The 71,592-nt window shown below is 38.5% G+C and overlaps 5 protein-coding genes across 7 annotated transcripts; 2 read left to right on the plus strand and 3 right to left on the minus strand.

Annotated features, from left to right (window-relative positions):
- Positions 1-5,556: 5,556 nt before the first annotated feature.
- On the plus strand, positions 5,557-8,553 carry LOC147567264 (Pentatricopeptide repeat (PPR-like) superfamily protein). Its single transcript, XM_086653893.1, has 3 exons — positions 5,557-7,979; positions 8,080-8,339; positions 8,386-8,553. The coding sequence occupies exon 1, from the start codon at positions 5,743-5,745 to the stop codon at positions 7,816-7,818; it is 2,076 nt and encodes a 691-aa protein (XP_086510019.1). The 5' UTR covers positions 5,557-5,742; the 3' UTR covers positions 7,819-7,979; positions 8,080-8,339; positions 8,386-8,553.
- A 1,775-nt stretch (positions 8,554-10,328) lies between these two features.
- LOC147567265 (chromosome-partitioning protein, putative (DUF639)) lies at positions 10,329-30,883 on the minus strand. 3 transcript variants are annotated; one of them, XM_086653894.1, is made up of 12 exons: positions 30,814-30,883; positions 30,375-30,763; positions 29,956-30,187; positions 29,257-29,404; positions 22,316-22,411; positions 21,764-21,921; positions 20,633-20,798; positions 16,219-16,355; positions 14,198-14,879; positions 13,276-13,388; positions 12,126-12,381; positions 10,329-10,907 (listed from the first exon to the last, which is right to left on the minus strand). In XM_086653894.1, exons 2-12 carry the CDS (start codon positions 30,550-30,552, stop codon positions 10,632-10,634), a joined length of 2,442 nt encoding a protein of 813 aa, XP_086510020.1. In that variant the 5' UTR covers positions 30,553-30,763; positions 30,814-30,883; the 3' UTR covers positions 10,329-10,631. The 3 variants fall into 3 exon arrangements, 1 of the variants encoding a protein (XP_086510020.1); XR_015230728.1 differs by lacking the exon at positions 30,814-30,883 and having other exon boundaries at positions 11,981-12,381; positions 30,375-30,741; XR_015230729.1 differs by lacking the exon at positions 30,814-30,883 and having other exon boundaries at positions 12,126-12,546; positions 30,375-30,741.
- LOC147567266 (uncharacterized) lies at positions 23,583-27,606 on the minus strand. Its single transcript, XM_086653895.1, has one exon. The coding sequence runs from the start codon at positions 26,262-26,264 to the stop codon at positions 24,132-24,134; it is 2,133 nt and encodes a 710-aa protein (XP_086510021.1). The 5' UTR covers positions 26,265-27,606; the 3' UTR covers positions 23,583-24,131.
- Positions 30,884-53,006: 22,123 nt separating the features above from the next.
- LOC147567267 (uncharacterized) lies at positions 53,007-56,512 on the minus strand. Its single transcript, XM_086653892.1, has 5 exons — positions 56,385-56,512; positions 54,921-55,516; positions 54,163-54,246; positions 53,979-54,068; positions 53,007-53,485 (listed from the first exon to the last, which is right to left on the minus strand). The coding sequence occupies exons 2-5, from the start codon at positions 55,338-55,340 to the stop codon at positions 53,210-53,212; spliced, it is 870 nt and encodes a 289-aa protein (XP_086510018.1). The 5' UTR covers positions 55,341-55,516; positions 56,385-56,512; the 3' UTR covers positions 53,007-53,209.
- Positions 56,513-57,174: 662 nt separating this feature from the next.
- On the plus strand, positions 57,175-58,548 carry LOC147567268 (F-box only protein 13-like). Its single transcript, XM_086669197.1, has 2 exons — positions 57,175-57,228; positions 57,356-58,548. The coding sequence occupies exons 1-2, from the start codon at positions 57,205-57,207 to the stop codon at positions 58,499-58,501; spliced, it is 1,170 nt and encodes a 389-aa protein (XP_086525323.1). The 5' UTR covers positions 57,175-57,204; the 3' UTR covers positions 58,502-58,548.
- Positions 58,549-71,592: the final 13,044 nt, after the last annotated feature.

The raw sequence follows: 71,592 nt of genomic DNA on the forward strand, positions 1-71,592 counted from the left end.
CTAAATGGAGAAGATGATGGTGGTCGCTATGGGGAACCCAGAAAATTACTAAGGGGAGATCGGTTGCAACTAAAAACTCAAATTTTCCGACGATCTTAGCCTCGAACCACATCGAAAAAGGGGGATTCTCTCATCATTTTCTTTCCATTTCTTATTCAATCACCATGTTTAGCTAACTTTAGTATGTCGTTTATATGAGATGAAATGTGATGAATTCGTGATTATGTTTAATATGATTTGATGTTTTGATTATAAATTGATGTTCATACATTTCGATTATCGTTTTGATCGTATTTTCATGTGTCTTGTCAAACACTTCGCATAGTTAATAGACGAAACGAAGTATTCGATATCGATTGTAGTCTAAGTCATAATTTCACGTGTCTTGTCATGCACCTCACATAGTTAGGCGACTAGACAACACTTTCGTTGACTCGGGATAAACCGATTTAGACGTTTGTTTGACTAAGTATGATCTCCGGATATACGTAGTACTTAGAGAAATCTACATTAGGAGTCGAACATCAATTATACTTTGAAACAAGAGATCAGACTACACATAGTCGTAGGTTTATCATTATGGATTCCCGGACTTCGACAACTCTTTCACTTATTTGTTTCTCGACTCTTGTTCCTCGACTCTTGTTCTTCTGAACTCTTCTCTTGGATCTCTCTCGCCCGTTTACATATACTGTTTAGTTAGTTTTATTTGTTTTCTTTTGTTTCTTATTCAATATCATAACCCCCCCATTTATCTTTGTTTCTCTCCTTTTTAGTCTAAGTTAGCTTTTAATATCTAGACCGAGGGATAAGACCCTTCGATATCCAAACTACCTTCCTATCCTTGGATCGATCTCGGCTTTGCCGGATTACTACTTGATACCTCTGCTTGGGTGTACAACCTTTTCGGGTGCATCAATAACGCGATTCTAAGATCCCAGTAGTCTAAAGTTAAGCGGACTAGGGCCCTTCCCTCAACTCCGTCGTCCTAGGTGAGCGAACTACTTCACTGATCATACTCTTATGACTCTTGGTTGATAGATTGCATTAATGAATGTCAAATCTATCCTTTTGTCTCGAATATCCAAAACTCTTTGCTGAGCTCGTTGAGAAAACTCATTTAGACGTGTAGACCCCTGCCATAAGTCTACCCGCATTATCCCAAGATAAAGAGGCACTCTGCGAAGGCCGACCCACCATCCATGATCAAGGGCGCAAAGGGTGTCTTAGTCTGGGTAGGCATTTTTCTCAAAATTACTTTTAGGGACTTTTACGCTTATTCTGATATGTTTTATCGTGAACTATTTAGCCTAGCTAACATCCACGACATTAAACGTAAATAAATAAGTAAATCAATGCACGCTAAGATCGCCATCTTTGAACCTCCATTGATTTCTCTCACTCGAATTAGGATCTCCATCCTTGAGTTTCTTCAATGGACTCATAGACTCTAAACTCTAATTACAAGACTCAAACGATACGCAGATCGTATAAACTTGAAATTAAAATTATTACAAATTGCACCCATCCGTGCTTAAAACAAGAATAAAAGAAAACAAATTCTATGGCCATACTAGTTTCCGCATTCACATCACATGCATTCATATAATATTCAAGGCTAACAATTATATATGCATGATCATCCGGGAGATACTTTTGTCGACATCTCTATCTCACATTATGGACCTTAAGTCTTAATTCAAAGAATTCGACTAATGGTGCGTTCCGGTTTTATCTTTTACAATTTCTAGAATCAAGTTCAAGAAAAACTCTGTTTGGGTTTTTGAAGAGCCTAAGTCAATATCGGAAATATATGGTTTGACTCTTAATGATTCCCAAGTCAATTTTAAGAAAAACCTGTTTCGGGCTTTCGAATGACCCAAAACAATTTCGGTAATATTTAGGTGGGACCGGGAGAAAAGTTTAGACTTCGTTAGAAAAACTCCCACTCTGGTCAAGACCCGTAAAACTTCGGCCCATGGTCCTAAGTCAATTTCGGAATAGCCCGGGACAACCATGGGTCAAAGCCCAAGACCTTAAGGTCAAAGCCTAATATGGTGGTCCGGCGCAAAAGAGACTCGGGTGGTGCATGGGCCCGGCCCATGCTCGGTTCGGCTTAAGGTCGAGAGTTTTGGGTCGTGCCCAGCACGTTTTGGCCGAGACCAGACGCGTCCTAGTCGCGTCTGGCCTAAGGTCGAGCCTTTGAGATGTCTCGGACTAAGTCCGAGACTCCCTAAGCCGTCCCAGACACATCTAGGATGCGTCTGGCCTATGGCCGAAGCCCTTGTGCCATCTCGGTCCTAGACCGAGATGCCTAGAGCACTCCAAATGCGTCCTAGATGCGTCTGGTGGTAATCCATGCGTCTCAGACTAGTCCGAGATGCCCCTGGACTCCCAGGGGCGCGCCCTAGACACACCCAAATCTTGGGCACACGCAACCAGTAAGCTTCCTGGTCGCGACCTGGTGGTGTCTTGGACTAGCAACTTCAGGAGTTTTATAAACTTCTAAAACTTCCAAAAACAAAAAAATTCTCTTTTGCTTCCAAAGCTGTTGTCCCCATGTATTTAGAAACTTCTAAGATCCAAAATTTGATTTCATACGATTTATAAAAATCAATGAAGAACAATTTTTTTGAAAACATTTCACAATACCGAAATCAATTAAAATCGAATCTTTTGAAACTCTTTTCAATCATCAACTTTGAAAATAAATTTGAAAACTTTTAAATCATATTCAAAATCATCAAATTGAAGCCTAAAATACTTTTAGACATAACTATCTATCTAATCAATCATGGATTAGTCTGAAACATAGCAAAAATAGCCATTTGCAAGAGGCTCCGACGCCACTGTTGGATTGTGGTGTCTCATAGTGTTCTAAGCTGAATCTCAGACATCTCATGTCTAACACTAGTAGGTCCCAAGATCATCATGCATAAGCTAATAATTAACTAAGTGTTAGAGATTACCTTCATCGCTAGTTTTTCCTCGAACCTTTCCAATCGATAGCGAAGACCAAGAGCCCCGCGTGTTGCTCCTCTACTCAAGACACCCGAATGATCAAATTGATCTCCCACCTTGTAGCTAGCGAGAACTCTAATGATGGTTTGATTAAGAAGAACACCTTCTTCTTCTTGACTAGTTAGATAGCTTGGGAATTAGCTCACTTTCTCTCTCTACTTGATGTTGTAGAGTAAGAAAATTTCTTGAGGAATTCCACACCTTATTCAAGTCCCGAAAAGAAATTATATAGAACCTTATTTAGAGTCCCACCCTAATTAGGTTTCCCAAAAAGTCGATTTTGAATAAGATTAAAGAAATAGTCGAAAATAGAAATTAGTTTCTATTTCCTTAACATGTGTCTGTCCAAGCCAAGCCCAAAAGGGCAGATCTGTCCGGCCTCATTAGGGGAACCGGCTAGCCAAGGTCGGCCCCAATCCGGGCCCTAAAACTTCACTTTTAAACCCCGACCCAAAATCCCTTCTTTCGGGCGTTTCGTGTTATCTTTGCCTAAACTTCTTTTAGGTCTATGAGACATGTTAATAGGACTCTCCCATGATTATATGTCTCATCCCACTAGTCATATCATCCAATCAAATAGACATTCTTATGTGTAACCCAATGTAGGATCCGGTCGAAGTCAGCCGCGCATTACTTCGTAATTCGACGAACGTAGTTGGTTTCTAGCTAAACACTATGACCCCTAAATCGTCCGGGCTTGATGATCTTCTTCATCAATTGTCTTATCCGACAAACTGCTCGCGTTGCATCTTTGGTAGAAGGACATCTCCTTCAGAAAGATCATCTAGTCCGATCGAATTAGGGATTGTAATGCTTATCTAGAAGCCAACTACGATCGTCGAATCACTTCGGTAATTCGCGGCTAAAATATACCGGATCCCACAACGGGTTACACCAAAGAGTGATGGCTTGAACGGCGAGAATTGACAAGTGGGAGCTTGGCAAATAGATGGATTAGATCCAGTTTGATAGGCCCAAAGGATTCGAAAAGAGTCCAGATAGATATAGAAAGAACCGGGCCCGAAAGGGAGGCCTGGAAAGAGCTAAAGGGGTCGACCATATGATGACCGGTTGGAGCAAATCAATCTCTACAAACATCAAGTGGAGAGAGGAATTTTATAGAAAAAGCTCTCAATCATCTACTAGTCAAAGAAGAAAGCTGTTCTTCTTCTCAACCTTCAATAAGGTCCTAGATGACATTAAAGAAGGGAGTTCAAGTCAACCTACTCGGTGTCTCAAGTAGAGGAGCCACGTTTTAGAGCTCTTTATCTCTCGAAAAGGCATTGGAACCTAGTTCGAGGGAACGCGATTAAGGTAATCTTGTTTCCGTGTTTAGTTCATTATTAGTTCTTGCATGTGATCTTAGAAACTAGTGTTAGACGCATTAGACATCTGAGTTTCCGCTTACAACGGAGACACCATAACCCAACACATTGGACATGCGCATGCCGATATGCGATGAAGAAAATAGCACATTAAAGGCTTTATGCAATGCCGATGCAAAATCACACAATATTTTCGCACAGATAAGGAAAATATGGGTTGTATGAAGGCGAGAAGCATGTTGTTCAAGTAAACTTAAAGTTGATGTTCCACAATAGAAATTCATTTCTGGACCCAAATACTCCTCCTTATGAACAACATGAGACAACATTAGTTCGATAATACTCTTAATATCAAGTATAATTTGATTCTTGTCTATTACTAAAGTATATATATGTATATTTAAGCAAATAATCTAGGATTAACAAATTAAAATAAACAAAAAGTTTACTCTATCAATTTCTTATTCGCAATGTAGTTTAACGATCTTCTTAGCAATGTTATTTGACAATAGGGCCATCATTGAGGGGATACGTTACACATCGATGGGCTCTTTCCCACCCATAAAGTACAATATTGATAGGAAGGAAATTTTTTCAAAATTGTAAACAAATGTTAATCTATAGGGTTATTTCCCTAATGGCCCCCTACTTTGTGACTAGCTTCACACCTGGTCCCCCACTTTACGAAAAATATCTATATGGCCCCCTTCCGTTATAACACCGTTACTCTCTCTCTTCCATTTCTTTTCTCTCTCCTCCAACATGTTTTCTCTCTCTGCCACCTCGTTAAAACCAGCCACATCATCATCTTCACCGACCGGCCAAATTTCCGGCCGGCGACCTTCAAACTTTTTATTCTCTCTCTCTAAAAAAAAAAAAATTTTAATTCTCTCTCTCTCTCTAAACTTCGGCGAAGGGGGTTTCCTCGTCGGAGAGAAAACATGCTAGATGAGAGAGAAAAGAAATGGAGGAGAGAGAGTAACGGTGTTATAACGGAAGGGGACCATATAGATATTTCTCGTAAAGTGGGGGGCCAGGCGGGAAGCTGGTCACAAAGTAGGGGGCCATTAGGGAAATAACCCTAATCTATATTATCAGTTGGTAGGACATTTGTATATTGTCCCACATCAGTGGTATCTTTCCGACCCTTAGTGTACAACATCAACCCTCATCTTATCGGTGGAGAACTGATCAAAATTTCTAAACAAATGTTGTTCTCTGTTATAGGTCGAGACTGTCATCACGGAAGCCACAGGTTACACTAGTAGTGGTATCTTTTCAAAATTTTAAACAATAGTTGCTCACTTTCAAAATTTTACACTAGTAGGACTATTACGGAAAATGTGAATGTCCAGCACCCCCAGAAGTTCTTGTGTTAAATGGGTGTCCACTGGTTATGGATTTAAAACATATAATAGGCGCTTTACGCCTTTGTGGGCGTATTCGAGCTTCCAAACATGGAAAATCACTCCATTCCCATTCATTAAAACTTGGGCACTCTCAGGATGTCTTTGTTGCTAATAATCTAATCTCCATGTACACTGATTTCTCTCTCTTAAAAGATGCCCGTCAACTGTTCGATGAAACGCTTGACAGAAATGTAGTCACTTGGACTACTATGATTTCTGCATATACCAATGATGGGTTTCCTATTGAAGCTCTAAAAATCTTCAAACTAATGTCAGAATACGAATTAGAGACACCCAATCACTTCACATTTTCAGCTGCCTTAAAGGCATGTTCGCTGTTAGGGGATCTTGAAATGGGTAAGTCAATCCAAAAGAGTATATATAGAGCTAATTTACATTTCGATACAGTTTTGATGAATACCCTTTTGGATATGTATGTGAAATGTAGGAGTTTGAATGATGCCCGAGAAGTTTTCGATTTGATGTTATCGAAAAATTTGACTTCATGGAACACCTTGATTGCTGGGTATGCCAAGGAAGGTAAAATGGAAGAAGCTGTTAGTCTATTTTATCAAATGCCTGTACATGATGATGCTGTATCTTGGAACACAATAATTTCTGGTTTTCCGGTTAATGGTAGTTTAGAGGCGTTAGAATTCGTTCATATGATGCATAAAAGTGGTGTTAAACTTGATCAGTTCACATTTCCTTGTGCTTTGAAATCTTGTGGATGCTTAAAACTTTTAACAGTTGGAAAAGAGATTCACTGTTATGTGGTCAAATCTGGTTTCGGGTTTTCATGTTTTACAGTTTCGGGTATTCTTGATATGTATGGAAGATGTAGCCAGGTTGATGATGCAGCAAAAATGTTCGATGAATATCGAAACAGTGACGGACCTACTGGTAATAATTTAGGACTTTGGAATTCTATGCTTTCAGCATATGCTCTTAATGAACTTAATGGTGCTGCTCTTGATCTGGTTTCACGAATTCATAGAGGAGGTGCACCATTAGACTTCTATACATTTAGTAGTGCTTTAAAGGTCTGTATTAACTTGATGGATTTCAGATTCGGACTTCAAATCCATGGTTTGATTGTGACTTGTGGGTACGAACTTGATTGTGTTATCGGAAGTGTTCTAATAGATTTCTATGCAAAACACGGAAAGCTTGATTATGCATTGGGACTTTTCAAGAGGCTTCCTCAGAAGGATATAGTTGCTTGGTCTGGGTTGATTGCAGTTTGTGCTAGAAAAGGACCGAATCACTTGCCTGTTTCACTCTTCAGAGATATGATTCGCTTGGATATCGAAGTAGATGAGTTTGTTCTTTCAAGCATTCTTAAAGCTTGCTCCACTTTAGCAGGGCTTCAATCAGGCAAACAAGTTCATGCATATTGTGTTAAGTATGGATACGAGTCAGAGGTCATAACAATTTCTTCTCTAATCGACATGTACTCGAAGTGCGGTGAGATTGACAGCGCATTAACTTCATTTAGCAGCATGAGTGAGAAAGATAACGTGTGTTGGACAGGGATTATTTCTGGGTGTGGGAGGAACGGGAGAGCAAAGGAGGCACTTGGGTTTTTTGAAGAGATGCTAAAACTGCAAGTTACGCCGAACGAGATCACGTTTTTAGGTGTTCTTTCTGCATGTAGACATGCTGGTTTGGTCGAAGAATCATTGTTATTCCTAAGATGCATGGTAAAAGAACATAAATTGGAGCCACAGTTAGAGCATTACTGTTGTGTAATCGATCTTCTTGGTCGAGCTGGACATTTCAGAGAAGCTGAAAACATAATTGCAAATTCTCCATACAAAAATGACCAAACCTTATGGAGTGCCTTACTTTGGGCCATTGGGGTTCATGGCAATGCTGAGTTTGGTAATCGTATAGCAAAGTACATCGATTCTGTTTCTTCAAAAGATCCTTCTGTATATGTAATGCTTGGAAATCTTTATGCTAGTTTGGGAATGTGGAAAGAGTCAACTGAATTGAGAGATATTACCAAAAGAATAGGTACCAAGGAAATGGGGAAAAGCTGGGTTGAGGTCAGAAGTTGACACATGATGCCTAGCTTGATTGGTTAGAGAAGCTCCCTAGTACCACATTGAACTGGTGAACGGAACTGCATCATCTTGACGTTCCCGAGAGAAACAATATATACCAGATTGAGATCCTATTGCATCATAGGATTTTGCTAGAGATGGCGATTGTTAGGCAGGTAACTTGTGACAAACACTGCCAAAAGCAACTCACTTTTATTGACTGAATTTTTAGGTCTAATTTGAAGTTCTAATAATCATTTTTGGGTTCTTTCGCAGGGGAAATTAAGGCAATGTCACTTTCTATGCTTCTGCACGTATTTCCTTCAAATCCTTACCAGTTTAGGTATGAGTTACGGCAAAACAGTTCATTAGAAGATGCTACGACTCCTGGAGCTTCCCAGTGAAATAAGCAAATGTAGACCAAAGATGGTGTTTGTTTCTTCCCCTTATCTGAATCTCTCGTCTGAATCTCTCGTCTGAATCAAACGGGTCTAAATCATCTTGAATAAGTCATGCAGACTAGTCAAACATCACAAGTCAGACGAAGACAAACATTAACAAATCTCACCCCAGTCAATTTAGACCTTGTGTCAAACTTCAGATCTGACGTAGGTACTGTTTTTTTTCATAACTCTAAAATAGATGAACTCCCCTTGATGGATATATCTTTTTCGGTGTTTCGGGTCCGTTGTAACTATGTATTCTTTGTTTGTTTAAGAAATAAAGGAAGCTTCTTACTTCGTTTGGTTACCTTGGGGATCAAATGATTTTCTACAACTTCTCCAAAGTTATTTAACACCACTTTAAGGTCCCAAAACCTCTCCACTAGATACCGGTACAGAATATCCTAAGCTATAAATGTATCGACAAGAAAATGTGTAGCTTTTATTTGGTAATTGCTTTCGCAATCGACAATTTCGAACCACACTATAACAGCCAAATTCTGTTGCCAACCACAAGGCTGCATCCAGGCGAATAAACATGGGAAAGTTTGAGCATGTTCTCCCTAACTAAGTACTGTATATTTTTTATTTTATTTTTTCAGACCAGATGTTTGTATTTCAAACTTAAAAAAAAATCTGAAACTCTAGCTGAATTAAGCAATGGTCTGAATGTGCTGAAAAAGAGCCCAAATGTGTCAGACTTCAAAACAAGTATGGAACATAAGCCCAATTTCTGAAATGTGCCAAATGACACTTTTGTCCCCCGTGATTTAAGTTGAATCCTGTCTATATTTAAATATTTCACCATCTGCGAACAGATGTTCCACCGATCACCATTGACCATCGACCACCAACACCAACACCACCGACCACTAACCACCACCGACACTTTTGTCGAACCCCTCCTTTCTCTCAGACGAAGGGAAAGTGCCATGTGAAACCTTAAAACTTTGAGGTTACTCCATGACTCTCTCACTTTCTCTCTTCTAATTGTTGTGGCAGAAGAGAAGAGTTTCACTTGAAATCTTACAATTCTTCATGCCGGTTACCAAAAAGGAAACTCGTCCTTTATTTTGTCGCGACAATGGGATGATGGAGAGAGAAAGTGATTGGGTTCATCTAAGATTTTCCGACCCAAAACTTGGTTATCCTTATACAAAATGTTACTCTCCAATTCATCGTCCTAAATTTAACACCTTTTGATCTTTTTGAACAACACTAAGCTACGTATATGTCGATAGAAATTATTTTTAACAGTAAGATACTCTAATATCTATGAACAAATGAATATTTATAGATGTATTAATTTTTAGATAAATTTCGTGTGAATGAATGGATGAATGCATACAATCAAATTTCGTGGTCACACTTTTTGTGATATATAAGTTCGTGCACGAGCATTCCAAGACTCTCGTGAGTGTCTACACTATAAGTTATCTGCCCCCGGATCCACAACTACTAATTTGATTCACCAAACACCACCACCACCATCGAACTCTCCCAATCCTTGTGGATTGAGGGCAACCCTCAACCTCGAAGTTTTGGGACCTTTGATCTTTAGGGGTCGTGTCCCCTTAAACCAGAGAGATAAGAGGAGCGAAGTAGAGAGAAAGAGAAATATACGCGCCAAAAACCCTTGGTTAAAGTGGTAAAATATTTAGTCTTCCAACTTAGAGATCAAGGCTTCGAGGCAAGCTGACAATTCAAAATAAAAGAAAGAGAGATATATATCTGAGGGAGAGAGGTGTGACTTTACAGTGAATCGCTGGTCCAAGTTGAATGTGTGCCTGAATAGTATTTAGATGGTGTATTTGAATAACAAAACCGCTTTCAGAAAAAGGTGCACAAGTTTCCTATGAATTTACAAATTGTACTCAGGTAATGGCGTCAGAACATCAGGCTACAGCGAGTCACACCATTTCGTAGACCTAGAAGAACAACAACAATTAAGAAAGTAGAGCAAAGAAGAACAAACGAAAAAACGTGAGGAAATTTCAGTCTGAAACGTAACTGGAGTACCATATAGAACAGTTCCTCTCAACAACTAAAAAGAAAATATAGTTCCATACTAAGAAATTCAAATGTGGACATTACCAACAATCACATACCAATTCAATTAAAGGTTAATCTAGAATTTACACACTAAAGGCTGAAGAAGAATATAAACTGTCAGAAACAGAAAGCCTCTGATTCTTTACGTTTATACGAGTGCAAAGAATGGTACTTGAATACAAAAATGACGCACTTCATCAATAGTTCGCATACATAAATTTACAACACGTTCATCTAATATCGTACTTTTTTCTTCTTTCTACACGGAAATGCCCGCTTATTTTTGTACAACCCTGTGCATGTACATTGAACATATTAGACATTGGTATTGGGCTACGATATTTCTGTTTTATCTTGCTTCTTGGTTCTCTTGTTTTGATTGAGTGACGTAGTTTCATCACTCTCAAATGGTAAGACGACTACTGGTGTAGCAGGTATGGTGCCCCAACGTTCCTTTAGAAGGCTTATAAATCTCAAGACCATTTCTCGGCGGAACTCCAGATTACGTGTAAACAGATCCAAGAGAAAAAAGGCAAGGATGTATCTGAAAGGAACAAGTATGAGAACTGTTGCAGAAGTTAACAGCACCAGAGCAACTTCAGTTGTTATCTGCAAAAAGAAACAAGCATAAAAAGTAGGATGAATTAAGAGTAAATTATCGTTTTAAATTCAGCAACAGAATTCAATGCAAGAACCTTCTAATGAAGTAGTTAACAAATACAGAAATTACTGCCAACCAAAAGAGAAGACTGGTCGTCAGGAATTGGGTAATTTATATCCACTTATGCACCAGCTCCCTAGAACTTTCACAATGCAAGACCTAATATGATTGTAATTGTTGGAAGCTGGGGGTATATGTGATGCCCTGAGCCTTAGCAGTTAGCGATATTGTCCCCACTTTTGACACCCAAACCCGAGTCAGCGAGTACGGGGTTTTGCTCCCGATGAAGGCGCCACAAGCCCGTCGAAGAGGCCCGACATGTTCGGAGCTTGAGCACACACGTATAGCCCAATCAAACTAGATACAAGGACAATCAATAGTATTGTTCTTGCATGGGAAATAGCTAGTATTTGTGACAAGTTAGGAGTGACGGACTGATTGGACTTTATTTGTTAATGAGTGATCCTTCTCTATTTTTAAGTTTTTCTTTGTTTTCTACCGTTGTTCGTCATCATTATGGATATTAATGTACCTCACTTTCAGCATATCCGAGTGCCTTTATTATATATCTATACAATTTAGAATACTAAATGAGCAGATACATCCATGATGTAAATCTTGTAATTTTTCCAAAACAAAGAGCTCTCTGTGGCATCCAATATCTAGGTTAGGAATTAAAACAGAATTTTTTCGATAATAGAAGAAAACAACTTTCACTTCACCCCTGTCGACTATATATTGACACTCATGCTACTTTGTAATTTTTGTCATATGGGATACTCAGGTACTCCTGCTAGACACTGGAATAATCATGTCCAGTAACTTGAGTGAGTATAGTGTGAAACTTTATATGTACATTTTTGGATGAACATGATTCGTGCTAAGACCATAAAACTTCCACCCTAGATTGGGTATAATGTCATAACAGTTGATCCAGAAGTAAACAATCATTAGTACAGAAATAAAGAAACAACAGCTAAAACAAGGAAATATAAGTGTACGGCGGGATCCCCGTACTGACCTTTTTCCACTTGGGTGTTCAAGAGCAACACCTTGTACCAGTTTTGTATATCGATACTCGTACCAGTTCCATGTTACATAGGCGAAAACAATACTTATTTCTACATGGATGAAATGAAAGAAAATGACATCAAGTGACTACATACCTGAGGTTGACCAGCTACAAGGATTGTCCGGATCTTAAGGAGTGTGACATTTAGATTCTGGAGATAGCTTTCTAGGTCAAGCATGGCTTCTTTAAATGCTACTATCTTTTGGATTGTGTTTGATGGTGGTTGATCACGTATTGTAACCTTTCCGAAGGATCTACCTAGACGACCTTGCTCTTTCAGCCCCTTCATTAATAACATGGTAACTGCTACAACCATTAATGTCATAGGAAATACATAGGACAACATGTTCCTACAGAGAAATGTAAGGTCAGCATTAGTCAGAAATCGAAATTCTGGAAGCCGAAATAAATCCTTTTTGTAGATGAAGCTCAGGTTGGCATATGGAGTATAGAAAACGAAGGATGGTTGTTACTCAACCATTAATCTCATAGGAAATACATAGGACAACATGTTCCTACAGAGAAATGAAAGGTCAGCATTAGTCAGAAATCGAAATTCTGGAAGCCGAAATAAATCCTTTTTGTAGGTGAAGCTCAGGTTGGCATACGGAGTATCGAAAACGAAGGATGGTTGTTACTCACAAGCAACACTTTACGGTTTTACATTATATCTTTGCCAAGTATGCAAATTGTAATAGAGAACCAGAGATAAAACATTACGACTTTTAAAGTTTTTTGATTATATCTACGAGAACGTGTGGCACAGTCCGCAAAAAATTCAACTAAAAGAATACTTTTTTTGAATACTTCGAAAGTACAGTCCTTCAGTTTCTTAGCCATAAGTTGGTTTATTTTACTTTTCCAAATATTTCCCTACATAGAGGCTTATAGCCTATAACAACAAAATTGAGAACATACCAAGAAGGTAACTGCCCAAATGATATCTAAGTACGTAACAGGCCCTGGAAACAGTTAATGGTTTCAAGATAAAAGAAAAAAAATTCTTTTCTTTCGAGAACAATATAAGCCAATGGGTTAACAAAATGCATTAACATCCAGGATATCTACAAGATTCTACATCTTGTAGAAAACAAACTGTTTGTTGAAAGAAAAAAACAAAATATTGATGTAGGATGTCTCCAAGTGGGCATAATTTTGAAAGAGTAACCAACAAGAACATACGTTGCTACGCATCGACTGAGGCACTCAATGTATCAAAATAATCAAGTAAGACATAGGCATACCTGAAAATGATGGTATAAGAGAAGGCAAGAAAGGAGACAGTCAGGTGTGGCTCTTTCCAGCGTGTAAGTTTATCGAAGTTCTTAGCAATGACAACCAGGGGGAGCATGAGTTCCTGTGTAGCAAACAATGAAGATTGTTCTTATACCCTTTTCAACATTGAAATCCTTTCATCAAGAACCAATTCCCCCTAAAAGATGGTTACTTTAAGGGAGAAACGGTCAAAAGTCCCTTGGCCAAATTATCTTTTGTCAAAAGAGGATCTATATATATTTTAGGCTTCAGCTCCCTATGAAAGGGTTGCACAAAGTACGGTCTGCATAAGTTCGCACTAAGTATGTAAAATCTTCACATAGTTTGCGCAGGTTTGTTTGCATAGAGAGATGAAGTCTTAAAACAATATTGCCGTTGTCTTTTCCTAACGAAGACCATCAATAAATTGGGTCTACCAAAAACATCATGTTAAAAAAATCCATGTTTGCAGATGTAAAATAGCTAAAATTTAAAAAGTTCTACCAAAAACATCATGATATATCTTTTCCCTATTTTAAAATCCTTTTATACAATTAGAAATGTATAGAGAAGAGGGCTTGACTCGGCGAGTGAGCCAGTAACCTACACGTGAATTTGTTACGATCAGCGAACCCAATAAATTAGGTCCACTGGACTTTTACATATCCATGATCTCATGAAACCGTTTCTCCAAGAATAAGAAAAAAGAAGGATACAGAATGTTTCTTAACTTTTTAAACATTAATGCCATCAATAGCAATGTTTAACAAAGAATCAGTCATCCTTTAAGGCTTAAGCTCGCGAAAATTTCATTTGGATTATTTCGCACATTAACATTGTCCCTGGCTCCCTTACAGAAGTAAATGATTTAAGGGTGTCGTAAGAGAGAGAGCGAGAGAGAGAGAGACGTACTTTGAAAAGGTCGATGTTATTGGGGACCCCTTTGAGTGTTGCAGCATCAATAGTGGCTTGGGTTTTTTCAACAATTTGGCTTTTCTGTTTACATAGTATTGTTGCCCTCTCCACAAGAGTCTTGTCTGCCACAGTAAGATTTTTACTTAAAACTAACCGTGGCCTCACAGAAGCGCTCTTCCAAAAAGCAACAGCTATACTGGATGACCAAGATGGAGATCTCATCCACCTCCTCAAATAAACACTTCCATCTATGTCAAACACATGACTGCTACTTCCAGAAACATCATCTAGTGGTCCAACCTTTACTAGATCCTTGGCTTCTGAAACTTTTGAAACCAATGGCCCACCCCAAAAACTTACGGCCAAAGTCTGTGAAACAATATCACCATATGGCGCACTCCGCAAATACGAGAACTGGGCAAGTTTCGTTGGATCTTCTGATAACTTTCTGATAAATTGAAGTGCCTGCAGTCTAGTGACACTATTGATTGCACTTGTAGTAGCCCTCATCTTCCCTTGATGAGCACCATATACATGGGATACTGATTCATCACCATCTGCAGGTCCATATTCTCGTATAAACTCATGCAGGGCAATAACTTCACTGATAAAAGCATGCCAGACATCTCTTCTAATTTCACCACCAAAATCAACAAACTCCAGTACCAGAGGTTTGGATCTGTTCAGAAAAGAAACAGTGAGGACATTAGATACACCAACTGACCTGAATGTGGAACGCATAGAGAGTCCCAGAAGAGGTCTTCCATGATGGGATAATATAACCAAAGAATAATATGCAAAGCATAAAGGATTTATGAAAATCCTCTTTAAGTGTATCCTGTGTTAGAGAAGCAAAAGGAGGCTTTAAAGAAAGCTTAACCAAAAATTTAAGAGCTTTTAGTCTTGTACTGAAATAATTAGGTATCGACATGATCGTATCCCAGATTACCCACCCAAAAAAGTAACATTAACAAGCACCTGATTTGAAAAAGTAAGAACCCTAGATAAACGAGAAGATCAAAAGCAAGAATAACTTAAATAGATTAACAGATAAACGTATCACGGTTTTGGTTTCATGTGATCAGAATGGTTTGGCTATAATATTACTAAACCCTATCAAAGCTGGAGAAATTGAGAAAGAGAATCGTTCTTACTGAAAACATCACATATATAATGGTTTTACATTAAAATTCTTCTACTAACCGGAAGCTTATAATATTGCGATGTATATTACTAAGGACATAACACGAAGAAAATGACTGATCGAGATACAAGACATTAAAAAATAAACTAGCGACACACTGTGTAGTCAAAATTATCACCTAGGCGGGCTTACGCAGCCTAGGCAACATTTGCTCACACCTAGGAGTCAGGCAACCCAAAGTAACCCTAGGGCCACGTGACCTAGGTCAACTAGGCGAGCAAGTCAAAAGGTTAATGACACACCTCGCTTCGCCACACGACCTTTCAGAAGATCATCAAAATAGAATCTGAATTTAATGGTTTCTCAAGCGTAAATACTTATGTCGGAGATTACAGGTTACATTTAAGCAGTTTGGTTTCTTGATATTTTTTAATAACATTTCAATGCGAGATAGTCATCTCGTATGCAAGTCTAGTCATTCGTATGCAAGTCCACCATCACCGAATTACTTTTAAACTGTACTCTCAGAACAATTTATTTATGAGTGAGTTGCCCCAGCCAAGATAGTCATCTCGTATGCAAATCTAGGCATTCGTATGCAAGTCTAGTCATGATGTAGTTTGGCTCAGACTCAGTTGAATGTTGTAGTTTGGCTTAGACTCAGTTGAACTCGGCTGGGGCAATTCACTCTCAAGGCAGTCAGTTGGAGTTTTATGGGAGAGACTTAGCCGTCATAAACAAATTTCTGACATTGTTATACATACTCTGCTCAGGCTTCGCCTATTGGCTAGATCTAGTTATTCTGGAGTCCAACTACTTAAGGAATGACTAGAATGTACTTTTTACTCCATATGATTAGCGGAAGCTTACTCACCCAAAATCAGATGAAACAGAGACTGCCGAGTCGAAAACTGCAGATCCGAAGGGCCCAACTTTTGCTTTCTCCACCCTGGAACTATGCACGGTAAGATCTAACCTTAGAGATTCTTTTTTACCTGTCAGACCAATAGCCTGCGAAATAATAGTGATGAACAAATCAAGAGATCAAACAAGTTGATGAAGGAAAATTTGCGAACTTTAGTTTGAGTTGAGCACATTCAGTTTTTTGACATTTAAAACCTTGTCCATAAGCATATAACTTTCAGGAAGTGTAATATTGATCAAAGCTAGAAGAAGAATAATTTACCAAGAATACTTCGATCAAATACATCATACAGACTTATATATTCTAAGGTAGGCTACACGAGCTAGACTAACAAAATAAAGTGAAGGTGGATAACTTATGGAACAAAAGATAGGCTAATTCCAGCTTAACTTCCTCTAAATTTGATCCTGAAGAGGTCAGGCTTCTCATCCTGTGTTTCTGTCATTTAGCAGGCCTCCACGTGTGCCCATCATCAAGCGTAATGCACAGTTACAATTTCAAAATTCTAAGAGCCCTACAACGGCAGCCTTCTTTTCATCAAATTTGAGCACAAATTAGCAGCTACGTAGTCCGGAAACCCATCCCGAGGCTCTTATTTTAGTTATCCCACTGATGTAGGTGCAAGAATGAAAACAACAAATAATTGTAATGAAAGGTTTTGTATTGATACTTGAATGATTGAAAAGTAAAACTGGAACCTCCTTTTATAGTTAGAGGATACAAATTCTAATCAAACTAGGAAATAAAGATATCTTAGAAACTACTAAAAAGGGTTCTAGTATAATTAGGAAACTAGACATTTATTAAAACCAGGAAGCTATCAAGGGGGTCGGTTGGCCCGGTTGGATCAGACGGGTTGACCATGATGGCAAACACCGTACACCCCCTCTGAGGAAAAACTCCTCCTTGACTCGTGGTCTTCATAAACGTAACCTTTGGGAAGAAGGTGAAGATGCAGCGGCATTGAATGTCTGCGAAATACTCATCTCTGATGGAAGGTCAATGATATATGCATTACACTGATTTTGGTGAGGGAGCATAATGGCCCACAGTTTTTTCGAGCTGAGTTTCTTATAAGTTCCAAATGCAGTTAGTTGTTTGGTCATGTCCTCATGTGGACCATCACCAAGTCGCCGACGGCGAACCTCGATGGCCATGGCATCAGCCGAGGCTTTATAAGCCGAGTTAGCCTTGGGCAGATTATCACACACCTCCTTGTGATGGAAACAAATTTTAGTAGCAAATGAGGCTGAGGCATGATCATAATCTGAGAGAAGAGGAAGCGGTATGATATCCAACGCATGGCGGGGTCGACAGTTGTACACGATATCAAATGGAGCCTTCTTAGTTGATCAGTTTACCGTGCTGTTATAAATGAATTCTGCATGTGGCAAAGCAGACTCCCAAGTAATTTCAAAAATACTTGTGGGTACGGAGAGGTGTATAAAGACCGGTACTATAAACTCCCCCTATACTAGTTTGACAGGTATACCATCGTTCGGGTAACATCACGCCGAACCTGGGGCCAATAAAAAATGATCTGATACCAGAGCCAAGGTATTATCCCAACCCATATGTCCTTGTTATGTAATTCCTAAATGATATGTTCATGGAGAGAGGAGAGAATGCACAATTGGTTGCCACGAAAAAGATAACCATCAACAATGTTGAACCTATCATGCAGATGGCTGGACTGGCATGCAGCCCAAATGTAGCCGAAATCAGCATCGTCGGGATAGAGATCAATAATACACTCGAAACCGGACACCTGGACTTGCATCGTGGTGAGGAAGCTCGCACAGCGAGTGCGGGCGTCGACAACCAAGTTTTTCGGTCCGCATTTGTGGCAGATTATAAAGCTAAAACATTTGATAAAAGAATCCATCGCATTTGATCGGCCTTTGTCTGATCGTCCAATGCTTTGAGAGCTTGATGGTCCGTATTTCCATAATCTGTCTTGCTCTAATCAGGGGAGGACCCACGTAGGGGACCACGGGGGCACGTGCTCTCACGGGTCCTACAGGTTCCTTACTTGTTTGCTTACGTTCCCTACTTGTTTGTTTTACTAATAATACGAACACAATACTAATATTAACACAGAATCTATGTTACCAAGTTGGTAGATGAAGAAGTTACCCCAAAGAGGTTTGAGCTTCAAATCTCACATCTGACACATAATTTTCTTGTATTTTTGCCCTAACTTTTTCATTTTGACTCCTGATTTCTGAGATTTTTATTTTTGGCCCCACATTTTTTATACATTCAAATTTGGTTATCCTTTTGTTTGGGTTCCATGTAAACTCTATTTTGCTTTCTCCATATTAGCTTTGTGCCCTCTTTATCATTCTTTTCTCCTTTCATATATTTTTTGAAAAACATTTTTCTCATTCAACTTTATATTCTCCTCTCTTCTTCCGTTTTATAAAAAGAAGCTACATTATGATTATTTTTTTCAAGATTAAAGTTCTCTAGTATTTCCTACTAAAGTTTTTTTAGATAATTCAAGTGTCTATAAGGCTAATAACATATGTTGAGACTGAAGTCGAAACAACTCACGAATTGATGATAACTAATTTAGTTGAGAGTGTCAATTTAACATATATAGAGATCATTAGGTTAAACAACACTTCAAGATTTTCTGACATGTCAATTATAAGACAATACTTTCAGTATTGTTAGTAGAGATTGTTAATGTAGGCATGTAGCTCTGTAATATGCAATTAATTGTGATATTTGGTTTTTTTATAGTATCTATTATATTTGGTTTTTTTACTATCTATTATAGTATCTAAAAATTCCTGGGTCCGTCACTGGCTCTAATACCAGCTTATGTAAGCGCTCGCGGAAGCATTGAAGTTTAAGTAACTAAGAATGAAATCAACTAATAATACCGAAACTAATTGTAGTGAAGGGTTTTTATTGATTCTTGAATGATTAATAACTAAAACTGGATCCTCCTTTTTTAGAAGTAAAAGGATAAAAATTCTGATCAAACTAGGAAAGATTGAAATCTTAGAAACTACTAAAAGGGGTTGTAGACTTGTAGTATAATTAAGAAACTAGATATCTAATAAAGCGAGCAAGCTAATCAAGGGGGTTGGTTGGCCCGAATGGGTCAGACAGGTGTGACAAGTGATGGCCTCCATCACTTACATATCACAAGTTAAACCAAAGCTTATCCAACCAAATATATCACAAGTTCATAAAGCTTAGCTAGACTACAGCGCCAGACTACTCACATTACTCACAGATTTTGCAAAACACACATTAGGGTTATCGAAAGCCCTAGTCAAGTTCCTCATGCTCAAACTAACAATGAAGGGAGGAACAAGTGCAGAGTTTGTCTACGCTGGGCGAATTACCCTATCTTTCAAACGCAAGTCTTTAAGGATTTAGTTGCAAACTTCAGCAAGGTTGACGGGTGAAGAGCATCATAATCCATACAATAGAACAAGGAGTTTTCTTGGATACACAAAAACAAAATATCACTGGGGCTAACAATTCACAGCATCATCACAATGTTACACCACATCAAGTGCATCAGACAACGATAAATAAAAAGCCTGTTACGCATACGGAAGTCCGTGGGAGGTTTGTACTTCATTGACTCACCTACAGCAAGAAGAGCAGTTGAGTTGTGTTGTACCAACCCAAAAGTTCACCAATTAAGAGTTTTCACTTGAAGACTCACGTCGGCGGCAGTTACAACCAGGTATTGAAGAAGTTAGAGAGATTTTTGTAATGAATCGTAGCCTCTGTACATGGGAGACTTGATGCTTATAAAGGGGTTTCCCCACCATGAAACACTAGGGTGTTTGACTAACACTTTTAAGTGCTATCACTTGGAGGTGCAATAACGTTTTTTTTTTTTGCATGATGTGATTTTTCTATCACTTTTAAGTGCCACAGACAAAGTAATTATCTATTTCCCCCTTATGTAATAACATAGTCTTGAAATTTTGTGCACTGCATGGTATTAGTTAAAAAAAAAACTAGAGTGTATGAATAGTGTGTCAAAAACACCAGAATTAGGATTTACGATGGGGATGGGGTGATTTTGTTATCAATGAAGGAGGGGAGAGGGGAAGAATATGGGGAAGGAGGAGTAATGAAACGGAGGAGACTTTGTCAAAGCCGTAAGGAGGTTTCTATGTATTGATGATTTTATTTAAGGTTTTAGTTTTTATACCTGATTACATTTGTCCAGTTAGACCTAACTTCTTAATAGTATTTTAGTATATGTTCTGTACGAGATCAATCTCAACTCAGTAACTTGCTGTATCCACATTACGAAATATGACACCTTGTCCTCTGACACGACAAATATCAGACGAAAATATCGAATACACAAAAGATCACATACCTCAAAGTATAATGCACTAGTAGTTAAAGTAACTTTTCCTGGCCATGGCACGTTATTATCCCATTTCAAAACAGGTCGCTTCCTGCTAGATCCCATGCATAAGATCAGCTCGGTAGATAACTCCGCAAATTCTGCACTTTGATATGACTTGCGCCTTTCATGCACCCTGTAGTAAAATGCACATAGATGCAAATTGAGCATGCAAGAATATCTACTAGAAGTAACCCCCCCACCCCCCCACTATCCTCCTTCGTGACGGAAGGGAACAGTCTCTACTCCCGACTTCGGTAGAGTTCGTACACCACCCTTTGGTGTAGTGGTAGGACATCCCTCTTATGCCCATGAGGTCTTGGGATCGAGTCTCGGTGGAAGCAGTTTATCGCCAAAGATTTATCTCACGTAATTTAGGCTTGTCGGGCTTTAGGCCTCTTCAATTATTGGTTTAACTTAGGCAGTTATCTTGCTTATCACATCTTAATGATGTATCAATGCCTTGTAACGACTAACGTAGATCGTAGTCGATTTCTCAAATAAAAAGGACTTCGGGAGTATTCGTTCAATTTTCTAGGTTTAGGATCTCCACTGATGGAGAACCTCAAAGTTGTATCTGACATGAGATCTAAAGAAAACAATGAAAAAGAATCATAGAGGAGGAGAGAGAAAGAGAGTAACAAAAGGCCAAAGGTGGAGAAATTAAAACATGAGCATAACATTGAAGAGTTAAAACTTAAAATTCTCCTAGATTTTCATGGATGGAACCCTAACTAAAGGGGGTCAAACTTGAAGTTACAAAAAACAAGTGGCTGAAAAGGAATCGTGTCACAAGATAGGTGCCAAAAATGAATTACCACTTGATTTTTTATAAGCTGCGAATAGAATGCTATTAATTTTCATTCGAAACACTACAATTACTGTTAGAACATGGTACCATGTTTTAATGCTTGCTTTTCAACAGAAATTCCGTGGTTCTAGTCTAGACAACATTTTCAAACTTCCTAATTATTCCAACAATCGACGTACATCAGTCCAAACGGACCGACTTTATACCATAACTGAAATTTAATACCCTCATCAAAGGTTACAAAGTAAAAGTGAAAAGGAAAAATGTTTTGTAGTGCGCGTTCACCTTACTTTAAGAGTTCCTCAATGTATGTCATCCACAAGCTCAGTGACAGTGCACGTTCGTTTCCAACAAGAACCCTGAAAAGATTATGCGCAGTCGACCTATCAGCAACACCAGATACAGCCGGAGCAACGCGTACAAAGGCTTCTTCTCCAACTAGCTTTCTCTTCAAAGCCAATAATGAAGATCATCTACTTTAGAGTTTCCTCCGAGAATTAAAATTTCTAAAATGTTAAAATCCAAAGCCTTTCCAAACACATTTTGAAGTAAATAACGGTCCTCTACTTCAACAGATACGAATAATAATTAAAATCTCAAGTATCGATGGGCCAGTGCAGGTCAAATTTCACCAAAAAAAAAAGAAAAGGATTGACACATGATTATCTAACAATGAAAGGCAGTGGTGATTAGTTTATCAACCATAACTAATGAAGAAAAATTCTTCATGAACTCTTACAAGTGTTGGCATGTCATGGTATTAAATTAAATTTAGACAACAAAAGAAATTGATGCCATGACTTATGGTGTCAATGGCACGTATAGCGTTTAGAATGTCAAACCTTCAAAGAACTCTCAGACTTTTCAGCAGATGAATCAGTATAAGGATACTCCCATGCAAGCATTGTTATGAATATTAGTCTTTGGAATGCTGGTTCCTGTAAAAAAAAAAACTTATTCGTCAATTAACTAGAAACCCTTGCGTGAAGGTAGCTAGGATATTACATATAGTAGCATCTAAGCCTACAAAAGGCAGAGAAATGGGCCAACTCTGTTGTGAGGGGCCAATTTATGTATTAGGGTATAGGGGCATTTGGGATAGTCCAGATTCCTTCTAGATTTTATTTAAGAGGCACTATCTTCTTTTAGGACGAAAATTTTATCTTATTATCTTGTTTAGAATTTATTTACTTGGGTGGGACCTATCCTCGTAATGCGAAGTAGAGACAAACTCATTCCATTAAGGAGTCCCCATTTAAGTACCTCCGCCCAGAACATGGTTTCTTTCTCTCTCTCTCTCTCTCTCTCTCTCTCTATATATATATATATATACACTAAGAAACAAATATGAAGGAGATCAAGTCTACTAGAAATGAAGGAGACAGAAGTAAAAGAACGAGGAGAGTAAATGACAGAAACTTATTTGCATGACTTTGAGCAGACCACAGATCTACAACAAGCTTGATTGGTCGGTGAAGTGGTCTCCCTCCTTCACTCCCTCTGTGTGTGTGTGTATTTCTGAAAGAAACCTTATCTTAGTATATAACCGAGTCACTGGGTAAGCCAACTGGCCCATGAATTCCCGAGTGACTCTGGACTCAGAAATCAATTTCTTAAAAAAATTGGGACAGGCTACTTGCGTTTCAAAGTCGATCACTGACTCACTTGTGTACCAAATTGGCTACAATAAAACACCTAAAGACCTACAAATACTACCATTTTTATGTAGTTTAATCTATCAATTCACTTTGTTATGTTGAATGTCATGGAAGCCATCTAAGTGCAGCTTAGACACTAAGAAAAACTGAAGTTTGTGATTGTTTAAGGTAGCAGATATTATTAGAATTTTTTAAATAACTAAATGTAGTAGATTGAACAGGGATAATTAAATGTATACCTGACTCGGTTTTGAAGGTTATTGATAAGAAAATGTGCGACTTTCTGTGGCATGATAAGGAAGACACGAAAAGAATCCACTGGGTAGCTTGGGATTTCATTTGTCAAGAGCTGGAGGGGGGTTTAGGCATCAAGAATCTGAAAACAATGAACAAAGCTCTCCTCTCAAAGTGGTTGTGGAGATTAGCTAATGAGAAAACGGCATTATGGGGAGGTATAATAGTTGAGAAATTTGGGGAGGAGCAAGGTGGTTGGTCGCATAAACCTATCAAAGTTCCTTTTGGTTGCGGAGTATGGAAGGGTATTGTAGGTATAGCTCAAGATTTCGAGAGACATACCAAATGGAAACTTGGAAATGGTCAAAACATTAAGTTTTGGCACGATACTTGGTGCCATCATAAAGCAAACAAATTAGTACTAAAGCAAACAAATTAGTACTTTCGTCCTAAATCGGAAGGAGAATAGTCCAAACACCGTCGGAGCCTTGATTTCTTGAGACAAAACCAAGCAAAAGACTTTGGGAACCCTTTGCTAGGGGAAAAAAACCTTTACTATTACTTGATTTTAAAAGATGTAGACTGCCTTACAAATAGAGAGCTTCCCTACTTATAGCATCCAATATACAACCCTTCCACTTCTCTAGACAGCAACTAGACAACCCTCACATTACCTAGACACCTAATTAATATTTAGAATTTAATAATCTTGACTAATTAATTAGACTATTGACTTGACTGCCCCAGACCCTAGAGAACTTCTACCCTATTCTAGAACCATTTGCATCAGTCCCTCCTTGAAGAGAACTCGTCCTCGAGTTAGTTGTTGCTGCTCCGCCTCCATGATAAGCATATAAATCAGAAACATTAAAAGTAGAATGAATTTCTCATGTCCTTTCAGACTCATGCGATAATGCGGCAAATTCGGAAGGCTAGTTCCTGGGACCGAATCAATATGATGTTGGATACTTCTCGTAGGGGGTAATCCGACAGATAGATCACTTGGGAATATTTCAGCAAATTCTTTTAGTAGTTCTTCACTTTCAGTTGAATGTGTTTGTCGTCGTTGTTCCTTCGCCTCTCCCGAAACAAGAGCATATGTCGTCGAATCTGCCTCACACTCTTGTAGAAATGGTCGAATACTCAAAGAAGCACGCTCTTCTTTCTTTTTACCTTTGGGGAAGTCTTCATTTTGCATCGGAGCCAAAACCACTTTAACTCCATTCTTGTAAAAAGTATAAATGTTCTTTTCCCCGAGATGAGTTGTTTTGTTATCGTATGGCCATGGTCTACCCAACAATAGATGACAAGCTTCCATCCCAATGACATCACACAAAACCTCATCCGAATAACTTTTACCGATAGAAAAGGGGACACGACATTGATGTGTTACCTTTACTTCACCCCCTTTCTTGAACCAGACTACTTCGTACGGGTTTGGATGTGGTTGCATAGCAAGGTTCAATTTCGATACCATTTCTTTAGAAACAAAATTCTCACAGCTACCACCATCAATGATAACATTGCAAAGTCGTCCATGTGACGAACACCTTGTTCTAAAGATGTTAGTACGTTGGGGTCTAGCATCGATAGCTTTAGGTGCTAGCATGGCTCGTCTAACAACTAGAGCTGGCAAATCTTTGTCATTATATAGGACTTCATCTTCTGTGAACTCCAACAAATTTTCCTCATTAATGCTGCCACCATCGTCATGAGCAGCTCCAAAGCCCTCAACTTCTTCACTTACTAGTAAATTGGCGTTCTTCTTTCGACATTCAGCAGACTTATGCCCTTCTTTCCCACACTTGTAGCACTTCAATTTTTCCCCCACATATTTAGATGTAATGTCACGACCTCCCGGATTGAAATCTGGTGTACCACTTCCTTGATTCTGTCCACGCCCTTTGGAGTAAGGTGCTGGTCCAGAACTTTGTGTAAACGAAGGTCCTGTTTCGATATTTTGGGTTGAGCCACCTTGACCCTTATAAGCTCCTATTTGCACTTGCCCTCTGTCCATCTGATTTTGCTGATTATTAGGTCTTGTTTGTTGTGATTCAACCTTCATTGCCAACTGAACAGCACTAGCTAATGTCCAACAAGGCTGTAATTCGACCCAATTTCTTATATTTGGCCTTAGTCCCATCAAATAACGATGTATAACTTGTGTTTCTGATTCGACTAAGTTTACACGAGTCTTTGTTTTGTAGAAGTCATTGGTGTACTCCCGAACAGAACTGTTTCTTTGCTGAATGGATTGGTATTGTTGGAACAACATACCTTCATAGTTTAATGGAAGAAATTGACTCCGAATCAGCAGCTGCATCTTTGACCATGTCTGAACTCGCTCTTTTCCGGTCTGCATTCTTGTCATTTGTAGCTGTTGCCACCAAGAAGAAGCATACCCTTTTAATTTAACAGCCACCAATTTGACTTTCTTATTTTCTGGTAGCTCCAAATACTCGAAAATTCTTTTAACCTCATTCAACCAGTCCAAAACTTCTTCTATCTGTTCCTCTCCTGTAAAGTCTGGAATTTCTACTCTCACATGTGGATCTTGATTACGCCGAGTACCCAAATTGAATGGGGGTTGTCTTTCATAAGGCCGATCTTCAACTTCCTCGTCTGAAGATTCTTCTATATGGCGTTGTGTTTGTACCCTTGCTGGATCAGGTCCTCTTCTTTGATATGTGTGGGTAATCACATTGGTACGATCCCCCCTTTGTCCTTCCATAGTCACGTTAGGACGACCAAAGATTCCAGCTTGCTCAAGCCGATTACAAAGTTGTGCAAGTTGCTGTTGAAGCGTTTCCACGTCTTCCTTTATAGCCATATTACTTGTTGCGGGACCTGTTTCGGTACTTCCTTGATTTTGCTCCAAGTTATTACACCGCCCAGCCATAGATTCGCAAAATCACAAATCTAGTGTGGCTCTGATACCACTTAAAGCAAACAGATTAGTACTTTCGTCCTAAATCGGAAGGAGAATACTCCAAACACCGTCGGAGCCTTGATTTTTTGAGATAAAACCAAGGAAAAGACTTTGGGAACCCTTTGCTAGGGGAAAAAAAACCTTTACTATTACTTGATTTTAAAAGATGTAGACTGCCTTACAAATAGAGAGCTTCCCTACTTATAGCATCCCATATACAACCCTTCCACTTCTCCAGACAGCAACTAGACAACCCTCACAATACCTAGACACCTAATTAATATTTAGAATTTAATAATCTTGACTAATTAATTAGACTATTGACTTGACTACCCCAGACCTTAGAGAACTTCTACCCTATTCTAGAACCATTTGCATCACATCAGCTCTCTCTCAAAGACAGATTCCCAGCAATTTATTTTGTGGCGACTGATAAGGATATGTAGGTATCCCAGGCTTTCGATAGGATCCAACATACTTGGATGATTCAGACAAGGAGAAATCTCAATGACTGGGAGGTAGAAGTGTATGCTAACCTCCTGGGGTGGCTAGATGGCTTCAAGCCTTCTCTAGAGTCAGAGGATACCCGAGTTTGGAAGACTTAAAACCAAGACGACCTATCAGGGAAGAATTGCTATTTGAGATTAGGTGGGCAGCGGTAGGTAGGAAGCTCAAAAGTGGATGCTAAGCTTGTATGGTCGGCCAACATCCCACCGAGAGTTAGCTTTGAATGTGGGCAGCGATCCTGGGAAAGTTTCCTACTATGGACAATCTGAAGAGAAGGGGGATGCTAATTACCAATTGGTGCGCACGATGTAGAAGGGATGTCGAGTCGGTAAGCCACCTCTTCTTACACTGCAGCGAGGCTTCGAAGTTGTGGAACTACTTCATTGGTGCGGCTGGAGAGAAATGGTGCTGTCCCACTTCGGTTTCGTCGTTGATGGATCTTTGGAAAGGGGTACATATTAGTAAGGCCAGGAGGGACTTGTGGCTACTAATCCCTCCGGAAATTTGCTGGTCTATCTGGAAAGCCAGGAACGAGGGCATTTTCAAAGACTCTCCTAAGAGTCTAGGGGTGGAGGTGGAAGACGTCCTTGGCCTTCTTTTTCATTGGAGCAGAAATTTAGGGAAATATAGGAACTTGTCATATCTTGATTTCTTGTCCAATTGGGAGGATATCATGAAGTAACATCTTCCCTATGTGATACCACCAATTTTCTTTCGTGTACATTCTTTTTCTTTCAATATTAATTTAAACGTTTCAAAAAAAACAGGGAAACTTATCAACCAATTGTTAAAAGTCAAAAGAAAGAAAAGTTTATCTCCTCCACAATGGAGAAGATGAGATTGTGCAGATATGAGACAGAGTTGTCTCATGTTCTGTCTGAGCTCTAAATTAGACACCGATCGCATCAATTGTTTACCTCAGATAGAAGTTTGCAGGGTACGTACCAAGCATGCATGAAACACAAAACTGCTGAAAAATTGTGCATTGCCCAGTTTCGCAACAAAACCAAACCAACCAGGACTTTGGGGTTAGCCCAGAACCATTCAGTGTGAAGCTGAATGAGAAAAATTAACTGAAGTGGTCTAAATCTGCCAAGATATGTCAGGAAGGGTACAGCCAAAATATTGACCAACAGAAAAGGGGCCGAAGATTGACTCCACGCATGTTACAGGGGAACAAGAAAACTAATGGGAACATAAAACTTGAGCCAGAGATCGGTAAGAATGAGGTCTTAAATATGACTTAGGTAGCTTCTCTTTCTCCAGAAGCTACTCTGAGATCATTATAAAACATCGCTGCTATTTTGGTGCGAGTAATGTTCCTCATCTAAACCGGGATTTCCAGATAAATCATAATTTGCCTAAGAAGAACCTCTAGTTCTTGTTTTGTATGTTAGGAGGTTAGATTTGGGTTCTCAATTAACAATTAGAATGTAAGATTTCACCTTGAATAAAACTATGCACAGTTCTTTTCTATCTCTTTTTGTTTATACGGTACAAAATCAATTATGCAAAACCTGTAGAGAGTAACTACAGAGAATAATGGAAGTATAGTCTTGAGTTCAATACTTTATTTCTCATTGATGACCTTTCTTCTTTTCTTTTTATTACACAATAGGAGATGAATATGTGTATGATTTTTTACGAAATAGAAAAATGTCAGCACAAAATGTGGAAAGAACAAGTGAAAACAGTTGCAAAATCTAATGCCTAGAATTGCATAATTAAGTTGAATTGTCATCGAGAATAAGAGATGATTAATTTGAAAATGAATCGTATGACGTAACTAATGGGTTTTGCATCCTTCCACTTAAAATTGTCCTTGGTGCTCCATATGTAAGTCTTCTAAAGCCAAATACTTCTAAGTTCAACCCAGACCATAAGTATTATAACTAAAACACTCCTATAATGCTTTCCAAATTGAAATTAGAGCTAGTAGCAAGCCAATCAACATTGAGAAGTTTTGTGACAATTTCCTTAATGCCATGCTTGTTCCATTTTACTAGATGATTCTCTTGAGCAAAACTCCCCATATACCCAAATATATGGGAGCATGCTTCAGTGTCCTGGTAAATATGGGGGCTTCCATAGGAAACAGCACAACTTTTTATCTGTAATTCGTGACTAATGCAGATAATTTCTTTCCTCTCAAAATGAAGCTGACTTCTAGAAGACTTACTCAGAAGAATTTTACCCATAGATTTAGAACTTCGTGTAAAAGTGGAGTCTCAATTTTAAAGAACTATCACCAACAATTCGTGACTAAATTAGGACAGCAGTTAGACCAATTATTCTTTACAATAAAAAATACTGCAAATTTGAAGTAAGTAACAACATACAATATTATGGGAATGTGTTTACACCCATTTTTGTTGTGTCTTTGTTTGCAGATAAAAAACCATAAGGAATCATGTTAATGATAGGAACTAGGTTAAAACAAACACAGATTACCAACCTTCAAGGAGGGATGAAAATCAGAACTATCCCTTGACAAGAACCTAAAGCAGCAATACTCCACAAAGTGGCGGGCATCATAGCGTAAAGCTTCAGGAACAAGCGTTTCGTAGATTTTCTTCATTTTCTGTCCGGTTAACCCGTTCATCCTGCCACGCAACAAGTGGACAACTCCAGTATTTAAGTTCGTCAACATTTCAAACAAGAACAAGGAAACTATTCAATGCTTAAAAAGAAACCACCTCAGTGTTGAAGCGAAAAACGGTTTAAATGAAGCATAAGTTGATTTTTATGAATGCTGAGCGGCATGGAATTATAATAGATAAGTACCTCACCTCATTTGATAAGCTTTCTCAGGACGGTTTACCACATAAAAAAAATAGTTATAGGTAAATTTAACCGACGCCTAAAAAGTAATATTACATTTTTTAAAGTCACGAGCCTACTTTCATGAGATGGCCAACTCGATGCCAACAACAAAAGAATCTTGGGTCTGCCGTTTACGTTATCAACCACCGGAAACACCACCAACTAAACTAGCAAGTTTGTCCCAATTTTTTTTGAAACTAAGTTTGTCCCAAATTCAAACAACATACTATTTCCGAGCAGATACTTACATATAAACAATTGAAATTTAAGCAGAAAAAGAACTTGTCAAATATATAGAGAGTTTTTGGTAAAGAAAATGAAGTGCAAATACCTGCTGAATTGCTCAATTGAAACAATAGCAGGTACAGAAAGATTCCCATTAGGAGTTTTACTATTAATTGTTTGTTCAGCAACAAAGAGTTCTTCTATATCTCTACTATCTGACAAAGGGTTTTTCGGGTCAGTTCTTCCACCCTGCCCTTTTGTTATCAATGGAGCTGTCACTTCATTTAAAAAGTTCCGAGTCTTCCCAACCCATAAATTCCACTTTTCTTGAACCAAATCTATCAAAAAAAAAACAATTAAGATTATCAAATAGTTACCTACAGAAACTCAAGCTACCTCTTTAAGTTCCCCCAATAGAATCAAATCTCTATATTACATAAATTTAACCCTATATTCTGAAAACGAACTTCAATTTGTTTCTCAATGATCCCAGAAATTGAAGTAATAGTGTATAGAAAGACTTACTGGTATCAATTTCGTTTAGTTTCCACTTATCGCCAAAAGATTGAGCAACGAGCTTCAAGCGAAAGTTGTGTAGTTGATTGTTTCTTGGGAAGAATCGGAATTTGGAAAAATCCCGGATTGGAAATGAGGAAATTGGTGATGGGTTGAGCTTAGAAGTTAAGCTGAACTGCAATTGCATCTTCTCCGATTTAGAGAGAGAGAGAGAGAGAGAGAGTAGTGAAAGTAAATTTGGATTTATTTGTGTTATTTTCTGATAGGAGAGTGACTTTTGATCATTTGAATATATCGGAACCTATTATTAGGCGGAGGCGCGGACCTCTAAAAAGGTACGCGATTTATACAGTAGTAGATGTAGAAATTATTGGCTAATTCCATTTTGGTGTGTATCGCTCACTTGTTTTTTTTTTTTTTTTTTTTTTTTTTGTTGAAAAGTGTGTACAGCTCACTTAATGGATTATGTTTGTAATGAACAAAATTCTATTCGTCTCTCCATTTGGATTATGTTTTGTAACTGTTTTTTTTTTTTAGGTCTTAAAATTTATATGATACAAGGGTATAGCCCGTGTCTCCGTCACGGGATAATTTGTCGATCGTGATAGTAGATAAAGACAAACTACAATCATACAACAAAAAGAAGTATCGATCAAATTCCTACTAAATTCGTCTCTTGAAAATCAAAATAAAATTATTTTTTACTTCAATATTAACATGACCAACACAAATTTAAGATGAAAATTGTAGGTAGTTATTTTAAGAATAAGTGAGAAGTTATATGATGAGAGGTAGTTAGATTAGTGGAAAAAAATCCAATGGTGAAAATTGAACTATGGATATTGACGGATGAAATTTACGATTGCAAGTTATGACATGGCACGATGTCATTTGTTATATAAATACATATTTTTTGCTCTTATAATATGAAATAAAATGCATTATGCTGTGAACATCATGTGTCATGTCCAAATTCAAAGAACTTTCAACAAGATTAAAATAAAAGGAAAAAAATTATACAAAAATATTTTCTATTATATTCGCCACACGATGTGTGTTTGTTCAAACGTGAGTCAGCCACAAATCATGAAGTTCTGAAAACACACTTAACAGAAAGAACACATACACACAAACAATTTTTAACTAAATTTACAAAGGTAAACTTTGATAATTATTGTGCTTATCACATCTTTGATGTATAAACGTTATTGTAATGACTATCGTACATTGTAGTCAATTTTGAAAAAAAAAAATACCCTGACCATGAAAAGGGAGAAAACCCATAAAAACATACAAGAACTAAATATTTATACAAAGAAAACTATAAAATGGCAAAGTAACATTCTACTTTTTAAGAGAGACCGAAGCACAAACACAAATGCGTTTTTACTTTCTTTTGCTTCTACCATAAAGTGTGCCGAAACCCTACTATTGTTTTCATGTTCTAAATTAACACGACATAGACTTTATCGTCACGAGGAAGTGCATTATGCACAAAGGTGCTCTATATGTTGAAGGCAAAGCATTCCCTTGATGTACATCCACAATTGTCCTTGCTTGGTCGTTGAAACAGCACATGCAACTTTTTGTTGCTATACTGAAGGCAAGGCAAACACATGGGATCTGTAATGAAAAATCCTCACAAGAAACCCAAGTAAAATGAAGCTTATAAATCTGTGACAAAAACAAACTAGGTAATGCATCGAGGGTAGCCTTTCCGGACACTTCATTCAGCCGTAGAGGCGTAAACTCACCTGCTTAGTATAGTATATAGTATATACTATATACAATCTGAATCAAATTAACTGAAAACCCCAAGTTTGCACCCTATAGACTCAGACATCATAAGTAAGAAAAATAACATCTACCAACAAAAATCTATAATAATATAAAGCAGGTGGAATATTAATCTTCTCAAAATCATTCAACAGAATTTTTAATATCCCTAAAACAACATGTACCTCAGATAAGAAAATACCAGGTCCACCTAAGGTTGTGTAAAGTTAAACCTCACATACCAGTCTGATTAAAATGAACCCAAGACAACAAATACACTGAAAAATAGTTCTCAAAATATAAAAAAAAAACAAATAATAAAGATCCAACTTCGATGGAAGTCAACTTAGAGCCTGTCTTCGAATTCAGAGAGAGGGGTCATCTGCTCCTTCAAACCCTTCCTCTTCCTGACGTCAGCCACCAGTACTGAAGCTTGTGATCCAGTTCTAATGGATCAGAAGACATCATTCCCCAGTGATCGAACACACATTGTGATGTGTATACAGAACTTATTGATTAGGGTTTTATTATTGAAATTGTTAGTGTTTAACCTAGGATCATATAATTATGCATCAGCAATAATCAATACACAATTCTTTGTGTAGCTTAAATTCTAGGACAATGGAGATGTCTGAAACATTTACTAACATTATAATCAAGTCATAAGGAACACATCTAAGTTTCCCTACCCTAGTTTCATATTTGAGTGTTTTTTGAAATTAGACCAAAAAAGGTACTACAATGAGATAATCACTAGCAAAGTTTTTCTCTTTCCGACAAGACTGAAATTTATAGTAAAAGAGAGTATGTAGACCCTACAACAAGATTACTATGGGACCCTTGAAGAACACGCAGCCCATTCCTTCTAAGTTAAGCTACATGGTGGAGTACTTTTTACCAGAGTGTTTTATGAACCCCGTAGCCCTCCTGGGCATGAATCCTACTTTGAGGCTCATTTATGCTGAGGAATTCTTTTTTCTTTTTTCTCATAGCTCTCATTATCAATTACACCAAATACCAAGGTGAATGACAAAATGACTCATCAATTTTATTGGAGTATCATCATTGATTGATCAAGAATTATGATCTTCGATCTGATAACTTATTCGTTCTATAGTCAGAATTATATTTGAAAAGGACGATGGACGAATATAACTCTAGTTACCTTGTAAATGTAATAAGCCCTTCGCTAAGCCCTATGACAGAAAGTTGGGTTGAAAAAGGACAATCCGCGGGAAAGAAAAACAAGATCTTGTCGAGCTCCTGCCCTTCATGTTGTCCCCTTCTTAGATCAAAAATACAAAGTTGTATACCTTCACTGACAGGGATAGTGGATGACAAACCCATCAAAAACTAACTCTTCAGCCCTTGAACCTTGAAAGATAAAGTGCACTATTAGCTTATGTTACAGTTGAACTGGAAGGGCATACCTAAACTGAATGATCTTAAACAAAACTAATACAATCCCATCTTCGTCCTTCTTACATTCAAAAATTCATAAATAAATTCAAGATGATCTTCAATCAAGTCGTTTATGAAAAATCTAGCCACATGAATAACAGACAGACAACATAAATTAATGTAGAACGATGCCAATTTTCCTTCTAAATGGAGAAAAATCTCTTACCCTCAAAAAATATGGTTGATTAAAAAGCAATTAACGAATACCCAAATGAATATTTCCTCTAAAACTTCAAAATCAATCACAAAAATGACACCTTTAGAACGAAATGAAGAAGTAAATTCAGATCATTTGCATATAGAAATCCCTGTTTCAAAAGAGAAGAAGCCTCTTCGCTTTTATTTAATTGATGGGCCTAAAAAGTTACCTAAATAGGTCTACACCCGCAAGTGCACGGGTGTCAAGTTGTAAAATTCCGGTAAGACCGGTTCGTTCCTCAGAGACTAAGCCAAATTTCAATTCTAATCTTAAAACTATTAGGTTTTCAAGAAATGGTTTGGTTGATAATATATTTTTCTTCAAATAATAAAAAGATAAACAATAATTAAAATTTAAATAATGCTAAAGTTGATATTCAGATAAAGGGAACCTAGGGTTTTCGAATCCGTTTTCCTAACAATTCTAAGGACAAATTAATTTGGTCTAATTCGATTGTTCTTTGTATAACTCAGGTTTTCAGTCCATGGATGGTCTAAAAACCCGGAAGATATTATCGTTAAAATAATAAAAACTATAATAAATTAATCATTAGAATAATTATTGAAACTTCATCTAAAACCCTAGATAGAAAAATTAGTTACTCATGGACAATATGTAAAATAAATCGGAAAATAAAATAAAGAGAGGAAGAAGAAAACTTAACTTTTTCGCTCTTTCAAAACCAAACAGGACCTTATGGAAAGGAATTCCTTCTATTTTCCCAGGTTTCAGTCAAACAGAGCTTTAGCGAAAGGAATTTCTTCTGTTTTTCTGAAATCTGCCAAACGCACCCTCTGGGAAATTTCTTTTCTCACCTTCTTCAACCTCCTGTTTCTCTCTACAGCCTCCTGCTTTCTCTATCTTTTCTTAATCTAATCTCTCTCTCTATGTAATTTCTTCTTTTCTCACTAAACAGGAAACAAAAAGAAAGAGAAAATCGAATAATATTTAAATTTCTAAAACCGAGTCTCTCTCTCTCTCTCTACTGTTCTCCTTCTCTGTTAATCTCTCTTTCTCTCACCTTCTCTGTTTCTTTTTCTCACTAGAAGAAACTTGATAAAGCAAGAATAAGAAAATCAAAATTGATAAACAGAGATGATCATCAATCCAACTCAGAAACTCAATGAAGATAGCTCTCTGTTTTTTTTATTTCAAACTCTTCCCAAAACAAATCTCTCTTTTCTCTCTCTCTCTCTCTGTAATTTCTTCTCTCACTAAAAAAATTACAATCAAAAGAAGAAGAATAAAGATAGAAGATGATGATGATGATCTGTTTTCTCTCACTAAACCTGTATTTGCTTCAGCTGTGTATGTCTAATCTCTCTACAATCTCTCTTAATTTCTCTCTGTCACTAAAAGAAATTCAGAAGATGAAGATGAAAGATGGATAATGATGTTGATAGATTGATGATCTCCCTCCACTGTTTTCTGGTCGTGAGAAGATATCCCAGCCGAGTGATAATCCAAAAATGGTTCTCCTCTCTTCTGTTATAGCCGTGACACTCCTCTCCGTTTCAGCTAAATCTTTCCATCTCTTCTCCTTATTTCCTTTCCCATATCTTTTCTATTCATGGCAAGATATATTCCTCTTTCCATTTCTGTTTTAATTTTTTAAAAATCTCCTTTTCAAGAAATTGAACAGCTCTCGGACATAATGAAAGGAAGAAGAAGATGATGACGTCAGCTGACGTCATCGAGTCGGGTTGGGCTGTCCAGGTCATGCGCATAGCTTGGTGTACCTCTGGACGTGACAGAAAGTAGCCCGCGTATTCCCTGGTTCATTCGATTTCTTGCCGGATGTATGCCACGTGTCCCTCTTGACTTTTAGTATACCAAATTTGACCCGAACTTTGACTTGCTCTAATTTATTCATCCGGACTCCGATTTGACTTCCGCTTTCGCCTACGGGTTCATCTTGGACTCTACTTTCCATCCGAGCACTAATACTGATCATGAAATCAGAATCACAAAATGACCAAAATACCCCTGACATCAATTTCTCCCGATTTTATCTGTTTTTCACCCTGAACTCCGTAAAAGACACCTGAGAAAGAAAATCAAGCAAATCATCAGAGTAACAGCTCGAACTGGACTAACTAACCGGAGTTAAGAGATTCAAAAGAGACATTTTCACGTCTCATCAAACATCCCCAAACTTAGATTTTGCTAGTCCTCGAGCAAAACAGAAAAATAAAACCAAGCCCAGTTCACCACTTTCGTAGGGAATCACGATTGCACTTAGCACGTGCAACAAGCCGTTAAACCTCTAGGTTACCCTAAAGGACGAGTTTTGTCTCGTGAGGGTTTGCAGTGAATATACCCACAAAATTCAAAAATTTCAAAAATGCAGAAGGGTCTAAATATGGTATGGACTAAAAATGTTTATCCGGTAAGTTTTCGAAAGTTAATAGAAATGAAATCAAAGTTGACCAAACCATACAAATGCTAAAAATCCCTTCACTTGTAATCAAGACCTAAAGTGCACATGACCGGCCAATATGAGTATCATTTCGGTTCCAAACAGACAAGACCTCGAGTACCTTCTCAATACATTTCGCCTCGACTGCTGCCTCACGGTCATACACTCAAAAATTAAAGTCACTCAGAAATGTTTCACTCAATGTGCGAGTATGAGCATGAAGAAAAACTCAACACATTACAAAAGACGGACTAAATTTTTGGTAAACGACTGATCTCAAAGAAGGAAACAACCACTAATACGGAATGGGGAAGTTAACCAACTCTTCTCAGCTGATCAACTATCTAACAATGCTTCCTAGAGTTCGATAGACACTAATGAGGAGGTGACTAGAACTCCTGAGAACTTAACGTCTTCAAATCTTCAAGAACTACTTCAAGGGATAAACACTGAAATACCACTAAACAAACACTTTTTTTTCTTTCTTTCTTTTTTTTTTTCTTTCTTTTTTTTTTTTTTTTTTTTTTTTTTTTTTTTTTTTTTCATAGTACTTTTCTGGTAATCCAACTCGAATACACAAAGAACTTTCTTGTCATTATTCTTTCCTTGGGTATAATTCTCTTCACTTTGCTTCATGTCTTATTCTCAGGGTTCTAAATGATGTACGATATCTATTTTCCTCTAGTTGACATTGCTTTCAAGTTTCTCAGACTACAAGAGAAGGGTTTACTTCCTGATGACATCCCTAGTGGTTGTAAAATGTGAACTCAAGAGATCAACTGAGCTCTAATGAATATTGCGAGGTTGAGTAGCTCTTCATTCTACTCGGAGTTATCACAGAAGAGATCACTCAAAACAACAAGAAAGGCTCAGAATCTCACATGGGTTCAGTCTCCACTAATGATCGATCAGGTTCTCTCAGAAAAATCCACTCTTCACCTATCTAACACTCACATGGCTAGTGCACAGACAACTTCAAGACTCGAAATTCATGGAAAGACCTTTAGCAAACGGATAGTCTGACAAACTAGACTCTATAACTATTAACAAGCAAAAACAACTAGGCTGACATTTTCAATCCAAAAATTAAAATTTTGAACCCTTTTGAATTTTTGAAATAAGGACTAAAAATTCAATCCCCTATCCCCAAACTTAAACCGAACATTGTCCTCAATGTTCTGAAGACTATGAAAAAATAATAGGATGTAAGGAAAGATGTTACCAGATTCGGAAGTCCTATGCATGGGTTGCCTCCCAGAAAGCGCTAAGTTTAACGTCTTCAGCCAGACGATATAGATGATTCAACAATCCTTAAGTAGCATCTCCATAAACCAATAGGCGGAACATCTGAGGATCTACCCAAGACACGAAGTGATTAGTGAATGATAGTCTCACACTCGTGCAAATATGTTGCAGTACCCGTGAGACTATCATGATCAGGTAAGAATCCCCAAACTTAGACGATAATAAAGTCGTTAAGTTTGGCCATGGACTAGAAAGAGTATAGTCCTCGTAGAAAGGATCTAGGTATGGAGGAGAAACCAAGTGAGAGATTGCACAAACTTCCCAACATGCTCCCGATGGACACGATGTAAGAGGATCTTGAGGACTATCAAAGACGTCTATACTTAGACTAGCGGTTTCCAAAACAGGTATGTTGGGTACTTCCAAAGGAATAACCCGACTTCCTGACTCAAATTCCCTAGAAATTGGTTCAGATAAACCTTCTGTGATCTCTTTTATCATGATGTAATCAGGGTCCTTGAAGAATTCTGGATCTTCATCCAAGTCGAACGAGTCATCACTTTCATTTAATAGATTGAGCACCCATGACTCATCATCTTCGTTTCTGGAAAGACTTTCGTGTTTATCAATAAGATTATCGATAAAACGAGGTGTTGATATCAAATTTGACATGACCTCGACTTCTCCCTCCTCTAGAAGTGGCTCCAAAGTTTCGTCAAGACTAACAATTGACTCATACGATGGAAGTGGTGACTCTAAGGCTGGCAAACTAATCGACTCAGATACTAATAAGGAAGTAGACTCTGATATGTTATCTATCTCATTAATACTACCTTCCTCATCTAAGCATAAAAGTGCCAATAGAGTTTCTAAAGGATCTCTCGACTGAGTTGTTGGTAATGCATCTTGAACTAATAACTCTACCAAGTTCATCCCACTGAACTCATCTATGTCATCAGGGTGAAGTCCCGCATTAAAAATATTCATCTCCACCGTCATATTTCCAAATGACAATCTTAAAAGACCACTTCTACAGTATATGACAGCATTTGATGTAGCTAAAAATGGTCGACCCAAAATGACAGGTATTTGACTTTGGGTATCATGAACTGGTTCAGTATCTAAGATGATGAAGTCTATAGGAAAGATAAACTCACCAACTTTTATTAAAACATCTTCCACTATCCCACGTGGTCGCCTAACAGACCGATCTGCCAACTGGAGAACTATAGAAGTGGGTTTTATTTCTCCTAACCCTAACTGTAAGTAAACCGAGTAAGGAAGCAGGTTAACACTGGCACCTAGATCTAACAATGCTCGTTCGATTTTATGTTCCCCTATGGTGCATGGTAAGGTAGGGCTTCCTGGGTCTTTATACTTAGTTGGAAGGGTTTGCTGGAGAATAGAGCTGGCTTGATTAGTCAAGAAGACTTTTTTATGCACATTCATCTTACGCTTCCTAGTACATAGGTCTTTAAGGAACTTAGCGTAAGCTGGTATTTGTTTAATGGCATCTAATAATGGAATGTTAATGCTAACCTGTTTGAACATTTCCATTATCTCCTCAAACTGAGTCTTCTTCTTTAGTTCTACCAAACGCTGAGGATATGGGGCTCTAGGAACATATGGCTCAGGTACAATGGGTGGGTTTTCAGACTCAGAAGCCTTCTCAGGCTCTTTACTAGGGATACTAGTTGGTAAGGTGGGTTGTTCAGAGTTTGGTTCACTATCTTCGGGAACTCCTACCTTATTGTCAATTACCCTACCACTTCTAAGGGTGGTTATTGCATTGGCCTGGTCCATCGACTGTTTACCCTTCGGGTTTGGCTCTGGTTGACTAGGAAACATACCCTGATCTCTTTGCCTAAGGGCTTCTACCTCGGTTTTTAGACTAGAAATTTCCTTGGCGGTTTGTTGCATAAATTTAAGCATGGTTTCCTCTAAAGATCCCTGAGGAGTATTTTGGGTATTAGGCTGACCTTGATTTTGAGCATAAGGATTCCTAGGAGCATTAAACCCAGGAGGGTTCATGTTGCTACTAACCTGACCCTGATCTTGACCCTTGGACCAAGCAAATTGGGGTGATTTCTCCAACCCGGGTTATAAGTGTTCGAGTACGGATCATATTTCTGACGGTAATCTTGCCTAGAGTTTAGGTAAAGAGCATTAGCTTGCTCTTTTTCGTCAGAAACAAAGAATAGGGTACACTTATTCCCTGTATGAGATGGGTCTCCACATACGGAGCATGGATAAGAGATGAATTCATTTCCAACACTCATGGCCTGAGTGGGATCCTCCCTAACTGCTTTAGGCTGACCAAGCTCTAGGGCTTCTATCCTTCTCGTCATGGCGGCAAGTTTAAGTTCGGAGTCATCAACTCTATAAATGCCACCTTTATTCGGAGTAGGGTTTGCCCTCGTAGGAGGTCCTCTAGAAGTTTCCCATTGATGGGATTTCTCAGCTAAATCTTCTAGAAACGTCATGCAGTCATCAACGGATTTATAAGTAAATCCGCCACCACAGAATGACTCTACCATGGATGTAGTGGGATAGTCTAGTCCGTCATAGAGAAATTGGACTAGTCTGCTCTTTTCATAACCATGGTGTGGACACTGTAGTTCCAGTTCTTTAAATCTCTCAAGATATTTGTAGAGAGACTCTCCTTCTTGTTGCACAAAATTATTAAGCCTTTGCCTTAAAGCGGTGGTTTTGTGCTTGGGAAAGAATTTCAGAAGGAATAAACTGGTTAATTCTTCCCATGTGGTGATGGAATGAGGTTGTAAGGCATACAACCAAGATTTTGCTTTCTCTCTCAAAGAGAAAGGGAACAACCTAAGCTTCACTATTTCATCAGACATATTAGGGAATCTTATAGTCCCACAGATTTCTTCAAAATCCCTAACATGGTGGTAGGGATTCTCGTTCTCAACTCCACGAAAGAGTGGGAGCATCTGGATAATGCTCGGTTTTAACTCGAAGTGAGCCGTGGAGTGGGGTAACTGTATGCATGATGGTTGACATGTTCTAGTAGGGTTCATATAATCCCTGAGTGTCATAGGTGGATTTCCATTCCTGGCTTGGTTTAGATTTTCACCCATAGTGTCACTCAAAGAGAGATTGGCTAGAAGATTACTTAGATGAGTTTCTCTACTAATGAAACGACCTCTCTTATCACGATATCTATCGGGCATAAACTAGAGCCCAATGACCAAGGATATTCTCAAAAACTTTTTTTTTTTTTTTTTTTTTTTTTTTTTTTTTTTTATTAAATCGAAAACTAAGGAATCACTACGAAGACCCTAGAGGAAAACAAACACAATCAGTCTGACTCCACCAAGCAACCTAAACAGAATCTAGACGAAAGACAAGTTGGTCAGATTTCCCTTAAAAATCTAGACAGCTCCTACTTCGTTACAAAGCTTGAACTATAATGTTTATGAGGGTTACTCCGTCCAAGTACTACGATCAAACAACTCTTGGAGACGACCAACGATAAACGTTGTGATAGCCGTCCAACCTGGTAACGTTTCCTCTTCTCGAGGCGACCTTATAAAGAGTTGAATGAACTTTCCCTTTAGGAATGCCCAAATAAAAATTAAGTCCCTGAATTGTGTCAAAGATCCTATGAGCTCGTCACCTTAGGGGCTGATGTCTAAATCAAATTTTAGATTTTAAGTGAAGTTTGGGATCGTGAATGTTGTTACCTATTTGGGCAAGAGAACGGTGATGAACTCCGTCTCCTATCTTTCAATTGGGTTATTGCCCTTACTAAAATGCTTACACTAAGCAATTCGATCAAAACAATTAGGCACACGAAACACGCAATTACCCACTGACAGGGGCTTCGTGGGTGATTAGAGAAATTACCTCCCGTTCCAGACGGGCGATGACCCTTGCAGACGACCCGGGCCACTCTCCCTTTGAGTGTTCCAACCCGAGGCTTCGATTTTTTTTGGTTTTTCGGTTACAATTTATAAGCCCTCCAATTTAGGGTCAAAACTTTAATACCAAAAATAAAAACTAGAAAGTCTAAAAGTCTCTCTCTCACCAAAAATAAAAAATTACTAAAAATAAAATGTAAATTTTCCTTCTTGAGCTCCTCTCCTTGTTGCGCCTTTTCCTTCGCTCTTTAGCGTTCTACACACCAAAAATGGAAAAGCAAGTCAAAGTGCCCAAAAATAAAAATTTACCAAAAATAGAAATAAAATTAGATTCAATTCAAACTAAGTCCCCGGCAGCGGCGCCAAAAACTTGATGGGCCTAAAAAGTTACCTAAATAGGTCTACACCCGCAAGTGCACGGGTGTCAAGTTGTAAAATTCCGGTAAGACCGGTTCGTTCCTCAGAGACTAAGCCAAATTTCAATTCTAATCTTAAAACTATTAGGTTTTCAAGAAATGGTTTGGTTGATAATATATTTTTCTTCAAATAATAAAAAGATAAACAATAATTAAAATTTAAATAATGCTAAAGTTGATATTCAGATAAAGGGAACTTAGGGTTTTCGAATCCGTTTTCCTAACAATTCTAAGGACAAATTAATTTGGTCTAATTCGATTGTTCTTTGTATAACTCAGGTTTTCAGTCCATGGATGGTCTAAAAACCCGGAAGATATTATCGTTAAAATAATAAAAACTATAATAAATTAATCATTAGAATAATTATTGAAACTTCATCTAAAACCCTAGATAGAAAAATTAGTTACTCATGGACAATATGTAAAATAAATCGGAAAATAAAATAAAGAGAGGAAGAAGAAAACTTAACTTTTTCGCTCTTTCAAAACCAAACAGGACCTTATGGAAAGGAATTCCTTCTATTTTCCCAGGTTTCAGTCAAACAGAGCTTTAGCGAAAGGAATTTCTTCTGTTTTTCTGAAATCTGCCAAACGCACCCTCTGGGAAATTTCTTTTCTCACCTTCTTCAACCTCCTGTTTCTCTCTACAACCTCCTGCTTTCTCTATCTTTTCTTAATCTAATCTCTCTCTCTATGTAATTTCTTCTTTTCTCACTAAACAGGAAACAAAAAGAAAGAGAAAATCGAATAATATTTAAATTTCTAAAACCGAGTCTCTCTCTCTCTCTCTACTGTTCTCCTTCTCTGTTAATCTCTCTTTCTCTCACCTTCTCTGTTTCTTTTTCTCACTAGAAGAAACTTGATAAAGCAAGAATAAGAAAATCAAAATTGATAAACAGAGATGATCATCAATCCAACTCAGAAACTCAATGAAGATAGCTCTCTGTTTTTTTTTATTTCAAACTCTTCCCAAAACAAATCTCTCTTTTCTCTCTCTCTCTCTCTGTAATTTCTTCTCTCACTAAAAAAATTACAATCAAAAGAAGAAGAATAAAGATAGAAGATGATGATGATGATCTGTTTTCTCTCACTAAACCTGTATTTGCTTCAGCTGTGTATGTCTAATCTCTCTACAATCTCTCTTAATTTCTCTCTGTCACTAAAAGAAATTCAGAAGATGAAGATGAAAGATGGATAATGATGTTGATAGATTGATGATCTCCCTCCACTGTTTTCTGGTCGTGAGAAGATATCCCAGCCGAGTGATAATCCAAAAATGGTTCTCCTCTCTTCTGTTATAGCCGTGACACTCCTCTCCGTTTCAGCTAAATCTTTCCATCTCTTCTCCTTATTTCCTTTCCCATATCTTTTCTATTCATGGCAAGATATATTCCTCTTTCCATTTCTGTTTTAATTTTTAAAAAATCTCCTTTTCAAGAAATTGAACAGCTCTCGGACATAATGAAAGGAAGAAGAAGATGATGACGTCAGCTGACGTCATCGAGTCGGGTTGGGCTGTCCAGGTCATGCGCATAGCTTGGTGTACCTCTGGACGTGACAGAAAGTAGCCCGCGTATTCCCTGGTTCATTCGATTTCTTGCCGGATGTATGCCACGTGTCCCTCTTGACTTTTAGTATACCAAATTTGACCCGAACTTTGACTTGCTCTAATTTATTCATCCGGACTCCGATTTGACTTCCGCTTTCGCCTACGGGTTCATCTTGGACTCTACTTTCCATCCGAGCACTAATACTGATCATGAAATCAGAATCACAAAATGACCAAAATACCCCTGACATCAATTTCTCCCGATTTTATCTGTTTTTCACCCTGAACTCCGTAAAAGACACCTGAGAAAGAAAATCAAGCAAATCATCAGAGTAACAGCTCGAACTGGACTAACTAACCGGAGTTAAGAGATTCAAAAGAGACATTTTCACGTCTCATCATTAATCGAAGGGGACAGTGGGTTTCGAATGAACCTAGGGTTTTGCATGTAGAGAGAGAGAGAGGTTGACTGACTGGTTGTTTGTTCAAAATGTAGATGAGAGCTACTAGTTACTTTTTGTTATCCTGATGACCAGCGTATTTGTGTATTCTCTCATCTTCATTTAACAAAACGAGATTTCGCCTTCTTCAAGAACCCAATTTGATTAATAATTAGTATCCTGGCAAATAGATTGAAGAAACCCTCATTTCATGGGAGCTTTGATCTGCCTGTACTTTCTCAAGGTTAGAAATTTCACTTTTTCAATTCTGAACTTTTAGAAAGAGGGAGAGAAAATTAGTCCCACATTGCCTGATTACAAAAGAAAGTAAGGGTTTATAGTTTGAAGAGATGGAAAGTGGGGTACCACGTCGGAGGGGTGGGGTGGGAATGGAGCGTAACTTCTAACCCTGAACACTAAAAATAAGGCTTATGTTGTAAGAGGGGTTTTACCCGGTGCTTTCCCCTGCTTGAAAAACTAAAAAGCAACGATGCACAACGCTGTCCATTTACCCGAAGTGGAACCCTCGAGAAGGTTAGAAGGGAGTACTGCCAACAACCAGGTGGATGTTTCGCGGTTACTGTTGCCTCGCCTTCTTGGGCACCTCTATTTTTGTTTTCCTTTCTCTATAATTAAAATAGATTTGTTATTTTAGCTTTGGAGAAATAAAAAGGAAATTTTGAGTGTGGAAGTGGTAGTGGTGGTCGCCCCGTCGGAATTGTAGACAGAGATGGTAGTTGGAGATGAGGAAGAAAGAGAACTCTGGTGAACAATTTTCTGGAAAATTTGAATCGCATAAATGTCTGTAACACTTTCTTTAATATATTGGTCACTTTTGAAAATATTAAAGTCTCTTCGGTGTCCTGGCATATACACCATCTTAAATCTTAATTTACATGTAAATACAAACTTTCCTTCTTGTTGATGTTGTGTTGTTCTTTTCCCGATTGTTTGGTTGATTAGAAGTCTTCGTGAAGCTGCAAGAACAGATGAAAAAGCTACAGTTAATTATTGAAATTAATAGTGTTTAGACATTAGTATATCATTTTGTAGTATATGCATCCTTAGGACAAGTTTTGTTACGTATGTTTTACCTTCGGGTCTGTGGCGTAAGCATATGGAGACGACCTTAGGACAAGATTTGTAGTAGGTGAGTTAGCTACCTTGGCATCGTATTGAGTATTTGAATGTCATAGTATTTTTGACAACCATGATACATCTTCGAAAAAAACTGTATGTCTTTATAAGCCGTTGCATGCTTCAAGGCATGGATAATCACCTAAATGTGATAGTCCCACATAGCTTGCAAGAGTGTCCGGAGACTGGGCTATAGGTGTACATGTATTATCAAAAAATAATACGTGGATCAAACACAAGAGAAAATAGCACTGGGCCTTCCTTATGCGTCAACCTCGCACAACATGAAAGGTGTGCCTTCAGTAGCCTTGCTGGCCTAACAAGGAAGCCCACACTTCTGGCATGTCAAGACATGGTCTGCCATGACAGGCCACTCGCACTCCAGCTAGTTGCGCGCCCACCTGGCCAGATCGTTAGAGATAAAGTCAGTCCAATCCTAGCATTTCGCTATACGTTGGAGCCATGGCAGAAGACTGAGTCTTGCGCTACATTAAAGGAGTAGTAGACCATTTCCACTAGTAACGAACATACTAAGGTGGCATGCGTCGTAGGGCTACATTGCCCTCTCAAGAGATCAACGGCTATGAAGGCACTGTAGTGGGATCCTACTATTGCAGATCTAACAAACATGCGCTCAAAGAGTAGTTACTCTCCTCTAAACTCTATAAATAGGGAAGCCCTACTCTTGGAGGGGGATCAGACTCTCACTCAAAATCACTCACTCAGTCTTTACTTAGCATTCCAAAAGCTATCTACTCCGATCACTTGACTCACTCTTTACCAAGCTCCGACTAAAAGTCACATACTTCGACAACCTCTGATCTAAGCTAGTCTAGGGAAGAGGTTCCGACCAGAAGTGTCTATTATACCTCATCAGATCTTGCTAAAGGCTTTATGTTCCTCTTATGTCTTGCTAGTATGCTCTTCCATAACCAAAAGTCTACTATTCCATAACCAGAAGTCTACTCTTTCATAACCAGAAGTCTGTTCTTCCATAAGTAGAAGTCTACTCTTCCATAGCCAGAAGTCTAATTTTCCTTAACACGGAGTCTACTCTGCCGACCAAGTAGTCTAGAAGCTACCCCGACTCATCACTTCGTAGAATCGAGCTCCGACCACTCTACAAGTCGTGCCACCTCTGACGCTACAACCACACTGATATCATTAGTAACTCTATCTTCGTTCTATTCAACTTATATTATTGAACTAAGTTACTGACTTGACCGTCGGAGGGTCCTTGGCCAATACCATTACCAGTGCCCTTGGACTTCACGGTTCTGTTTCTCTTGTGCAGGTCTACCAGTACCCGTTTCCTACCTAGGCGTTAGCCTACCAGTAGCCGTTTCCGATGATGCATAAAATGTCTAGACGTTGACTAACGTCTGAAGAGTCAAGATCAGACCTGAAGTCTACTGGGTCAACCCGGCTTAAGGTAGCAGGACAGCTGAGACCCTGATGGTCCACCGAATATTACCCTAACTGAGAGGACGGTCAGAAGAAACCAGCCCTGAAAAATGCCCTTGGCATGGACAAATCAGCCCTGGGGTCTTCAATGAAGTAAAGGGGGTCCGCACAGGTTCGGCCAGTGTCTTACGCCCAAAACTGGGGAGGCAGCCGAGCCAAGCGACCTACCGACTTAATCCCGAAACTTCTAGAGAGATCTCAGTCGGCTACACATCTCGAAGTGTTTAAGCCAGTTTGGACTCCACGTATCTAAAGGAGGAAACTTCTCTTTCAGAGCCTATTGCACCGACAAGATGTCTACAGAGAATCCTTGAACTTAGGAACTTCCACTTATCAAAGATCCGGGATAGACTCTGAGAGAAACCTTAGATACTCAAGAGTGGAAACTTTCCCTTCGGTTTGACGGCAACCGCCTCACCACCGCCACTAATCACAGTCGACCTAACATCGCCTATAAAAGGCCCCCCACATCGTCCTTCACAGGACACGATCTCTTTACTCTAAAAAGATCACAAGAAGCTCAGAGTTCTCATAACTCGCCCCCCAAAAGGATCAATCAATATTCATTCTTTTACTGCAAAGAGCACCCTGGCTGGCTTGAGCGTCGGAGCAGTTTTTGAACCCTTTGCAGGTTTCCCCCCTCGGGAACAGACGAACGGGAGTAAGAGTAAGGAGCTAGAGCAAGGAGAAAGGAGCGAAAGCAAGGATTAAGAGCGAGGAGTTGGAATAAAGAGAAGCAAAGCAGGAAACAGAGCTGGAAGCAGAAATACTAAGCGAAATAACCCTCAACATAACGGAGGAATCATACATACCGGAGGTTGTCATGCATCAACTCCCTTTTTCATGCTGATTTAACGAAAGGCCAATTTTTGACATCAGCATTTGGCGCTAGAAGGAGGGGGTCTCTATAGCAAAATCATCAATTCGGTAACTACTTCCCTGAGTCCCTCAGGCAGACATGTCTTCAGACGAGCACACCCCACACGGATCACCAAACAGGCTCCGCATCCCAGTCGAGCTCATGGTCGAGCTAGAACAAGTCAAGGCCGGCTACCTCCGAAGGGATGAGGAGGCAAAACAACTAGAGGAAAGCCTCCGCAAAGCAGAGATGACCAAGAAAGCTGCAGCACCCGAAGAGAGAAAAGAAGTAATCAGGAGGCACGCGCAGAGACTCTTCTCATCCGGTAATGCATTCTCTTCTGGAGATCCGACTTTACAACCCGACGACCGGATGCATCTAGAGAATATCTTGGAGGAATACGGAGCATTAGACCCCAACCGACCGTACATCCCTAAAAAGAAGGGGGTTTGCGAAGGGTGCACGGACGACCCGACCGTCTGCGAAGTGCTCATACATCAGGTAGAAGAGCTGACTCGAGAAAGAGAGAAGGAGAGATTGTGGGGGAAATCAGTAATCCACCAACCCCTCTCTGCCGAGATATATTAGAATCTGAGAAGTCGAAGAACTTCAAGTGCCCAGCAATAGATCATTAGCACGCTCTGGAGGACCCGGTAGTGTTCATCAACAACTATACTGCAGTAATGAACCTATACACGACCAATCAGAATATATGGTGCGTAGTCTTCGCCACCATCCTAAAAGGACCAGCTCAGGCATGGTACCAAGCGCTGGCCCCGGGATCGATCAAGTCTTATGGACAACTCGCCCAGGTCTTCTGTGACGCCTTCCAAGGAAGTACCACAAGAGAGAAAGACCAACGAGCTGTTCAACGTGGTTCAAGGAAAAAATGAGACTTTGGCGATTTACTGATAGAGATTCCGCAACCTCATGGTGCAGGCCTCAGGCAGGACGATGTCATTAGGGACATCTCTGGCAGGGAACCAGATGCCCTTGCAGAGCTGATAGAGAGGGTGCAACAGTTCATCAGGAAAGAAGAAAACTACCAACGAATGAAGGAGGTGACCAACATCCCGTATGAAAGCGAACCGATCCGAAAGAAAGAACGAGATGAAGTTAGGCCCCACGGGGAACGAGACAGAAGACCCAGATCTGACATCGCCACCTATACCTCGTTGGTGAAAGGCAGGGAAGAAATTTTACAGATACTCATAGCGAAAGGAAAAGCGGAACTACCCAGACCAAACGATGACAAGGAGGAGTTCGAGTTCAGAGGCATGACCGCGTGGTGCGCCTTCCACCGAGGCTACGGTCACAAATCACAACGGTGGTAAAAAATTAGTTAGAAACAATATCATGATTAGAAATAAATTATGAAAGCTAATCGAACTAAAACTTCAACGAAAAAAAGTGAGATTCCTACTCTATTACGTGGTTCAAAAGATAGATCCAATCAAATAGATAAACAACGCATCAGATTTAAAACTTTAGATTCAGTAAACAAGAATCAACTAAAGAATAAATACTTATTATCAATCGAATAACAACAAGATCAACTAGTAATGAGAAGAAACAATACTGGAAGAAATCGATGACGGATGATACTGATAGTAAAAGGAAAAAAAGAAACAACAGATAAAGATTTCTGACCATTTCTAGGTTTATAGATTTAATTTTTGGCGTTTTTAGAATTTCGAAAGCATTTTTTACAGAGATAAATGAAAAACCATCAAGAAACAAGAGAAGAGAGTAGATTACCTCCGAATAAACACAAAACTGATAAGAAACTTACAAGAAAATGAGGAACTTTTAGGGTTCGAAGAGTGGTAGGCTGGTAGCAGCCGCGAAGGAGAAAATTGTTAGAAGTGACTCGAATATGGATTGGTATCGAACCCGATTTACGACCCGCCAACCCGTTTACAAGTCGAGTTTTGATCTCGTTAGCGGAGCTGATTACTGAGACAGAGCTGGTATGCAAAGCAGGGTTGTGAGGCAGAGCTGGACTCCGAGACAGAGCTGGAACGTGGAAGCTAGGCTTATTTCGGTGATTATTGTTATCCGTGTATAATGTCGGTTGTAAAGAGAGTCGGTTGTAGAGAGTCGGTGAGGCGGTGGGATTAGGGTTTAGTGGCTATATAAACTAAATCCTAAGGAGATATCAGTAGCACAATCTAACGAATCTATTGTGTAAACTTGTTTGCTTATCATAGTGGAAATCATCGCGCCGTTGTCGCCGTGGAGTAGGTCTCACCAATCGAACCACGTAAATCTCTGTGTTCTGTTCTTGGTTGTTCTTTACTATTCCTATTGCTTATCTTGGATTACTCGTATTGTTCACATTAACCCCGATTGACATAACAAAAACTTGTGTTCGATTTGGAGAGAAAGGGTTTCTCTTATTTACGCGGTTGGATAATATGGACCGTTGATCTTAATCAACGGTCTAGACCGTACGTTTTTTTTTGCCTAAATAGACCATACTATTTTGGCTAACTATTACAAGGGACAACGGATAAAATATGCTAATCTTGAGGACAACAATTAAAAGAAAAAGAAACACCTAAACGAGGATATGACCCGTCTTCGGACACAAACTGACACACAATTCTATAAAATGGGTTACATGAGATAGGTATGTGAAAATAGATTAATACAACATTAAATCAACTCATAAAAAAATTCGATTTTAGGTAACGAAATTCGATTTTACAAATTTACAAACAAATTAAAAAAAATCGAGTAGAACAAAGTAAACTCTAACTGAAACTCAAAATGGGATCTACAATTTGAAGATAGTCTTATAAACTGTTAAGTTCAAACGAAAAGGGAGATATTATATCGGAAGACAAATTAAAGAGGTACAATCTCACTCTTGAATATAAATTTGGAAGTGTAATCTTAGCCATAGAAGAGGAGGTATATTCTAAAACAGATATCCTCCTCCCTTATTATACAGATTTCACACGAATTTAGTCAGATTGCCCCAAGTCTGACGTGGTCTTCCCTCATCCCTTATTATATAGATTTCACGCAAATTTTGTCAGATTGCACCAAGTCTATCGTGTCGACGAAGTCTGATTCGGGCTAATCACCCATTTGGAGCATTATATTACTTTTATTGAGATGGTGTCGATTCGAAAAGCAAAATCACGTGTCATACGTCAAATGGAAATTGTGAGTCTTGTAAAAGAAATTAGGGCAACAAACCTTTTTCTTTCTTCCTCATCTTCTCCCACATCTAGACACCACTACTAGCATTTCTTTATTTTCTCTGTACTCCCATTTCATCTTCCTCATTTCCTCCCACCACCGCAACAATCTCCTCCACTTATCACTCCTTTATCTTTCTCCTCCTCTTATCCATTTATGTCTGTTGAGAGAGAAATTGAGAAAGAAAGAGATAAATGGTAGTGGTGGGTGGAGGTGGTGGCAGGAGGAGAGAAAAAGACTTAAAAAGGAAAAAAATGTCACTTGCAATGGTTGTTTGCCTACGACCATTACTGAAGTGGAAAATGAATGGTGGCGAGGTTGCAAAAATTATAAAAAGGCAAAACATTTTACTCAAAATTTTGTACCCAGAAAGTTTTCTTCTCTCTCCAAAGCAGTGGTCTTTCACTCGTACCGTGACTCAATGGGTATCTCATATTCCGCAGGTGGCTCACATTATATAATTTAACTAATTCCCATTTTTACCACGAAACTAAATTTGAAAAAACCACTTCCCATTTGTTCATTCCTTCAAGGTAGATAACCGTGTGTGTTTTGAAAAAAGAGAAAAACGAAAAAAGATAGACTAAGTGTTCAGCGGTTCTCTCCGCCTCTTCTTTACATGTCGTTCTTTTTAATTTTTGACAAGGTCGTCGTGGTGGTAAGAAGAAGAAGAAGTTGATTAGATATTATTTAAGGGTCCTGGAAATTGTAGTTTGCAAGCGACCCTTGCTGGTGATAGGAGAAAAAGTGGGGGGTGAATTGGGGGAAACAAAAAATTTTCCACCCAAATTTTAAAAGCCCTGATTCTTTTTTTTATTTCTCCAATACTTTTCAATTTTCATAATCTTGGACTGTAAAGAAACTGAACAAGTGCTGTTGACGGACTGTTGGGTGAATTGTGGTTTTTTTTTGTTGAAATAGGTGAATTGTGGTTGATAGTAATTTGGAAAAAGAAAGAATAATAGATTTGGTAAAAATTTTGTATGCTTTGCCATGTTTGGTTTGCTAAGGGTATTTTTTTTGTATTTTAATATTTTCGTTTTCCATTGTTTAATTATCTAGGAAAAACCTTCATCAAAAAAAAAAATTATCTAGGAAAAGTATTTGAAACCACAATCACTTTTGAGAAATTTTATAGGCAATGCCAAAACCTATTAAAGACAATGTATTTTTGACTCATGACTTGGTCAAAATAAGTTGACTAAGAATGGTTAGACTTTAGAGGCAATGTCCGATCTTCCTCTTTTCTTTCCTTCCGGCCAGAAGTCGTCGGCCGGCTTTCTCTCTCTAAAATCCCCTTCGCCGGCAGGAACCCCGGCGAAGGGGAAAACCTCCATGACTTCTTCGTTTTTTCGTACGCTTTCTATCTCTATTGCTTTCCCTCTCTATTTGTTTCTCTCTCATCACTTCACTTTGAAATCGATCTCCATTTTCATCTAATCAAGTATTGATAATTGATATGATTGTTTTCTTGTATTGTGTTGTTGAAATTGGTGAGATTTGAGAGAGATTTTGAAATTTAGTTTCCCTTTTCATACTTTGGATAGTTGGATGTATTTGATTGGATCTAAATATATTTGTTTTGTGAATACATGAAGAATTTATACTTGTTGGTAAGTAGTTCGATGGTTCTGAATACATGGTTAAGGATCCACTTTAAAGAGTTTTATTGGTTTTATTGAGGAAATAGAACGATGTTATTATTTTTTATGAGAACCTTGTTGAAACTCAAAGATACTAAGTTTGATCAAACTTTTGTGAGTTCCTTGTTGAAACTCAAAGATACTAAGTTTGATCAAACTTTTGTGAGTTCCCCCCCCCCCCCCCCCCCTTTTGTTACTGATCCAAACCCTAATAATTTTGCTTCGTCTTCGAGTGTTGCGTTGAAGATGATTCTCCTGAGAATAGTGATTTCTCTGATGTGCTACTCAAGTACATAAACCAGATTGTTATGGAAGAGGATCTGGAGAAGAAGATTTCATTGTTTCAGGAGTCTTCTGTTCTTCAAGCAATGGAAAAAACCCTTTTACGAAATTCAGGTATCCTCCTTCCCCTGAAAGTCATTCAAACTCAATAAAAAAATCATTGAAGTAGCATGGCCACAACCGGCGGCGACGACAGGTCAAACACTAGGTGAAGCATTGCTTCAAAAGACACATTGCTTTTAACCGAAATAGGGATTGCCATTAACCAGATTGCCTCTAACAACTTTTGGCATTCCCTATAAAATCTCCCATGACTTCTTGTGTATCCGAAAGCATGAAGTAGGTGTTCTCGTCAAATTCAGTCCCAAGAAAAGGTCAGTCAGTCTCTTGATTCAGTGTCAAGTTTATTTGCTAAAGAGTGAATCCAGTCCCAAGAAAGGTGTGTTCTTTATGGGTTACAACTTGAAAGAGATTAGTCAGTCTCTTCATTACTAAATTATGTGGAGTATTCGACTTTTCATTTCAATAATGTTTGTTAACAATTTCACCGTCTCTTTAGCTGGTAATTTAGCATAAGTTGTGCTTTTGTTGTACAAGACGTCCTACTTAAAATGGATCTAAGATAACACCTCACAAAAACATAATACCATCCATGTCACATGTAAGTAATAGTATCGAGTTTTATATCAATCTCTAGCGAAGAACATTATCCAGTTCAGCTTCATATGCTGCTCATATTTCATTGGTAAAATAAAAGAAATTCGAATTCCTGAACATACTCATTTGCAGCCAAAATTATTAGAAGCAAAATCTGCCACAAGAAGCTAAAGTTGAACCAACAGAACTAGGACGAGTATGGTGTCTTAGGCGACGGTTTGAGCTGTTGGATCAGAAGCCAAGTCTTTTTCTTCAGTCAAAAATGGGATTGGTTTGGTAGGGGCAGGTAAGCGACCTATACTATCTACTTTATCCTTCTGCTTGGGAGGAGGTCTGGCTGCTCTCGGTAGTAATCTGCCCTTCTTTTCGAACCACTCGGGCTTAAGCAACGCTCGGAAGCCCAATTTGTTGTAGTAAACCTTCCTTACGGATCCACCCGCAGCTTCAACTGCTTGTTTTGCCCTAACGGTCACCCTCGACACCTGCATCACCAAGGCATGTTAATTATGTATCTAACCGTGACTGTCAATCTCTTACAATGAAAATATTCATAAACACATGAACAGCGAAGTATAATATTGCATCTAGTAACCGAACCATTAAAATGACGGTGTAACTTAATTGTGATAAAAACGAGGGGAGATTTCCCTAGATACATATTGATCCAAGGTGCAACTTGGTTAGCAGCTCCACCCTGTTTAAATCCAAATTGAAACTTTGGGATTTGTAGGGGTCTTGAAGACGATTTGTAGGGGTGTTACATCTTGATCTTTAGGATACAATGTCTATTGATGCAGTCAAATTCACTCACAAAATTTCCGGCCCTTCCGCAACTAAATAACTCTTATTTTAAATTAAGAGATTAAGAGAAAGTATTATTGAATATTTAAGGTAGCAAGTGTAAGATGTATGGAGAACTGAATAAGAGAATGAGGGGATGTTTAGAACTATAATTCTATAAACTGAAGATGTTACCTCAAGATGAATGGGCCACTTAATCTGCTCAGCACCTCGACCCATCAATCTTACTCCGTCTTTTATCTGCTTTCCTATGGCCGATGTATCCTATTGTGATTTACGAAATAAAAAAAAATTACCGACAATGAGAAATATTAATGATAATGGGTTACAAGATATAGCTAAGCACACTATTCAGTACCTTGAGTGTTTTCATTGTAATCAGTTCTGATGAGTCGATCTTGCCTGCATTTATGAGTTTTGCTATCTTTCCCAACCCTACTGGCTGTCAACCCAAAGAATGAACATGATCAGAAAACATCCCAGATAATTTACCCAAATAAAGATAAATCATATTAGATACAGAAAGAAGAAAGTACTGAAGCCTTGTGACAGAAAACGGTAATAGCAACCATTAGATATTTCTTGAAGGACTGAGATTCAATTACATTGAGTGTACAGAAAGATTACTTATATTGAATGTACATATGTATGTGTATATATTAAAGTCCAACTCGGACAAAGGCTCATGAGACACTAGACTCGCTCCGTGCTTGGTAGTCCGACTGCTCAAGTAGGCAAGTAATCAACATAGGTATTCTCATTGTAAATAAGAAAAAAAAGTAGCAACTGAACTGACTAATGTTTGACGACCATATGGTACTAATCAAATTATGGAAAGATGGAAAAGAAAGACGTAAAAATCACAGAAATTATAGTATCAAAATTTCTGTAATGAGTCGGATTCCAACTTACTCCCACAAAGTATTAGACTGTTTCCATTCTTTATGAAGATTACCAATTGACTATTTGCAAAAAACAAAGGTTTCAACTTTGGGTACTAAAATAATCAATGTGAAGAAATTAAGAAAAAGACAGATAAAGATAGCCACATTCATGTCTGATGAACGAACTGCATTCAAAAGCAACAAAAAAGGTTCAAAAGTGAAGAAATTATACCTGGAATGTGAGGCTAAAAGGATTCTTAAACCCTCGTTTAGGCAATCGACGACGAAGAGGGGTTTGACCACCTTCAAAGCCAAATTTATGGGTTCCTCTAGCTTTTTGCCCCTTATGACCTCTCCCTGCAGTTTTTCCCTTACCAGAACCAATACCACGACCTTTTCTCCTCTTCTTTTGTCTCGCTCCTGGATTGTCTCTCAGATCGTTCAAACTCAACAAACTACTATAAAGCCTTATTCCATTGGGAAAGTAAACCTTATGAAAAGAAGAGTAATTAGGGTTTGGGGTTTGTATAGATCGAAATGGTGAGGTTGATGACGACAATGATGAGACTGTTGCAGAAATGAAACTAGATTTCCTACAAAGACATTGACGGATGGATGTGGTTAATAATGAAGTTAATCTTCTAGCTGACATCTTTCTTTTTGATAAGTAGTTGGAATCTTGTAAGAGTAGACGATCTAGTTCATTCACAAAGCTACGTTTTTAAGAAGCAAAAACCCTTTCTTTTCCAACCCCGATACAGGTACACTCTTGATGACCTCCTTGCCTACGTCATTCTTGAATTGTGTAAGAAGACGACCATCGAGCCACTAAAAGAGGAAAATCATTCAAAAAATGTGTATATTCCCATTAGATATATGTAGTACCTAGTTGATATATCATAATCCAACTAGCACCCCAAAACCTCACAAATACCAATTCCTAGCTAGCAACCAAATAATCCAAAATAGAACCCCAATCACAGTAATAAAATTCATTGAAACCAATTAACAGAAAAACGTAAGTCGTAGTAACTGTTTATAACTAGTTGATTTTGATTTGCGCCAATAACCATTGCTCGAAACTAGATATTAGATGCTAAATCTCTAGTTTTACTCCAAGGAATTAAATTTTGGTTGTGGTGAAAATTTCAGTAGGAAAGGAAATGGAAATATTCCCGTATTACGAAACCTAATTCCTTGATCAGGTATTATTAAGAGCAAATAATAAAATTTTGGTATCGATCAATATTTCAGTAAAAATGGATAGTAGACGAAGAATCTAACCGATCGGAAACAGGGACAATAAAACATATCAGGGAATGTGATGGTTGACCGCAAAATCACTGACCGTTTTAGGTCCCGACGAGGAACCATTGTACTAGTTCTTTTCAGTCCAAGTGAGAACAAATTTTATATTTTTCAGCAATTTGAAAACTAGCAAATTTGCAATTCATACAAATTACAAGATAGAACAAGAAAGTTTAATAAAATATAAAATAAAGTTTAACTTCTTTAAGTGAAGATGCTACTAGCAATGTAATTCTACAAAACGTATAACTCCCAATCCCTCTTTCGACCAAAACCCTACCTCTATTTCGACCTAGGGTTTTCTAAATCGTAACAGTAGTAAAGTCCAATTAGCCAAGAAACAATATCATGAATGAGGAGAAAGAAATTGCTAGAACAAGAAATATACCAAGAGAAATGAAAACTATACGGCGGCAGACCCTCGAGAAGGGGCAAAACAAAGTGATAATTCTCTGTTGAGGATCCGATCAACTAGCCAAACGTTTAACAGCTAGGGAAGTTTAATGGTGGCAACCCCATTTTTGTTAGGGAAGTTTTATAGAGGCTTCTCATAAGTTGTATAAGCGCCTCCTTCCTTCACAAATTCCCACTAAAATTTGCTTTGAGAGAGGCGCCGTTAACACTTATATGAGGCGCCTTTAAAATTTCCCTTTTTGTTTAAAAGAGCATTTCCACTAATGGCGCCCCCATATTCTAGAAACTAGAAAGTAGCTAAAATCACCCCATAATGAGCTTGCTTGAATTGGGCTACATCATATTATAATTGATGATTATATCCTTTATAAAATTTGGTCTAATAAGGGAAAATTTAGAGGGCCACTTACCATTTTTGTTATATACAGTCAGGTCATATCTAAGGTTCTTTTTGTTTAGGTCAAAAGAGATGTGAATGTGGCTAGTAAAAATGGTCCATATATACAAAATTTTCCATCTATTAACTTATGCTCCGAAGTAGGTCACGGTGCGCACAAAAACTCGGACCTAAAGCAAAGTTTTTATGTTACTTTGGGGCTTGGCCGATACTAAGTTTTACATAAGCTAAATGTCGATTCTTTCACTTTTGATATATCATAGTATAGTAACTTCTGGTTTCTTTTCCCTAAACGTGTTACTTTTTCATTGTTATTAACGCCTTTTACTTTATAAATTGCTTTGTTCTTCCCTTTTAAATAGAATGTGTGAAAATTGGGATCACGCTAGAGATAGTGATGGAGATTATGAGCGCCCACAAGGTAAGTACATGACATTGATTATTTTATTTTAATGCTTGCAAAATTCTTGTGTGTGATATGTTTTGTCTTAGTTATAGAAGAATGATTTGTGATGTTTCTTAATTTATTTTTCATTAATCTATGACAGGAGATTATTGACAAAAACTCTTCTGAAAAGGAGAAAAATTCATGGCAAAATATTTGTGATGTGTTGCTAGAATCGATTCTCGTACTACTTCCTATGATTGACATTTTCTGCCATTGTAAGTTTGTGTGTAAGAGATGGAAACAAGTAATTGAATCTGAATCCTTCTTTGTGGCTTTCCGTGAAGCCTTAGATCGACGCCCATGGATTTGCATATTCGACCATGCTTCCTTTTCTTTTATGGTTTGTGATATGCTGGGTTTAGATAGTTATTTTCCGCTGAAGTCTATAGCTACAAAACGACATTTTGTTCCATTTGCTTCGCCTATAGGACTCATGGGTTTTCACCCGAAGGGGCCGCAATCTACAATCTTTTGTAGCTTTACGTTTCCTGAATGGTTATCAAAGCTAGAACACAGCGCTAAGGCCCGTGCGGGGCCCACTGCGGGCTGGGCGCTAGCAATACATGAAGAGCCAAGATCTAAGTACCAAGCTTTTGTGCTTTATGGAAGTTGGCCTGATCTAGATATGAAAGTTTTTTCATTAGAAGATGAAACTGAAAATATTTGGATTGAAATGCCATTAGAGAAGAACAAAGTTGAGAACAAGTTAACTTGGTTTCCACATTATGATACGCTGCTAAAGAAAGGTGTCACAGTTACAGGTAGTGACGGTTGTGTTATGGTTTATTATTTGAGTGCTCGAGGAAGGTTAATTTGCTATGATTCTCAAAAAAATACTACTATTGTGTACCCAAATTTAGTAAACCGTTATCAAATTTACGCGGAACTGGTCAGCTGTGGTGGAAAGGTTTACACGGCGGTCCTTTTGGAAGGGTATTTTAAATATCATTGGACATTGTCTGTTTGGGAATTCGATACTGGAAAAGAGAAGTGGAAACTTATTTCGACTAGGCAGACAAACATGTCCCAAGATTATTATGATACAGGAAATATTCACCTTCATTGCTCTGGGTATGGTGATAAGATAGTAGTGTGTATGAGTTTCTCATTAGCTGATGATTACTATAATGAGGTTACCATTTATGACATTAAGGGGAAGATGTGGTTTGATATTCTGCAAGATTTGGGTACTGATCGACCCATGGTTTTATGGCCTTGTTGTTTCGGCCCAGTTGAAGAAGAATGAGTCCTTTTATCTTGAATGAATAAAAACTTTATGGTGTCTTAAATAAACCAGTGCTTGATTAAGAATTTCAATTTGTTACTTTTAAGAGAAGGCAACCTGAAAATATATTTGCATTTCTCAACAAAAAAAAAAAAAAAAAATATATTTGCATTTGCATTTTTCACTTTGGAGAAGTTATGTTGAAGTAATTCTATTGGCTTGCATACACAAACAAGTATATACACCATATTTTTTTGGAAAAATGCTAAATGACTCGAAAATTGGAGTCCACCACAGGTTGAACACTGATGTGGTCGGCTTCTACTGGTTAGACCATTAGGAGATAGAAATGGTCTAACCAATTGGAACCTCCTCAAATGTAGTTTGGGCGACTAACTATTTTTTTGAACGTTGCCCACCATCAAGAGTAAGAGTAAATGTGTCATATGAGAATTGCAATTTGTTATTTATAAGAGAACCTCACCCAAAATATTTGCATTTGCATTTTTCATTTTCGAGAAGTTATGTTGAAGTAATTCTATTGGTTTGCGTACACAGACAAGTGTATACCCCATATTTTTTGGGTTATTTCCCAAATAGCCCCAACTTTGTGACCGGTTCCTGCCTAACCACCTACTTTGTTAAAAATACCCAGATGGCCCCCTTTTTGAGTTACCATTATAACACCGTTAACCAGTCATCAACTCTCTCTCCTCCATCTCATCATCTCTCTCTGCCATCTCATCTTCTCGGCACCTCATCGTCTTCGTCGGCAAAGGTCGCCGACCGGCCAATTTTTCGGTCGGCGACCTTCAAACATAAAAAGAAAAAAAAAATTATTCTCTCTCCCTCTAAAAAATATATTTTTTTTCCTTTTCTTCTCTCTAAACAGATCCAGAGCTAGAGAGGTAAAAGGGCTCTTTCGCCTTAAAGCTCTTGATTTCTTCTCCTCCTTAAAGCTCTCAACTTAATTGTTCATTTGAAATTTTCAGATCATGAAATTCACCAAAGCAAATTACTATTTTTGGTTTCTGATTAAGAAATTGTTATCTCTGTTTTTTAATTCCGATTTTGCTAGAGAGGTTCTTTGTCGAAGATTAGCTGGAAGAAGATCATATAGCAATCAGTGATGGCGGAGATCTGTTGTGGGATTGTTGATGGAAGCAAGACGCAGACTTCATGCGAAAAGGCACCAATTGCAACAAGGAGAAAGAAAATGGAGATCCGACAGTTCAAAAGTCAAAAGTCACGACGTGAGTGCGAGAATGCAGTTGAGAACTGCGTTTAATTTCCCCACAAACCCTAACCCCAAAAAAGGAAAAAAATATTATCACCTATAAACCTTGAAACCCTAATATGTACATCACCATGTTCAACAACTAATTTCAAAAAACCAAAACCCTTCTTTGTAAACCCCCTTCTTATTTCTCTCTATATATAGAAAAAAGGGTTTTCCCCCAACTTTTTCTTCTTCTTCTCTTACAATTTGTTTCTGTTGAGAAATATCCTATTTTTAAGGCAATGTGTGAAGCCTTGTTGAGTGGGTTGTAGTTCTATGCAGTTTAGAAACTGTTTTGTGAAAACTACCAAGTGCATATATATGTAATTACTAAGTGGTTTATTTCTATGTTCTAAATTATTCTCTGGTTTAAGAGTAAACCCAGTAAAACTGTTCCTGTTTAGTGAAGAAGAAGATTGATTGTTGCTGCCCCGTGGAGTAGGTTTTAACGCCGAACCACGTAAATCTTGTGTTATGTTATTTCCTACTATTTTTTTTGTTACTTTTGTTGTTATCTTTGTACAATTATTATCTTGTGAATGTGTTTCAATCTTCAATATTTGGTATCAGATCTATTGGTTGTGATTTTATCTACACAATGTCTTCAAAATTTGAAATCCCTAAATTCAATGGTTCAAATTTTACATTGTGGAAATTGAAGATGCAAGCTATGTTGGTGAAAGATAGTTGTGAAGTTGCGATTAAGGGCAAACAGAGAAAACCTCTTGAGATGAAGGAAGAAGTATTTGACGAAAAGGATAGTTTAGCAATGCCAGATATTCTACTTGCTTTAGATGATGTTGTCTTATTCAATGTGTCCGGAGAAACAACTGCACAGGGCATTTGGGATAAATTGACAAACATGTATGAAGGAAAATCTTTACCAAATAAAGTTTTTCTCCGTAGACAATTATATAATCTAAGGATGAAGGAAGGAGCTTCATTGCAAGAACACGTGAACGACTTCAATACTCTGATTAATAAACTTGCAGCAGTTGACGTGAAGATTGAAGAAGAGGAAATTCCAGTCTTTTGTTATGTTCAATGCCTGATTCATGGGATGGTTTGATTATGAACTTAAGTGGCAGTACATCTCTTAGTATGGATGCACTTGTGTCAGCATTACTCACCGAAGAGTCTAGGCGAAAATCAGGCCAAGGTTCTTCAGGCGATGCAATGTTGGCAAGAGAAAGATCGACTGAAAAGAATTATGGGGATAGATCCAGATCCAAATCTAAAGGACATAAGAAAGTAAAGTCTTGGTCATGTGGAAAATCTGGGCACTTACGAAGAGATTGTCGACTACGGAAAGCAAATCAGGAAAATTCAAAAGCTGATTTGCGAGGACAAAAAACAGAACCAGAAACTTCACAAGGAAATATAGTTGAAGATGGAACTTCTTCTGAAGATGGTGTTGTGTTGTCAACAATAGGATGTGGCGAGTTGATACATCAATGGATTCTTGATTCAGGTGCTTCTTTTCATATGACACCACATAGAGAGTGGTTTTACTCCTATGCGGTGTGTAATAGAGGTATTGTTTACACGGGTGACGATAATCCATGTAAAATAGCTGGAATTGGAGATGTCCGAGTCCGGATGTTTGATGGAAGTCCTCGTACAGTTTCTAATGTTCGACATGTTCCTGTACTAGGAAAGAGTCTCGTATCTTTGGGGGTCTTGGATAAAGCTGGTTACAAACTTTTGTGGAGAAAATGGGCGACTAAAAGTAAGTAAAGGGGCACTTGTGCTCATGAAAGGGGAATTAATCAGTGGTTTGTATCGTCTTATTGGAGATACCGTAGCCGGTGAAGCAATTATTGCAGATGCAGAATCTGAATTGGCAACAACATGGCACAAACACTTGGGTCAATGAGCGAGAGTGGTTTAAAGGTACTCCTTGATAATAACTCACTTCCTGGTCTGAAATCTTCTAAGTTGGATTTATGTGAAGACTACTTATTTGGTAAACAACATCGTGTTAAATTTTCAAAGTCTAACTTTAGAAGTAAGGATGTTTTAGAACTAATACATTCAGATACATAGGAAGCCACTGTTGAGTCACTTGGAGGTGCACTATACTTTGTTTCTTTCATAGACGGCAATTCTAGAAAAGTTTGGGTTTATATGCTTAAAAAGAAATCTGACACATTTGCATGTTTTAAAAAGTTTAAGGCTTAGGTTGAAAATCAGAAAGGAAAGAAAATAAAATGCTTGAGAACTGATAATGGAAAAGAGTATCTTGGAGATTTTCAGGATTTTTGCAGTGAGCATGGGATTTACAGGCAATGGACTGTTGCTGCCACACCACAACAAAATGGTGTGGCTGAACGTATGAACCGTACTGGCTGAACGTATGAACCGTACTCTTATGGTGTGCTGAAAATTGGCCGGCCGACGACCTTCACCGGTGAAGATGATGAGGTGGCGAGAAGATGAGGTGGCAGAGAGAGGCGATGAGTTGGATGAGAGAGAAGTGATGACTAGTTAACGGTGTTATAACGGAATCTGGAAAAGGGGGCCATTTGGGTATTTTTGATAAAGTAGGGGGCAAGGAAGGAAACTGGTCACAAAGTTGGGGGCTATTAGGGAAATAACCCTATTTTTTTTTAGAAAATGCTAAATGACCCAAAAATTGGAATCCACCACAGGTTGAACATTGATGTGGTCGGCTTCTATTAGACCATTAGGAGATAGAAATGGTCTAACTAATTGGAACCTCCTCAAATGTAGTTTGGGCGATTAACCATTTTTTTGGACGTTACCCACCATCAGGAGTAAGAGTTGAACTTGTAGATGTTTAATGAATGTTGAACTTCTTGATTTGTTTCCGGGTGTTCGAGCCACTTTCCTTTCTCCAGGAGCTTCGGACCACTCACCCATGGTAGTCACATTAGAAGCAATCCAGCAATCGGGGAAACGATCGTTCAAATTCTTTAATTGCTGGCTAGAAGAACCAGGGTTTATTAATATGATCAACACACTATGGACAATGGAGGTTCGAGGCCACCCAATGTACCAACTGATCTCAAAACTTAAAGCCGTTAAAACCCGTATAATTTAATGGAAGGAGGCACGATTTGTGAATCTGCCAAGCTAGAGACTATATGTTCGAATGTCAAGAAAACTTGTTTGCAGATCAAATGAATGTGGTTCTACGACGTGAGGAAAGGGCTGTTGTTTGGTCCTATGCTTCTAAGGCAGCCACTGAAATGTCTATAAAAAAAACAGCGATCTCGAGTTAAATGCCTGAACCTTGGTGATCATAATACAAGTTTCTTTCATAACATGGTTAAGGAACGACGGTTTAGGAATAATATTGCACTAATTAGAGAAGAGGATGAAATTAAACAGAAGTTGAAGACCCAAATGTGATCCCTACGAGATTTGTTGAGTACTACATGGAGATGCTAGGAACCGAGTCTCCCCATGAACAGGAAGATGTTGTCTTAGCTGAATTTGAATGCAATCGCACTTTAGACCTAGTACATATATATGTACTTGAAATTCAGGTTACAAGGGATGAGGTACTTGAAGCTCTATGTTCAATTGGGACAGAAAAAGCCCTGGGACCTGATGGTTTCACCTCATTTTTCTTTAAAACTTTCTGGCGGACAGTAGGTACAGACTTCACTAGGTCAGTGCAATACTTTTTCCGGTCTGGCAGGCTACTTAGATAGGTAAACTCAACACTTATCTCGTTAATTCCTAAAGTAGCTAACCCGTCTACTCTCAGTGATTATAGACCAATTTCGTGTTGCAATGTGATCTATAAATGCATAATGAAGATCTTAGCAAACAGGCTAAAGAGGTATGCAACCTCACTGGTAAGTGAGAATCAGTCGGCCTTCATTTCTGGCAGGTTAATTCAAGATAACATAATGCTTGCTCATGAACTTGTCCGCGATCAATCTGGTGGGACTGACAGATGCACTGTAAAAATTGACCTTCGTAAAGCTTATGATATTGTTCGATGGACTTCTTCGTTCAAGATCCTTATGAAATTTGGCTTACCTGATCGATTTATTGGTTGCATTTCTGAATGTGTTTCTACCCCTCGATACTCGATTATGGTGAATGGAGGGGCTCATGGTTATTTTGCAGGAAAGAAAAGACTCTGACAAGTTTGTCCTCTCTCATCTATTTGTTTGTAATGGTTATGGAGGTCTTCTCTTCCCTTTTTCAGCTTGAACACATAAATGGGCAACTTAAATTACACCTGCGATGCAGAGGTCCAGTAGTCACACACCTTTCCTTTGCGGACGACCTCATGGTTTTTATGAGAGGTAATGTAGCCTCGGCGCAGGCCCTCCAAGTGACGATCACAAAATTATTCAAAGGCATAGAAGTTAATTTTGGCAAGAGCTCTATATTTTGTCCAGGAATGACAGAGGAACAAATCGAGGCAGTCCACCTAGTTCTCGGCTTTCAAATAGGTTCTCTTCCCATTAGATATCTAGGTTTACCTCTCCTAGCTTCTCGGTTGTCATACGCAGACTCTACACCTCTCATTAATCAGATACAATCACGAGTTCAATCAGGGAAAGTTCGGTATTTATCCTATGCAGGTCGCCTTATACTTCTAAAGACGGTTCTGGGAAGTATGTTAATCTTTTGGTCTTCGGTTTTCGTACTTCCTAAACGAGTATATAAGGAAATAAATAAGATCTTCAACAGGTTCTTGTGGAAAGGTCTTGAGGAGGGGAGCAACAGACTGGCGGTAAAATGGGTGGACGTATGCCTGCCGAAATCAGAGGGAGGGTTGGGATTATGGACATAGAAATGATGAACACAATATGAACTTAATACATATCTGGGATCTTATTAGTGGGAAGAACAGTCTCTGGGTCAAATGGGTTAAAAATGATCTAATCAGGGGAAATAGTTTCTGGACCATGAAGATACCTAGGAGTTGTTCGTGGTGTTGGCGACGTATTCTACATTGCAGAGGTATTGCAAAGACTATGGTTCAATACCTCATACAGGATGGTAGTCAGACTTACTTTTGGCGAGACAAATGGCACCCTTTAGGCTCTTTAGCTAATCAATTTCCAGATTTTCATCATTTTGCAGCAACATTAAGGGAGGACACTTTAGTATCGGACTACTTAATAAATGGCAGATGGATTTTCACTGACCATGTTCGTCATATCTTAGGAGACGTGTTCCTTTCACTACCTTTTGTAGAGATAGGTGGCTTGGAAGAAGACAAGGTAGTCTGGAAAATCACTTCAACAGGAGAATATACGGTGAAAGACACGTACAACTATATTCGGCGAAAAGGTACACCAATCCCATGGACCAAATTAGTATGGTGTACGGAAGGTATGCCGAAACACTCATTTGCTGCTTGGATAACACTTAAGAGGGGTTTAAAAATGAAACCCAAACTACGTTTATGGGGTCTGGATATTGATGTTCGATGCATGATATGTTTATTGGCAGAGGAGACGGATGAACACCTTTTGTTCCAATGTCCATATTCGATTTTTATTTGGACAGATTTACTACAGCTGCTGGGTCTGACTCGTAACTACACGGGAAATTGGGACGACGAAATTACATGGTGTGTTAATACATTTCATGGAAGCTCACTGCTATGCAGAATGGGTGGGTTGGTATTCATTGGCTACATTTATCACATTTGGGTTGAGAGAAATAAAGGGTCTTTCGGAAATACAATAAACCGCCACAAACTATCTTTCAAACAGTAATTACTGAGGTTAAAATCAAAGTGGTCGCTTGGAAACAGCCACCGAAATTAACGAGTGAGGCCTAACAGATATTAGCGAAGTGGAACCTGGTAATCCCTTTAAATCCAAAGGCACCCACCATATGTAAATGGCAAGGTCCATTTGGTGATGAGGTTATCATTAACACGGACGGATCATACACTGAATCGTGGGGCGGATACGGGGCCATCCTACGAAATTCAGAGGGGGATCCCATTGTTCGGCAACAGTCAAGACAACTCGGGTATCAGTTATGATGCACGAAATGCAAGGGGTTTTGTTGGGCCTTCAACTCGCCCTCAAGTATAACAAGCCAAGGTTAAGATCGCCACGAATTCAGCCCTCACGGTCTTAATCTTGACAAAGTTAGACAAGGAACCCCCTTGGCAGATTACGAGAATTGTTCGACAAATCAAAGATTTATGGGTATGGCTAGAGGAGTGTTCAATAGTTCATGTGTATAGAGTGATTTATCAAGGCGCAAACTTACTTTCAAAAATGAGTTCACATGTCGGTTATACTGAGATGACACCAAATGAACTTCCGAACGAGTTACAAAGGATCATACGGAAGGACAAAAGAGGAGTAATAAGAGTGCGACATCCTTAGTTTTTTATTGGTTTTTATTACTTAGTTTCAGCTTTGAGTTGTAATAGTATGGTTTATTTGACTTCTTAGATTTCTTTTTTCGGCTTCTTTCTTTGTAAGGTCGGGCCCTTAAATCCGGTTGACAATTTCAAATAAAAAAGAGTAAGAGTAAATCTGTCATATGAGAATTTGTTGGGTCGGTTTCATCCTTGCTTCTAGTCCCAAAGCTGAGCTGCTAGCAAATTTTCTTGGGGCTTTTTTGTCAGGACTAAGTTTCCCTTCAAATCAAAGAAAGATGAGGGAAGCCGTAAGGGAGTTCATACTACATAGATTAACCTTACTTATGTGTTAGTTATATTACATGTTTATACATTGCATCAAGACTTCCTAAGGTTGCTAAGCTATATCATTAGTTTGCTAATTTGTTAACAACATTTTATTGTTAAGATGCATCTATAGACATTAGTCTTTGGTGGTGTTTTTTTTTTTTTACGTTTGAGTCTAACTCATTTAGAGTTAGCCGAATATTATGACTCAAATAAACCCAAAATAGAGGCAATCAACCATTCAAATGAGTCTCACGGAAAGATGAGTCTTAGTGTCTCTTAAAAACAAAACATTCTTAAATTTGACTCCAGTCAAGTTCGACATTGAATCAGATTCAAATTTAAGTTGGAGAAGAAAAACAAACACAACTGTAATGTCATAATCAATACCATTGGTCTTTGATTGATTCCACTTCATTAAACAATAAAACATATATTATATATATATATATATATATATATATATATATATATATATATATGTGTATTTACTTTTCCATTATTTATTTTACAGATTATAGATTGCGAGGGTGGCTAGATAGTTTAGATTAACCACCAGATGAGGTATTATATTGATATGAAAGGGGTCCTTCAATTCGACAATGAAATTACAAGCAAAACCTACAGAAAAAGTTATTAGGCGAATTTCTTTTTTATACGGACTCTTTGTTTCAATTATGACAGAGAAATTATCGTTAAAGGGCTTTTTAGGAAACCTAATTAGGGTTGTACTCTAACTTAGGGTTCTATATAATGCCTCTTAAGACTTGAATAAGGTGTGAAAAAATCTCAAGAAGCTTTCAATCTCTACAAAATCAAGTAGAGAAAGAAAGAGAGATACTTCCCAATCAACTATCTAGTCTAAGAAGGAGTTTTTCAATCTAACCACCATTCAAATTCTAGCAAACAACAAGGTGGGAAATAAAGGTGATTGCTCGGTGTCCCAAGTAGAAGAGCTACAATTAGAGCTCTTGGTCTTCTCAAAAGCGATTGGAAAGGTTCGAGGGAAAACTAGCGATTAAAGTATTTATGCAACTAGTTTAAATTAGTGTCAGACATATTAGATGTCTGAGACTCCGCTACCAACACTAGGAGACACCATAACCCAAAGCTTTGTTGGTCTGTCTAAGTTTTTTTCGGAAACAGTTTCATGGTTGTTATGTACTTATTCCATCCTTATGATGTATCAATGTCATATGATGTAAATCATGCTTATACAACATAATGTAATGTATCTGATGCACCCGAAAAGGTTGCACACCCAAGCGGAGGTATCAAGTAGTAACCGGTAAAATCGGAGTCGATCCAAGGATAGGAAGGCAGTTTGGATATCGAAGGGTCTTATCCCTCGGTCTAGATATTAAATGCTAACTTAAACTAAAAAAGAAAGGAAGAAAGATGAATAAGGGGTTTTGATTGAAAGAGTAACAAAAAGAATAAAGCGAGTAAAACTAACTAAACAATAAATGTAAATGGGCAAGACAGATTCGAGAGAAGAGTCGGAGGAACAAGAGTCGGGAGACGATAAGACTCGATTCGGGCAACAAATAAGCGAAAGAGGTGTCGAAGTCCGGGAATCCATAATGATAAACCTACGACTACGTGTAGTCCGATCTAATGTTCCTAAGTATAATCAATATTCGACTCCTAAAGTAGATGTCTCTAAGTACTATGTATATCCAGAGATCATACTTAGTCAAACAAACGTCTAAATCGGTTAATCCCGAGTCATCGAAAGTGTCGTCTAGTCGCCTAACTATGTGAAGTGCATGACAAGACACATGAAATTATGACTTAGACTACGATCGATATCGAATACTTTGTTTCGTCTATTAACTATGCGAAGTGCTTGACAAGACACATGAAAATACGATCAAAACGATAATCGAAATAAATGAACATCAATTTATAATCAAAACATCAAATCATATTAAACATAGTTACGAATTCATCACATTTCATCTCATATAATCGACAAACTAAAGTTAGCTAAACATGGTGATTGAATAAGAAATGGAAAGAAAATGGTGAGAGAATCCCCCTTTTTCGATGTGGTTCGAGGCTAAGATCGTCGGAAAATATGAGTTTTTAGTTGCAGCCGATCTCCCCTTAGCAATTTTTTGGGTTCCCCATAGCGACCACCATCATCTTCTCCATTTAGAACACAACCTCCATTAAAGCTAACCCTAGCTTTCTCTCTCTAGAAATTTGTAGCCCAAAATCAAATCAAACCACATGAAAAGCAAACCAAGGACATGAGAAGTAAAAGCCCCATGGTTTCGGATCAAGAAGGTGGCCGGAAAACTCATAAAAATCCGGTCAAAGTATGCATGAAATCCGGCCAAAAACCCTAGATCCGGCAAGAGAACTCGGGTCCGGGCCGTGCCGTGCTGTGCGCGCATCCCTAGTACCGCCGAGCTGCAGCCGTGCACGTCCGAGCAGCCGAGAAGCTTCCCGTGCCGTGCTGTTTGCTGCTCCGAGCTGCTGCTACTGGAGCATCCCGTGGAAGCTGCTGTTGTTCGTGCTTCCCGGCTGCTGCTGCTGCTGCGTGCTTCCCGTGGGCGCGTCCCTTTGCTCCGAGCAGCTCCCGTGGACGCTGCTACCTTCCGTCCCGAGCACTTGCTGTTCCAGCCGGTCCTAGCTTTGGCCGGCCGAGCCATGTTGGCCGGCCAAGCTAGAACGGCAGCCTCTTCTCTCTCAAGCTCCCTCTCTTCAAACTCTTGCCTTGAAACCCTAGAACTTGGTGATGAAGAACCAAACCCTCTTGCCTCTTTCTCCTCTCTAACTCCTTTCCAAGGTTGTTGATTGATGAATGAAGAAGAAGATGAATAGTGTATTTGTCTCAAACCCTAGACTTAGTCAACCTTGACTTTGACTCAAACTTGGGTCCATTGGGTGCCTCCAAAATCTCTTCCTTCTTTCATCTTCTTTGGGCTTGGGTTTTAGACTTAGGCTTTAATCTACACTTGGAAATCAAGGAGGTGCCTTCATAGAATCTTTGTTTTAAGACCGAACCTCGACTCCTTTCTTTCACAACTTCCCCGTCCGAACTCGGAATGGACTTCCGTTTTCACCGTTGGACTCGTCTTTGACTCCTCTTCTCATTTGATTTGTTTGAAGTCTTTTTCTCTCGTTTTGGGTACATGAAATGATAGTGATAATTCGCTCCCTTTATTCCGAATTAAGTTCTTTATTCCAAATATGGTACCTAAACAAGAAAAACACATAAAATGTTATTGATAACACTTGAAAAGGACTAATTAGTCTATGTTAGGCTCCTTAAATGTGACATTTTCGTGTCACATCAGTATCCTCCAAACAAATTTAATAACATGACCAATTATCGTGCTGGATGGTGAAAAGATCACCCTGTTTTAGGTTATATTTATTGGGAGGATACTCACTTTAGAATTCATAACTTACTTAAATGGTTAAAGCATTAAGCAAATTTTTACCCAAAAAATGAAATAGAGAAACACATGAAACACAAAATTAAATGTATTTTTATTTGACTAACCTTAACTCTTCATCTAAATATGTGAATTAACCACGAGCTCTCCCTGGTGCTTTAATCAGTATCTACATGCCACAAGATAATGTAGGGTTTTGTATCTATCGTGCTTATGATACTACATAATGTTGTAAGCGGAATCTCAATCATCATATGATTAACACTAGGTTGTCCAGGTTCTATACATGAATATATCAATGAACTAGAATCGAAAAGATCTTACCTTAATCGCTTTCTCACGAACTAAATCCCGACCAGTATTCGGAACATAAGAACTCCAATTGTAGCTCCTCTACTTGAGACACCGAGTGTATGACTTGAACTCCCTCCTTCGAGTTAGCTAGGACCTTCTTGAAGGTTGAGATGAAGAACTTCTTCTTCTTGACTAGATAATTAAGAGAAACTCTTTTTCTCTCTCTCAGACAGCTATTTCTCTCTCTCTCTGAAAAATACAAACTGAATTACTTTTCAGTTGACTTGTCCTTAGTTTTCTTTTAGGTTGTCTAATTTGGTCCTTATATAGAAATCCCAATTATAAGAGTCTAACCCAAAATTGGACTCATAAAGAGCTAATTAGAAGGTATTTCCCAAAATACCCTTTTAGGGTTCCTTTAGTGTGGCCGGCCAACATAGCCCCTTTATGAGCTTCCTTGGCCGACCCACTTAGGTACTAGCCATGAGATGCCCGGGCCGTTGCTTAGGTCGGCCATCACATGGTCGTCCCCCTTAAAGCCTTCTCGGGCCTCCGTTTCGGGCCCGGATGTATGTGTATGTGTTTGGACTCCTCCGAACTAACTAGAATTACTAATAATGGATCCAATCCATCTATTTGCCAATCTCCCACTAGTCAATTCTCTCCGTTCAAACCATCAATCTTATGTGTAACTCTTGTAGGATCCGGTCTATGTTAGTCGCGGATTACCGAAGTTATCCGACGATCGTAAGTGGCTTCTAGCTAAGCATTACAACCCCTAATTCGACCGGACTAGATGATCTTCTGAGTAAGGTCATCAAGATCCCATTCGCCAAATCGTACGCATTGACATCTTGGTCAAAGGACATTCCTTCAGAAGGATACCATTCCTTCAAACCGGGGGAATATATCCTTAAGATAAACCACAAAGTTAGAAACCAATTACAACAAGCAAAGGGAGATTTGCTGTTTGGACCCCCTTTCGTATAATTGATTTGTTGTTTGGACTCCCTTTTTCCAAGTTGCACTTTGGACTCCCTTTTTCAAAAAAAAAAGTTAAATATAACAGTTTAAAAACACATGGAAGATGAAAATACTATTTTACCCACGAGTTAAATAAACCCTAGTGTTAACCCGCGAGCTGACACGGTGGGTTTTAAACAACAATCAAGCTTCTCTTCTTCCTCTAGACGATTGGAGTTTTTTTTTAGCTAAAATCAATATATCCCAAATTCTTTCCCCCATCCAACCGAAACTTCCGAGGCCAAAGAATATAATATTGAAGATGATAGATAGATTTGTTCTTCTAGTTTGGGCAATTGTTGGGTTGAAAATTCAACTGGTGAGTGTGAAATTGATGCCCAATTGAGCCCTAACAGTGGGGGATATGTTGGAGAAATGGGTAGTAGTAGTGTAAATAGTTCTTCCGGAATTGAAAAAGGCTGAAGAAGATAGTTATTATCAACATTTCTATCTTAGCGGG

The sequence above is a fragment of the Eschscholzia californica genome, unplaced genomic scaffold (genome assembly GCF_041429995.1).
Source record: "Eschscholzia californica isolate CP2 unplaced genomic scaffold, dmEscCali1.0.p SCAF_1, whole genome shotgun sequence".
NCBI lineage: Eukaryota > Viridiplantae > Streptophyta > Magnoliopsida > Ranunculales > Papaveraceae > Eschscholzia > Eschscholzia californica.

What these genes read in the sequence shown, in the direction of transcription:
- LOC147567264 (XM_086653893.1), top strand. Translation starts at nt 5,743, where the DNA reads ATGGATTTAAAACATATAATAGGCGCTTTACGCCTTTGTGGGCGTATT.
- LOC147567266 (XM_086653895.1), bottom strand. Translation starts at nt 26,264, where the DNA reads ATGGCTGGGCGGTGTAATAACTTGGAGCAAAATCAAGGAAGTACCGAA.
- LOC147567265 (XM_086653894.1), bottom strand. Translation starts at nt 30,552, where the DNA reads ATGCAATTGCAGTTCAGCTTAACTTCTAAGCTCAACCCATCACCAATT. An exon ending in ACTAAACGAAATTGATACCA is followed by an intron (nt 30,188 to 30,374) that starts GTAAGTCTTTCT and finishes TTTTTTTGATAG; the next exon opens with ATTTGGTTCAAGAAAAGTGG. An exon ending in ATTTTCATCCCTCCTTGAAG is followed by an intron (nt 22,412 to 29,256) that starts GTTGGTAATCTG and finishes TTTTTTTTACAG; the next exon opens with GAACCAGCATTCCAAAGACT.
- LOC147567267 (XM_086653892.1), bottom strand. Translation starts at nt 55,340, where the DNA reads ATGTCAGCTAGAAGATTAACTTCATTATTAACCACATCCATCCGTCAA. An exon ending in TTACAATGAAAACACTCAAG is followed by an intron (nt 54,069 to 54,162) that starts GTACTGAATAGT and finishes AAATCACAATAG; the next exon opens with GATACATCGGCCATAGGAAA. An exon ending in AGTGGCCCATTCATCTTGAG is followed by an intron (nt 53,486 to 53,978) that starts GTAACATCTTCA and finishes TTGGTGATGCAG; the next exon opens with GTGTCGAGGGTGACCGTTAG.
- LOC147567268 (XM_086669197.1), top strand. Translation starts at nt 57,205, where the DNA reads ATGGAGATTATGAGCGCCCACAAG. An exon ending in AGATTATGAGCGCCCACAAG is followed by an intron (nt 57,229 to 57,355) that starts GTAAGTACATGA and finishes AATCTATGACAG; the next exon opens with GAGATTATTGACAAAAACTC.